This window comes from Ascaphus truei, unplaced genomic scaffold (genome assembly GCF_040206685.1).
Source record: "Ascaphus truei isolate aAscTru1 unplaced genomic scaffold, aAscTru1.hap1 HAP1_SCAFFOLD_875, whole genome shotgun sequence".
NCBI classification, from domain to species: domain Eukaryota; kingdom Metazoa; phylum Chordata; class Amphibia; order Anura; family Ascaphidae; genus Ascaphus; species Ascaphus truei.
The window spans coordinates 41,165-113,253 of record NW_027457214.1 but is presented as its reverse complement, the minus strand read 5'-3'; the positions used below and the strand labels follow the sequence as shown (position 1 = coordinate 113,253).

General features: G+C 43.9%; 1 protein-coding gene and 1 long non-coding RNA gene across 2 annotated transcripts; one reads left to right on the top strand and one right to left on the bottom strand.

Moving 5' to 3' along the window:
- Positions 1-30,562: 30,562 nt before the first annotated feature.
- On the top strand, positions 30,563-42,385 carry LOC142486450 (importin-8-like). The gene is made up of 7 exons (XM_075585044.1): positions 30,563-31,009; positions 34,748-34,968; positions 36,115-36,320; positions 37,469-37,663; positions 38,941-39,057; positions 39,976-40,032; positions 42,057-42,385. Exons 1-6 carry the CDS (start codon positions 30,563-30,565, stop codon positions 40,020-40,022), a joined length of 1,233 nt encoding a protein of 410 aa, XP_075441159.1. The 3' UTR covers positions 40,023-40,032; positions 42,057-42,385.
- Positions 42,386-58,318: 15,933 nt separating this feature from the next.
- Positions 58,319-61,812, bottom strand: LOC142486451 (uncharacterized). The gene is made up of 3 exons (XR_012798969.1): positions 61,127-61,812; positions 60,336-60,492; positions 58,319-58,567 (listed from the first exon to the last, which is right to left on the bottom strand). It is a non-coding gene; the product is annotated as an uncharacterized LOC142486451 (long non-coding RNA).
- Between the last annotated feature and the right edge of the window lie 10,277 nt (positions 61,813-72,089).

The following is a 72,089-nucleotide window of genomic DNA, read 5'->3' as shown; positions in this document are numbered from 1 at the left end:
GTTTGGGGCTTTACCTCTGCCCTTTGCCCTAGCATCATGAAACTTTGGGAGTATAAGTTTTAGGTGGGATATTTGGGCAAAAATGTATTTGTTTTGTTTGCAGGTGTTCGGGGAGTCGAGTTACTAGTAGTCCCCTAATTCTCCCCGGCTTGCAGGCACTATTTGCGGATACGCGAGAATTACCCTGGAGTTATACAGGGTCCCCCAGACTCCTGGGCTCCGAGCCCAAGTATCCCAGACTCATTTCCCTCATAGGTATAAGGTTTCTCAAGAGATATGAGTTTATTAAGATAATGTATTGTGTTTTATACCTTATGTATCAATGCCTATACAGCCAGATGTGGATTAGCCTTTCAATACAACCAGCCCCAGTAATGGGATTCCCTGTGTTACTTGCAACTTCATGCAAGTTTGTGGCACATGGTGAGGGGGAAGGGCGGTGACTCAGAGCTTTGGACTAGCTATCTGCAGAGAAAGCCTGCAGCCATGCTTCTAAGCAGATATGCTTTTAAGTAGAAATGTTTCAAGTAGATATGAAGTTTAAAAAGGAAGACTATTGAATCACTCATCTCATCTCTTCTCTTTCCTCAGGTAAAAACATATTCCAAATTGTCTGTCTATCCTGATATCCTCCCCTGCTGTGTATTTAGATCTATTTAGGTAAAAACATATTCCAAATTGTCTGTCTATCCTGATATCCTCCCCTGCTGTGTATTTCGTTCTATTTAGGTAAAAACATACTGTATTCCAAATTGTCTGTCTATCCTGATATCCTCCCCTGCTGTGTATTTAGTTCTATTTAGGTGACTTTCTAAAAGTATATAAGTAAACTCATAACAGCCACTGCTGCCTGCAGCCATGCTTCTAAGCAGATATGCTTTTAAGTAGAAATGTTTCAAGTAGATATGAAGTTTAAAAAGGAAGTTCAAAAAGAAGTGTAAAAGTGGACAACACCTACTGCTTCTGATTCCTGCTTTTGATCTACGTTGGAAAAGAGGATATCTTCTATCCCAGACTGCACATCTCAACACTTAACTATTGCTGTGATGCCGCCTTTATTTTTTATATTTGCTGTAACCTCACTTATTTTCAAATTATGCACTTCCTTCCACCAGTTTCCTTATGTCTCTAACTCTATTCATATATCTCCATGTCTCCTTTCTTCCCCACTTCTCAGTTCACACGAACTCCTTTCTTACCTGCGCATCTGTCACCACACAGCTATACACCCTGCACTAAAACACACCCCTACAAATCATCCTCACACATTCTCTTTCTTTCCATGCTTCTCCTCCTTGCTTCTGGGGATATCTCTCCCAATCCTGGTCCCTGCCTTATTTCTACTTGCTCTCGTCCTCGCCTCCCACATGCAACTTCTACTCCTTCTGGTGTCAACCCCTCCAACCTCATACCCATCCCCTGCCACCCTCCCTCCTCTCTCCCTTTCTCCTGTGCCCTTTGGAATGCTCGCTCCCTTTCTAACAAGTTCCTCTCTGTGCATGACTTCTTTATCTCTCACTCCCTGCTTCTCTTTGCTATAACTGAGATCTGTCTCACTCAGTCTGACTCTGCTCTGGAAGCTGCCCTCTCCTACTGTGGCCTTTCCTTCTCCCACACTCGCGCCCTGATGGCAGGGGTGGAGGCGTGGGGCTCCTGCTCTCCTCTCTCTGCCGTTACCGAACTCTTCCTATTCCCCCCTGTAGGTGGACGCTCACAGGGGTATGCAAGGGAGACTGGTTATGGTGAAATTAAATAAGGCTTTTATTGCGGCTGTTTCCTTAACATCCGGAAACCATCCAAACAAGGGGTAAACAAAGCTTCAATTCACTTGGGAGTATTTCTAGTGAAATCCTATGCAGTCCACAACTCCCTTTAGATAAGCATGTCTCCCAGCTCCAAACATATATTATGTAATGAACAGATATAAAAAGTCTTATAAATGAAAGTCTTATCTGTTCCTTGTTGTTGGAGGGAAAGTCTTCCTGGGTTGCTACCTTTTCCTCAGGTTTGGTCAGCATTCAGGTTTAGAAGATTCCCTTGTGTCTTGAAAGCAGCACTGCCGTTTCATCTGGCATGCTCAAGACAGCTGTCCCTATGTCAGTCTCACAAGTTGTGTGAGATTCAGGAACAATCTCACTTCCTGTCTCAAAAGACAGGCTTTTCTTTGAAGCTAATCAGGCAGGTGGTGTTGGATAATTGACTACCAGCAGTTAACCACCACACTGCTGGATTAGAGGCACATTACCTGAACAGGGATAACTCCCCTGTTACACCCCCTCTCTTGCTTTTCCCTCCTTTGAGGTTCACACAGTCCAGATCTTCTCTCCTCTCCCTGTCCACGTGGCGGTCATCTATCGCCCACCTACCTCTACTCATCCCCCTTCTGCCTTTCTCACTTTGAATCCTGGCTCTCTTTCTTTCTCTCCTCAGACTGCCCTGTTTTTCTCCTTGGGGACTTCAATTACCACATTGATGACCCCTCTCTCCCTTGGGCTTCCCGCTTTCTTTCTCTAACCTCTTCTTTTGGCCTTCAACAGTGGACTGCAGCCAGCACCCACAAGGATGGCCACTACTTAGACCTGGTTTTCACTAAAAACTTCTCTCCGATTTCTCCATTTCCCCTTTTCCTCTCTCTGACCATCACCTCATCTCATTCTCTCTATCTTGCTTCTCCCCTTCTCCACCTCCGTCTACCCCCTGGTTTTGCAGAAACCTTCGCTCTATTCACTTACCTGACTTTGAGTCCACTTTACACTCCTCCCTCTCATCTCTCAGCTCTGCTACAGACCCTGACAACCTGGTCAGGAACTACAACTCTGCCTTGTCCTCCTCTCTTGATCTAAATGCCCCGCTTTCTCTCTGCCGCACTCGCCCTTCTAACCCTAGACTCTGGTTAAATTCCCACACGCGCATGCTGCGTTCCTCCACTCGTTCCTCTGAGCGCCTCTGGAGGAAATTTCATACTCTCGCAGACTTCCTTCACTACAAATTTATGCTATCCTGTTTCAACTCTGCCCTCTCGCAAGCTAAACAAGCCTACTTTTCTTCACTAATCAACATGCACAAGTCTAACCCACGCCGACTGTTCTCTGTCTTTGATACTCTACTCAAACCACCCTCAGCTGCCTCTCCTTCCTCCATCTCCGCTCAGGACTTTGCTGACTATTTTAAGGAAAAGGTGGAATCCATACGTCAGAACATCCCCTCTGTTTCTTCCTCCCATCCTGCACCTCTTCCTAACTCTCCTCCTACCTTCCTTGACTCTTTTTCCACTGTCTCAGAGGAGGATGTGTCGCTGTTGATCGCCTCTTCTCCCTCTACCACTTGCCCTCTTGACCCCATTCCCTCCTATCTCCTAAAACCTCTTGCTTCTACTATAATCCCTATGCTCACACACATTTTTAACTCCTCCCTCTGCTCTGGAACCTTTCCATCCTCCTTCAAACATGCAACAGTCATACCATTACTCAAAAACAGCAAGCTTGACCCTACCTGTCTTTCTAACTATCGACCTGTCTCCCTCCTGCCTTTTGCCTCTAAACTCCTTGAACGTCTTGTATTCTCTTGCTTGCTCCATTTTCTCAACACTTATTCTCTCCTAGACCTTCTACAATCTGGCTTCCGCACTGCTCACTCCACGGAAACAGCCCTCACTAAAATAACTGACGACCTCCATGCTGCCAAAGACAGAGGTCATTACACTCTGCTCATATTACTCGACCTTTCTGCAGCGTTTGACACCGTGGACCACCCTCTTCTCCTTCACATTCTCCATACTCTTGGTATTCGGAACAAAGCTCTATCCTGGATCTCATCCTACCTCTCCCATCGTACTTTCAGTGTCTCTTCTGCTAGCACCTCCTCCTCCTCTATTGATCTCTCTGTGGGGGTACACCAGGGCTCTGTCCTGGGACCTCTTCTCTTTTCTCTATATACACTCTCTCTAGGTGACCTAATAACATCTTTTGGGTTTAATTATCACCTCTATGCTGACGACACACAAATATACTTTTCAACACCCGAACTTACACCTGCTGTACAAACCAAAGTTTCTGAATGTCTCTCTGCTATATCATCCTGGATGGCCCTCCGCCGCCTTAAACTCAACATGGCTAAAACAGAGCTCCTCATACTTCCTCCCAAACCTGGCCCTAGTACCTCCTTCCACATTACTGTTGGAACTACGATCATTCACCCAGTAGCCCAAGCACGCTGCCTAGGGGTCACACTCGACTACTCTCTCACATTCGCCCCTCACATTCAAAACATTTCTAAAACCTGTCACTTTTTCATCCGCAATATAACTAAGATACGCCCTTTCCTCTGTTGCTCGACTGCTAAAACTCATTCTCTCCCGTCTTGATTACTGTAACCTCCTGCTGTCCGGCCTTCCTGCCTCTCACCTGTCTCCCCTACAATATATCCTAAACGCTGCCGCCAGAATCACTCTACTCTTTCCGAGATCTGTCTCAGCATCTCCCCTCATGAAATCCCTCTCCTGGCTTCCGATCAAATCCCGCATCTCACACTCCATTCTCCTCACTTTTAAAGCTTTACACTCTTCTGCCCCTCCTTACATCTTAGCTCTAATTTCTCGTTATGCACCATCCAGACTCTTGCGTTCTTCTCAATGATGTCTTCTTTCTACCCCCTTTGTATCTAAAGCCCTCTCCCGCCTTAAACCTTTTTCACTGACTGCCCCACACCTCTGGAATGCCCTTCCCCTCAGTACCCGACTAGCACCCTCTCTATCCACCTTTAAGACCCAACTTAAGACACACTTGCTTAAAGAAGCATATGAATAGCACTGTGGATTTTCTGAACACATGATACATAAAGCTTGGCCCCTTGCAGACGCATAACAAGAAAAAAGGTGATGTAGAATAGCGCTAATGAAAAATAGGTGACAGTCAATGAACCCTATATGGGGGTGAGCCCTTATGGGAAGCTAGGCAGCCTGATGGAAATCTGATAGTACAATCAGAACATAGGAAAAACAAAGAGAGATACCGGCGCCTAATATGTCCAATGAGGTGGGGTCCTGGAAATGCAGTGGAAATATTTCAAGTTCCAGAATGGTAGTCATCAATTCCTCAGTCTTGGAGTGACCGAATGGTACTTCATTCATGGGGAGTGGAACATAAAACGAAAAAACAGAATTTAGTGCAACACAGCTATGATAATTCATACAGAAATGAACTCACAGGACCTACAAAACAACACAAACAAGACTAACACACACAAAAGCAAAGCTGAAAATAAAAGTTAGTTTAATATAACTATTAAATATATAAAATGTTGGACAACAATAGCAAGAGATGCCGATCCGGTTGAGTAAAAACAGAGTATAACTCACAAGACGGCAGAAGGTTAAGAGCAATGGGCGCCAACCAGGCTGGTAAGTTCTGTCCTCCACGTGTAGAGAGAAATTCACCGGCGTGTTCCTCCGTGAGTTGCGGTTCCCGGAACCGGAAGTACGGGACCGGTAGTGACGTCACCGGATGTGTCGTCACAGATAGACGGAACCTTCAACGGGGCTGGCAAACGAACGGGAATCTTCACTCCTCTGCTCCTCTATTCAGAACTGCAGCACTCTGCACAAAACCTCCTTCTCTTGTAAATGTCCAAACAGTACAGTGGCGGCCGATCTGAGTCTAAGGCGGCTAGATCTGCGGCTTTCTGATTATCCCGGTTAGGTGCGTTTTTTTGTCGTTTTTGCACGGAGTGAACTGCGTTATTTTCGCACTCGTGATATTAGCATTTTATTCTCGCTGTCTGCAATACTGCAATGCCGTGTAAAAACTCAGGGGGGCATTTGCGAGCTGTTGTCTTGGAAGTCTAATACCTTTGTGGTTCAGCCTACGTCAGTACACAGTCTGTGTGTGCGCGCGCAGTAATTGTAAATTAGCATATTTAAAGTATACATGCATTTGCAGTGCTGTGCTGTTGTACAATCTGTCTCATTTGAAAATTGTCGAGACAATTTACAATTACACGCATAGGCGTGTACAGTACTGTAACAGTGTCATCTTCTGTGCAATGCAGTACATCCCTCCCACACCATTCCTTTAAACGTGTGTTGTTATTGTAATTTTTTTTTTCTCCACAAACCAAAAAAATTTTTTTCTCCACAAGCCTGCCAAAACCATCTTACTGTATTACGATATTCAATCTGTGCTGTAGCTTTTGACTGCGACACTGTGTGTTTGACTACACATGGTTGATTTGTGTGCTTTTTACATACTGTATTTGGGGGTGTATTATTATGATGAACTGCCTTTTGAAATTCTCTTTGAGATGGGACCTAGCTGCTTACTGCGCATGAGTCACCCAACCCCCCCCCCCCTCTCCACAGAGTCGTTCATTTTCTGAATCTTGCCATTGTGTTCTTAATCCTTACACCTGCGTGTAATTCTCTTTGAGATGGGAATTTAGAGGCTTTGTTTACGGCAACGCTTTGGAAAATCCCTTCTCGAATTTGATTTGCACAGAGCATCACCTCTCTACAGTATGCGCCTGTGTGTAATCCTCTTTCGGATGGGAGCTACTGTAGTTTATTCCTGCTCATGCGCCTGTAACTCTTAACTGTTATTTTATCCACACGCCTGCAAAAACAATCTTGATATTACGATATTTAATCTGTGCGTTTGCCTGCACATGGTTGATGTCTGTGCTTTTTATGTACTGTATTTGGGGGGTGTAGGGATCAAATTACAGTATTATGATGAACTGCCTTTTGAAATTACTGTACTCTACAGTACAGTACTGTACTGTATGTTATTTCTTTGAACTGCTGCACGACTAATCCTTCATCCCTCCCCCACGCACACACAAACTCTTATCGACTCTGCTCATTGCGCCTGCGTGTACTCTAATCCTTTCAGAGATGGAAGTTTGCTGCTTACTGCGCATGAGTCACCTAACCCCCTCTCTCAACAGAGTCATTAATTTCCTGAAGTTAGTTAGTCATTGTGTTCTTTATCCGTCCATAGCCGAGCTTCAAAGCCTCACACTGCCTGCGTGTTGTCTAATCCTTTTAGACATGGGAGCTAGCTGATTAATGCACATGACTCACCCCCCCGCCCTCCAACCCTTTGAGGCTTACTGTAGTTTACGGTAACGCTTTGGAAAATCCCTTCTCGATTTTGAAATGTAAATCTGATTTGCACAGCATAGTGAGAATTGAGAGTTAAAAAAAACATTGACTGATTAATGTTGTTTTGTCATTCATTCTTATTCATTGGTGTACTGAAGGGGTGGGGGGGGGGGGTGTGGTTGTTGTCAATGATTATGATTAGCAGGAATGTGAATAAATATTCATTTTATTTTACCAGGAACCAAAAAATACAAAAATAAAAATAATCATGAATAATACATAATGCTGTCTTTATTAAGTTCTTCTGGCAGATTGAAATTGGATAAACATTTTGAAAACATTTTAAAACATGAATAAACATTTTTAAACATGAATAATGCACATTTATAAGAATATTATTTAATAATATATACTGTAATGTATAATAAATATATATATAAATATTATTTTTTCCGTCTGTATCTTGTTCCTCCCTCTGTGAACAGTACAGTAGTTCATTGAGAGAGGAGAGGTTTTGTGTACATCATTACTGCTGTTTATATACTGTATATTTGACTGTACAAGCAGAGTAGACTGGACACAACACCCCACCTCCCACCAGGCCACCGTTTTTCCTGAAACGACAAGAAAACAAAAAATTAGTGCAGTTATGTGCGTACTGTATTATGGCATTGTGTGATGTACTGTACTGTACATGGCTGGTGCTGCTTGAGCTGAGCAGTTACACTGGCGACACACTTTATTCGAGCTCGGCTAGTCCCACGAATTCGGGTATACCCGGGTGTATTGAGGTTTGTGACTGTTTTCTGCCCGAGTGCATTGGGTTATTTTCCAGGCAGGGATTGAAGCATTTTATTCCCGCTGGCTGCAATACTGCACAGTATATATATATATATATATATATATACTGCATTACAATTCATGAATTTATGCCATCTGGTAGACACGCGAAGCATTGCAGCCTATTAAATCCTAATCATTATCATTTAACAGATCAGCCGCCCGTCAGCCAGGCATGAACCCAGGCTGGGAAGGCAAATGCAACGGGGCTTGTCAGAGGTGAGGAGCGGCGCATTCCAGGTATCTGCCAGGTACATACTGGGTATTTGCTCGAATAAAGTGTGTCGGTGCAGTAGTAGGCGGTTACCGTAGTACTGTCAAACTAGTCTACTGTATACTGGAACTACTGTATACTCTGACTACTGTTAAATACTATGTACTGTAGATGGCTGGTGCTGCTCTCTGTAAAGAAAAAACTGTAACTACTGTATACTCTGACTATTGGGAAAGAAAAAATCTGTGCCATACTTACCTGTATCATACTGTACTTACAATACTACAGCACAGTACTACTTTCCTAATGCTTGCCGATTACGCGCGATCACAATGGGCAACACAGTGGCAATATGGTCTATATATTTATTGCAGCGTTCCACGGTGAGTACATCATTCCAAAAACTCATTATGCCTTTCAACAACTCGTCCTTTTTGGAGGGTTTCGCCACTTTCCGGATATGGTCCTTCAGTTGATGCCAGACCATTTCGATCGGATTGAAGTCTGGCGATCTGTCATTGGAAAAAAAGGACAATTAGTTTAAAAGATACTGTACACAGTAAAAACAGTGGGGAACAAAAATGGGACACGGTCTACTGCACTTACTCCGCTGGTGTCTTCACCCAGTTGATACCGCGCTCAAGGATATGCGCTGTTGACGTGGTGTGCTTCTGATCGTTGTCCTGGTAGAAGAAATGGTAGGAAGCCGAAACACAGGAGTAGAGTAACCATGTCAACTTTGTGACCGGCACGAGACAAAAAAAACAGGGAAAGCACCCACGACACATCATGCCTCTTACCTGGACAGCCAAGACTGAACCCAGGAAGCACATAATACTGCAATAGGCATCTTATCAGCAGATTAAAACTGGCATAGTCATGAAACATAACGACCAAGAATAACTCTGCCAACTTTATCAATATAACGGAACAAAAATGAACCAGAAGACCTTACAAAAGGGAGAGAACCAAGTTATATTAGAAACTAAGTCAACTATAATGATTTAAACATTTAAAAAAAAAACAAGGGAACACAATTTATCAGACGATAACATCAAATGACTGCCATCGTTTGGCTGCGGCGGAGGGTCCCTCTGCGGCCGATCTGCCACTGGAACCTTTGCTGCCAGCCGCTTCTAAGTTGAGTTTTACTAGTTGGGGTAGGGGGTTAATTTAAAGGGGCTTTAGCGGTTAGGGTAGGGGGTTAATGTAAGGAGTTTTAGGGTAAGGGCTTAGTTAGGGGGTTTATGGTAGGGGGTTTGGGGTAAGAGTTTAGGGTAAAGTGGATTAAGGGTAGGGGTTCAAGTTTTTATGGTAGAGGTAGCGTTGGTTTGGGTTTTTTTAGGGTAAGGGTTACATGTCGGGACTTACCTTAGTGGCAAAGCGGCCGGCGGCTGAGCATCCCGGCAACGGGGTGAGTAGCGGCGAAGTGCAGATGGACAGCCACGACAAAATGTACTAGACCATTTCTCAATGTAGCGCCTGAGAAATGTAGCCGAGACCCATAACACCAGAAATGTTTTGTTTGCTACAAATGTTCTCAAATCCTTTAGGGTGCTGCATAGCAATGCAGTTGTTTTCATGTGTGAATTAAGAAGAAAATAATGAGTCGGAATTGTCTCTTCTGTTTCTCAGGAGATCTTACTCCATTCAGGTTGTGTTTGTAAGAACAAAAATAGGTTTAGCTCCTGAATATTATTGTGTGACGACCAATTCTGAGGGAGTGAACTGTAACTAAAATCTCCCTCGTGCTCAGTTTAATCAATGCAGGAGTTTCTTGCATTTTAAGAAAATCTAATTATTTAAGCTGCCGATCAATCCATTCGCCCGTGATCGGTGAAAATACTGCTTCTCAAAGTATGGCTGCCTATTGTAAAGCTGCAGTTTAAGTTGCCGTTAAAAAAAAATCTATATATACAGCTTAACCTCTTTATAGCGCGGTCCTCAGGGGTTTTGTGGTGGTACTGCGCCCGCCGGAGGGGGACACCTAAGAACACTCCCAGCCTTCCCAGACCCGGTGGGGCAGCGGCAACAGCACGCAGCACTTACCCGGCATCTGGCAGCTCTTCTCCCTGTCTCTGCTTCCTGCTTCTGCTTCCGTGTTTCCAGAGCAAGCTCCCTTATAGAGACAGTGTGTCTCTGTGTGTGTGTGTGTTTGTGTGTGTATTTGACTGTGTGAGATGCTGTGAGTGTATGCAGTGTGCTGTGAGTGTGTGTGCTGTGTGTGCAGTGTGCTGTGTGTAGTGAGCAGTGTGTGCAGTGAGCAGTGTGTGCAGTGAGCAATGTGTGCTGTGAGTGTGTGGGTGCGCACTGTGAGTGTGTGTGCGTGCTGTATGTGTGTACGCACTGTGAGTGTGCGCAGTGTGTGCAAAAAAAACTTACATTTAAAAAAAATAAAATACTTTTTTTAAATTCGGGGTCCACGCTCAAACCGCGTTATAAGCTGATCCGCGTTATAGCGGATTGCGCTATAATGGGGTTGATATATAGATATATATATATAGAGAGATATAGATCTATATCTATATCTCTATCAACAAGATAAACTGCCTGCAACAGACTAAGCAAATAATGAGTACGTAAATTAGTAATATAATAACCACTAACGGTGCTATGGACTAGAAGTAATATAACAATGAAAAGAAAAAGAAAAGCGTCCCAACTCAGCACTCAAGTATACTCAGAACAAATATCAAAGAAAATTATGATTTATTTAACAGCACAAATAATCAAACATAAAATACAAAAAATATTAAAACAAACCCTGACATCCTCCTGTGATAGAATATGTATCAGACAGGGGAAATCCGCTATGAAGATACTGATGGACCCCTAATACACAAGGCAAGGGAAAAAAGCCTATAAGCACAAAATATATGTAGAACAAGGGGTTAACAATAACCCCTTGAGCCTACAAGGCCGGCTTCACCCCAAGTAAATATAAAACCACACAGCAAGCATAGATAACACATGCACCAAATTGCCTAATACATGCTGATGTCAAATACATATGTTATATATGTAACGGGTATTCCCCCACCCAATCGCAAATAGGGTCTCCTAGGGCAAATACTACTCTGGTTACAAGGCATAATAGTGTGGCGCACCTGTTGGCTTACAGGACTCCTGAGTCTCCCGCTTGATGGTATTATGGGGAAGGTCAGGACATGCTTCTGGGGACATACCCAGTACGTACTCACGGTGACAGTGCCTCCATCTATTGCAGGCCTCAGGATATGGGGTGGAATCCCTGGAATAGAACTTCCCACTCAGGGATGAGAGATTCCAGTCTCAGAACCGCTTCTTTATAATCAGGAACACTTTATTTTCTCTGCAGCACACTGTACAGCATACACAGTCACAGCAGTACTTCTCAGGAGTTCTCCCTCAGGATGACCCTGGCCTTTCACTCCCAGTCAGGGCCCTGGAAGCAGGCCTAGCTCTTCCACTACCCCCTATCAGAGTAGTGGGAAAAGTCTACCAGCCTCTCCCAGGGGGAGGGCCTCAAGCCTGCCAGGTCCCTGACAGCTCGGTTAGGTAAGACTCAGATCCTCTCAGGGAAGGAGCAACTGACTCAATACAGGAAATGCAGATCATTAAGACAGATACAACACGAACCTGCCCCTGTCCCTTATTGGACACCGGCCTGACTGCACTGCTTTCTCTGCCTCACTGCTCTGCAGTGAGTGGGGAGAACCCATCTTAACTCCTGGCAAACCTGCTGTTACCAGGGATTATTGCACAAAAGGAGGACAGAATAATAGCCCAAACCTACCAGGGCTATACTCTCCCTCTGGTGGAATCTAATGGTCCCCACTTGGACCTAAATTTGCGGGTCAATCCTGCAGGTGAACAACCTGTACAAAACAAAATAACATGACATATTATTCACCATAATACAGTGTTATTACATTTGCAGGTTATACACCCTCCTTAGATGGTGACACAAAAAACTAGGATTACCCCAACGTGGAGAATCTGCTACTAACATTAATACCTGAGATCAAGTTCCTTTACTACCCTCAGGATATGTATTCACTTGTACTAGCTATACCCTCTTAGGGTGGCCTGCGCACAGCATGGTCCACTGGGTTTGGAGCAGAAGTACCATAACACTCGGGGTGGCATACTGGACACCTACAATCATCCCATAATTTAGACATGGGTGCTAATGGTCGGAGAGGATCATGCCCATACACTTTCTTAAGGCATCTCCTGGAGATGTAAGGCTCCCTTTCTTCATTATCAGAACTACATCCCCTATCCTCATCAGTGGAACCCATTTCAAACTCAATTCCCCCCTCTACTGAGTGGTGAAAATAAAGTAATGACTTTTGGTGATTTCTGACAACTGGAGGTACAATATGAACAACATCATTACCCAATTCCCCAGAGTCCTGAACCAAACCCACCCAGTCCTTGTAATCAGTGAATGGCTTGGGGACCCCCTGTTCACCCAGTGACCCGTGGTGACTGTATCTGAAATCCGAATCAGATGGGACTGGGGCAATGGCAGGGGTAATGGGGCCAGAGACTGGGGCATAGGAAGCAACAGTGTCCGGGGCAAAGTCCTTGGCTTCAGCTAGGCCACGGCCTACCGCGGGGGACGTTGGTTGCTTGGACGCAGCCACGACAGGCCAACATTTCCCTTGGTCTACCGCCCTGTAAATGTAGTGGTCCATTTCTCGCCTGGAGAGGACGCTACTCACAGGAGCGGTCGCAGCACAGTCCCAGTCAGCTCCGGAGGTCGCCTTGTAAATGACGTCATCCTCTCGCGAGGTCGTGTCATCTTGTGTCCGGTCCCGCACAGGAAGTACGTCATCCGCAGGACGGGGTACCAGGAGCTCGACGCTGTCTTTCATGCGGAAGTAGGAGCTGGGATGGGCCTCATCTCCGGACTCCTCCGCCGCAGCCTTGGTCGGGGCCTCTTCTAAGGCCTCCTCCATTGGAGCCCGCTCCACATCACAGGTAAGTGGCTCTCTTCTTGCAGCACCGCTGTAGGGGTCCGCCAGTAGGCACCTCACCCCCGCTGAACTGCTATCACGCTTTCGTCCGATGATGCAGGTAGGGACATCCCCACAGGGGAATGACATTGGGGCCCCTCGCAGTCACTGGCGGCATTCGGCACGAAGTGGTCCCGCTTCTGCGCCACCAGCGATAGCGATCCCCATCCTCCCTGGGCAGTCACTGTCTCTTCCTTGGGTTCCACCATCGTGAGTTCCGCCTCTGGAACTGGGGTGCACAGACCCCCTGGAACGTTTGTTGGGGCGCACGGGCCCTCCGCATGGGTAGCATCGACATGGCCCACATCGCATAGCATAACCGCTGGGTCATCAGGCTTTGCTGACACCAGAGGACCGGCTCTGGCCTCGTCAGGTTCGATCACCTCACCCGGTAGCATTTGGGTTGCGGTCTCTGGAACCGGCTCGGGCCTTGTCTCAGTCGTCGGGGCTTGGTACACATCAATGGTAGGCATTAGCGGACTAGACACAAGATGGCTTGCCCCATTCACAAAGAAAATAGCCCCCCAAACAAGGTCTTCTCCCAGGCATGCACAGTCAGGGCCCAAACACCGCAAGCTGGTGATCCCAAAAGTGAGTACATCCAGGAAACCTTCTGGCAGCGAGTAATAGGCAAAGTCCATATCGCCTGCTCTTACTTTATGTATACACGGGCACAAAAGAAAGGGGTAGCTCACTCCTCTGGCCGGCCATGTTCCATCAGTCTGAGGTTGCGGCAGCTCGCATCCAGCTCCTCCTTCAGTTTGGGTAAAGCTCTGGGATTGTCTCTCATTGTGCCCCCTCCCTCTGGTGGAAATTAGAGGAGGGGCACTCGGTAGTAAGGCGTGACTCTGGCTTTCACTGTGACCCCTCCCTCTGGTGGAGATTAGAGGAGGGTCACTGGGTGTTACCTCATGATGTAGACTCTTCGCTGAGCCAGTCACAGGGCAGGGGGCCGCGGCTCCTGCTTTCGTGCCACTTCCTGCACATAGGCGGGGCTCTAGCTTTCGCGCCAGACCCGGCCAAATCTCTGCAAATAATCTGCTCACAGTCTTTTTGCACGCAGCACGTGCGTCATCCAGACTCGGTGGGAAACGCCATTTTAGCTTCTTCGCACTGCGCGGTGCACTATCGCATATAGCAGCCGCCATCTTAGGTGAACCCACAATTTTCACTGTAGCACAACCCTCACTGTTTGGCAGGGAACTCGCTCTCTTGTGAACACTGCAATACATGTAGCCTCTGGCAAGTGGTGAACTCGGCATACCCCAGGCTAGGCAAAACTCTTTCTTTGTATACTGCACACGATAACAGTCCATTACACGTGCTCTGCGGTTCATAGTCTGGCTACTGGCTAGTAGTACTCTGGGCTCTTCCCTGTGCAGTACTCTTGTGTCTCCCCCTCTTGGCTGCCAGTATTGTGGATCCTATCCAGGGGTCCCTCTTAACTGCGTTAACCAGGCCACCCCCTAGGCATCCTGACTACCCACCTCAGGTTTGACTAGAACAGCAATAGCCTTGTCTCCAGATCTATTCACCCTTTAGAGCAGTCTAGGGCGTGCTTTGCAAGGTTTTTTCGTTCTCCTGACTACCCCTAGACTTCCCCCTTTCAGCAGCACTGGTTCTGCAAGCATACTTTCAATCTTTCTGTTTTGCGTCGCTGAAAGCCTGTCCTGATTATCTCAGCAGTGCCTCCAATTGTAACGGGTATTCCCCCACCCAATCGCAAATAGGGTCTCGTAGGCCAAATACTACTCTGGTTACAAGGCATAATAGTGTGGCGCACCTGTTGGCTTACAGGACTCCTGAGTCTTCCGCTTGATGGTATTATGGGGAAGGTCAGGACAGGCTTCTGGGGACATACCCAGTACGTACTCATGGTGACAGTGCCTCCATCTATTGCAGGCCCCAGGATATGGGGTGGAATCCCTGGAATAGAACGTCCCACTCAGGGATGAGAGATTCCAGTCTCACAACCGCTTCTTTATAATCAGGAACACTTTATTTCCTCTGCAGCACACTGTACAGCATACACAGTCACAGCAGTACTTCTCAGGAGTTCTCCCTCAGGATGACTTTGGCCTTTCACTCCCAGTCAGGACCCTGGAAGCAGGCCTAGCTCTTCCACTACCCCCTATCAGAGTAGTGGGAAAAGTCTACCAGCCTCTCCCAGGGGGAGGGCCTCAAGCCTGCCAGGTCCCTGACAGCTCGGTTAGGTAAGACTCAGATCCTCTCAGGGTAGGAGCAACTGACTCAATACAGGAAATGCAGATCATTAAGACAGATACAACAAGAGCCCGCCCCTGTCCCTTATTGGACACAGGCCTGACTGCACTGCTTTCTCTGCCTCACTAATTTGCAGTGAGTGGGGAGAACCCATCTTAACTCCTGGCAAACCTACTGTTACCAGGGATTATTGCACAAAAGGAGGACAGAATAATAGCCCAAACCTACCAGGGCTATATATACATACACCGTAAATGCAGTTGGTATAATCAAGGCAAACCAGGCATAGTACCAAAAGGAGACTGTTAGTATGGGATCAACAATGGTTAACAGTTCACATCAGTTACCATAGTCCATGAGACCATCCATGCCACACTGTGATAGTAAAATGTCCAAAGGGTAAAGATCTTCCAATGCAGGGGTCCATCCGCAGGGGAGTCAGGGAAAAATAGACGGCCCAACACGTGTTTCATTCTCGCTTCATGATCCCATCATCCCATCTACGTGTGTGTGTGTGTGTGTGTGTGTGTGTGTGTGTGTGTATGTATGTATATATATATATATATATATATATAATTATGCCTCACAGCATAATTCTTCCTGCATCTCCTCTTCTTTACTAAGGGAGTCGGGTTCCACCACTGGATCACAAGAACTCATTGACAATTTCGAGCTGTCCATCCATCCCACTGGTTCCGTGGATTCAGACCTGGAGGGAGATTTGACTATTATACACTCACCTTTCAGACCCAGCTGGTTCAAGGGGCTGTTACGTCACTATTCAAGCGTTCAACCCCTCTCCACTACCCTTTGACAAAGTCGCCCGAGAGTGACGAAACGCGTCAGGGAGCGTCATCACGCAAACGTACGGACATTACGTCATCACGCGTGCGCAAGAACAGGCCGGTTCGTGCGCCCAACACTACGGAGGCCATCCAGCAGGGAGTTTCTCTGGGATTCCAGCACGACTTCGGTGATACACCTCTCACAACCCGAATACTCAGATGATCACGAACTCCTCATCTTGCAGAGACTGACGGACGTCTGATGAAAGTATTGATACCGGATGGTGGTGATATTATCACGAAATGCTTTTAACACTTGTACCTTTGTGAGTGTATTTTCCCTCCCCCCCCCTCCCCCTTCCCACCGTTAAATATACAGTTTTATACTATGGGGCGTGCGCTCTCTCCTCTCTTTTTTCTACAGATTCCATAGGATGTGGTTTACCCTTCTGAGAGCAGCCGGAGACCCCTCTACAGACGTCACCATTTTTATTAATGAACTATCTTTGAAGGACTGGTTATCACTTTAATTTATTTTTATTAGTTTCTCTTTTTGTCAATATTGTATTGTGTGAATTTTAGGTCATTTAAATAATAAGCACTTAAATTAATTTATGCACAGGCACTTACACATTGAATATGTCAGTGTGACACTTATAGCACATGTATTCATTATATATATATTTTTTAAATAATATATTGTATATTTTCAAACACTTGTAATACCCCTTAGGCGCTGCTTTTTCTTGTTTTGTTAGTCCATATATATATAAATATATATATATATATATATATGTAGCGGTCATGTAAAATGGCTACAGTCATCTCTCCTGCTGACAGTAAGGCCTCGGTCCCGCTGCGCTCGTTGGCGCGGGCGGCAATGTAGCGAGTTCCCCACCAGCAGGGGAATCCTCGCGAGCCGGTCCCGGTCCCCACTGGCGGCACAGCTGACTACACGCTGTCGCGCGTCAGCCGCTGGAGACACCAGAGAATGGTGTTTTCTAGCTTTGACGCGTGACGTGTGTGGCTGTGAGCCAATGGGGAGGGGAGGCTTCGGGAGGAGGAGAGGTTTCGGGGAGCGGGGAGGAGTGTGGAGTGAAAGCAGGTGAGTGCCTGTCTGTGTGTGTGCGTGCCTGTCTGTGTGTGTATGTGTGTGCCCGAGTGCGTGAGTGCCTGCCTCTGTCTGTGTGTGTGTGTGTGTGTGTGTGTGTATGAGTGAGTGAGTGCCTGCCTGTGTGTGTGTGTGTGTGTGTGTATGTATGTATGAGTGCCTGCGTGTGTGTGTGTTTAATACTTACCCTCAGAAGCTCCAGCTCCAGCCCGAGTCCGTGGAGGGAGGGGGGGGGAGAGTAGCGGGTCCCTCCGCTCAAGCCACGCCCCCCCTCCCTGTCAAACCGCCCAACACCCGCCCACCTCCCGCTCCGGCTCCCGCTCCCTACAGACCGCATATCGCGGTCTGTGTATCTCAGCGCACCGCCTGTCAGCAGTGCGGGTGCGCTGACTCTGGGAGCGGGGCCTTAGCCTGAGGCCTGGTAAGTTGTGGGCATGCCAGCAGTAATTATGGAGGTTTGCCCTCACACCCTGGTGATGTGCCCTGTGTAAGGATGGGAGTGGTCACAGACTCTGACTCCCTGGTTGGTGATGTCAGAGTTGTGTCAGCCCCCAGAGTGTACATAAGGCACAGCACTGTGTCTAAAGGTTAGTTCTGAGTTCTGCTGAGTGGAGGAGGAGTTCTGGTTAGTTCTGAGCAGTTCTGTCAAGTTCAAGTATTCAAGACAGTTATGTTCTAATAGCTGCAGTAGGAGTCTATGTCAAGGGACCTGGCGCAGAATAAAGATATCCCGGCTGGGATAGGGAATCCCTGATCAAGGTGACATACCTTTTGAAGGGAAGCACGGGCACCATGATGGGCTAGAGACACCCCATTGTGGAGGGCAGCTAGCCCACCGTATCAATAAAGATGAAGCTGATCACAGAAACCCTCGTGTGTAAGAGTCAAGTGATTGCACAGGGGGCTGCACCACCGAGGAGTTCCTCACCAGGACCATCCCCAAGTGACCGAAGGGACCCTGATGAGGTGGAGGCGCTGCACTGGAACTAGGTAGGACTCAGCACACTACCTCAGCTGCCTGTCTGGACGGGTCATCCCCACACACCATCATGCGGGAGACTCAGGAGTCCTGTTGCCAACAGGTGAACCACCAGACACTACCACACTGTAATGGGGACCGGTTAGACCACAGGGGCCAATGTGAGATTGGGTGGGTCAGGCCGGGCCAGAAATACCGTTATAGATATACTGATATACCCGGCATTGCCCGGGATGTAAATCCGTAATAGGTATTATTATTTATAAATAGTTGAAAAGAAACATGGAAGAAAATGTAATACGATATTGTTGTTTAAAAATGGTTTATTGTAAACACACCACAGTACAATGTATATTTTGGTGATGTAAAAATGTGAGGTGTGTGTACCGCTAGGGTGGGTGTGAGGCATCGGGTGTGTTCAGTACGGGTGGCGGGTGGGTAGTGGAGTACAGGCTGTGGGTGGGAGTCCCGCTAGGGTGTGAGCGGGTGTGAGGCGGCTGGTGTCTGGTGAGTGTGTGCGGCGGCTGGTCAGTGATGTCGGTGCATAGGGGTGTGAGTGTGGCGGGTGGGTGTGAGGCGGGAGGCGCCGGGTGGGTGGTGAGTGGGTGTGGCGGCTAGTCAGTGATGTCGGTGCGTAGGGGTGGGAGGCGGCGGGTGTGTGTCGAGTGTCAGGTGGGTGAAAGGCGGCAGGTGTCTGAGTGAGGGCGGCGGCTGTGGGGCGCAGGGGTGTGAGGTGGCGGGTGGCTGAAAGGCAGAGGCGGGAGGCGGCGGGAGTGCTGGCGGCAAGTGGGTGAAAGGCAGAGGCATGAGTGCGGCGGGTGGGTGAAAGGCAGGGGCGGGAGGGGGGTGAAAGGCAGGGGCGGGGGGGAAGGCAGGGGCAGGGGTGAAGGCAGGGGCGGGGGAAGGCAGGTGCGGGGGGGGGAGGCAGGGGCAGGGGTGAAGGCAGGGGCGGGGGGGGAAGGCAGGAGGGGGGGGAAGGCAGGGGTGGGGGGGGGGGGAAGGCAGGGGTGGGGGGGGGGAAGGCAGGGGTGGGGGAGGAGGCAGGGGAGAGGGGGAGGCAGGAGGCAAGGGGGGGTGTCACTGTGTGTCTGTTCCTGTGTGTGTCAGTGTGTCTGTCACTGTGTGTGTCAGTTTATCTGTGACTGTGTACAGTAGAGGCAACTCTTATTCGAACAAAAACCAGTGGCTAATTCCCCAAAAGACCCAGGAAACACCCAGGTACATTCTGAATACATGCCTTAAACTTTCCTTAAACTAGCCCCAGCATTTCTGCATTGATTAATGGCAATTCAACTTAACAGCGGGGGTCCCTGGCAGTCCCATTCAAACTGAATTGGACTGCCAGGGATCCCTGCTGTGTTAATCCTATGGGTCGTTAGTCAATGCAGAAATGCCTTAAACGTGCCTCAAACTAGCCCAGAACATACCCAGCACATACCCAGCACATAACCAGAATGTAACCCGGCTAGTTTACAGCAAATTTTAGAATAAACGTTGCCTCTACTGTATGTCGGGGGGGTGGGGAGGGGGGGTCAAAAACGCAGCTGAGGGGTCAAAAACGGAGCTGGGGAGGGGTCAAAAACGGAGCTGGGGGAGGGGTCAAAAACGGAGCTGGTGGAGGGGTCAAAAACAGAGCTGGTGAGGGGTCAAAAACGAAGCTGGGGGAGGGCGTCAAAAACGGAGCTGGAGGGGGTCAAAAACGGAGCTGGGGGAGGGCTCAAAAACGAAGCTGGGAGGGGGTCAAAAACGGAGCTGGGGGGGTCAAACACTCCCTCCCCCTCCCCCTCCCCAGCAATACCTCACCTCAGGCAGCAGCAGCAGCAGTGTGGCCAGGGGTTGGGGACCCCTGGGTTAGAGTACACCGGCCAATGAGAGCCGTGGGGGGCGGGTGGGCCAAGGGAGCCATCTCATTGGCCTGAGGCGGAGTGAGCCCTATAGGCTTAAGCTTGCTGCATGGTCACAGCTTTGAGCACAGCCAGTGTTAAGATGCATAGCCAGAAAACCCACCCACAGACAGCTGTTTCGACCTTAATGGGTCTCATCAGTGTGGGGTTGGTTAACTGGCTACGCAATGAAGCGAAAGGATGGGGTTTACCATACTGAGTTAAGTTATGGTGAGTTAAAAAAAAGTGACAAAAACCCTTCACAGCAAAGCATTTAGCAAATGTAAATATACTGTATGCTCATTTGCATGTCTTAGGCAGGTCTGCAACCCCGCCTTTCACCACTATCTCCCAGCACACAGCACTTCCACTGCAGCAAGGGATTCTGGGAAATGATATGCAAATGAGCACACAGTGCCACTTTCTGCTTCAAAAACCATTTTATACATGGTTCCCTAGAGGCTTAAGCTTGCTGCATGGTCACAGCTGTATATATATATATATATATATAGATATATATATATATATATATATATATATATATATATATATATATATCTATATATATATATATATATATATATATATATGCAAATATAGCTGTATGCTCATCTGCATGTCTTAGGCAGGTCTGCAACCCCACCTTTCCCCATTATCACCCAGCATACAGCACTTCCACTGCAGCAAGGGATTCTGGGAAATGACATGCAAATGAGCACACAGTGTCACTTTTTGCCTCAATAACCATTTTTAACATGGTTCCCTATAGGCTTAAGCTTGCTGCATGGTCACAGCTTTGAGCACAGCCAGGGTTAAGGTGCATACCCAGAAAACCACCCACAATATATATATATATATATATATATATATATATATATATATATATATATATATATATATATATATATATATATATATATATATATATATATATATATATATATATATATATATATATACCATAATACTGAGTTAAGTTATGGTGAGTAAAAAAAGTGACAAAAACCCTCCACAGGAAAGCAAATATGCAAATACAACAGTATGCTCATCTGCATGTCTTAGGCAGGTCTGCAACCCCGCCTTTCCCCATTATCACCCAGCATACAGCACTTCCACTGCAGCAAGGGATTCTGGGAAATGACATGCAAATGAGCACACAGTGTCACTTTTTGCCTCAAAAACCATTTTTAACATGGTTCCCTATAGGCTTAAGCTTGCTGCATGGTCACAGCTTTGAGCACAGCCAGGGTTAAGGTGCATACCCAGAAAACCACCCACAGACAGCTGTTTCGACCTTGATGGGTCTCATCAGTGTGGGGTTGATTTTAACTGGGTATGCAAAGAGGCTATGGGATAGGCTATACCATAATACTGAGTTAAGTTATGGTGAGTAAAAAAAGTGACAAAACCCCTCCACAGGAAAGCAAATATGCAAATACAACTGTATGCTCACGTTTTTTTCCTATTTGGATTTAATTGTTGGAGGATTTATGTCAAGTTTTACGCACAGGGGATCCATGCCTTGTTTTAATTATTCTTTGCTTTCTTTTATATTTTTTGCTCTGTGACAGTTATTCAATAAAGATTTTGTGTATTTGTACTTTGAAGTGCTATACTAGAGTGCTTTTGTTTGGGGCTTTTTCTCTCTTTCTCTTACTATATATCTATCTATATCTATATCTATATATATAAACAGAGATATATCCAGCAATGTCGTGAATCTCATCATGTGCATGAAATGCCCAGGAGGCTGCTACTACATAGGTGAGACGGGGCAGGGGCTAAACAAGAGAATGAACCTGCATCGCCACAGCATCACACGCGGAACAAGAGACAGTCCTGTCGGCGAACATTTCTCTGACTCTGGCCATAAGGTGAACGATCTGAGGGTTGCCATACTCAAAGGTAATCTTAAAACACCGAAAGAGAGACGGTTGCATGAATACAAATGTATGCAACATTTCGGGACACTTAACGGTGGCCTAAACAGAGATCGAAATTTTATGAGTCATTACTGACACAAGTGAACTCTCTTCCCATGAGCGCTAAAGACCATGTCTGTACATACTGTGCTATATGTATGCACACACAGCTGTCTCTTACACATACCAATACTCCTTGTTTTTCCATCCCTATTCACCAATAGGGACCACATAGTATCAACACACTTTTAGTTATGCTACTATCTCCCACATTTCCACACCTACCCACGCCATTTTTATTAACTCCCACTACACACACACCTTTTGTAAAGCCCTGTTTACACTGTGGGCTCTCCATTCATTTATATTCACACAGATACACAAACACACTCTTACATCACTTTCTTTCAGGAACCATTTAACACCTCTAGCCATAAATCTCATCCACACCCGGGGAAGGACAAGCACAGATAATATTCCAAGAGACACTGTTTTTAAGTATTCCCTTTGCTTGCTTCATTCATTGTAACATCGCCGGAAGAAGAGATCAGTGTATCTCGAAAGCTCGCACAAATAAAAGCATTTCGTTAGCCATAGAACGGTATCATCTATTTATTATTTAATTTTATATATAGTCTTTAATCTGTTGTTAATCCTTCTAGCGCTGTTTTTTCTTCTCTAGTTAAATTATTGTGCTGCCTATTTTTATTATTACATAGAGATTCTAGATCTTTTGTTACAAGTTGAAAAAATACCTCAAGATGGTTCCCCTTAGCAAATTTGGGAAAAAATTGTGATTGAGGTTTAAATTTCGAGTGAATAAAGTCTCGAAATTTAAACCTCAATCACAATTTTTTCCCAAATTTGCTAAGGGGAACCATCTTGAGGTATTTTTTGCAGCACAATAATTTAACTAGAGAAGAAAAAACAGCGCTAGAAGGATTAACAACAGATAAAACAATTGTGATTAAGCCAGCAGACAAGGGGGGGGGTGTTGTAATTATGGATCATGAATATTATATGCAAGAATCAAAGAAAATTTTGGGAGATAGAATAACCTATCAGAAATTGAAGTCTAACCCTACAACAGCGTATAAAAAGGAACTTCAAGCCCTACTGGAGGATGGTAGGAGACTGGGAATTTTGGAGGAACATGAATATCAGTTCCTATATGTGCAGGATCCAATATTCCCGGTCTTCTACTTCCTACCAAAAATCCATAAAAATATTACACACCCCCCAGGGAGACCAATAATATCTGGGATCGGATCATTAACGGCAAACCTGTCAGAATTTATTGACAGTTATTTACAGGATAGTGTGAAAAAACAAAAATCCTATCTAAAAGATACCAGTGATGCAATTAGGGCCCTCAGGAACATAGAGTGGCAGGAGAATTACATATTGGTGACCACTGACGTAACAGCCCTGTATACATCCATACAGCACGAGGATGGCTGCAGGGCGGTACAAATGTTCCTAGAGAAAGAGGGAAAACTCCCAGGGGTACAAATAGAATTCCTCATCAGATGTATTGAGTTTGTTTTAACAAAGAATTTCTTCTGGTTTGATGACGAGTTCTTTCTACAATTATGTGGAACCGCCATGGGGACCAAATTTGCACCCAGCTATGCAAACTTACTCATGGCCATGTGGGAAGATCTATATATATGGTCTTGGGTGGGTCTGGGTGCAAATTTGGTCACATGGCGGAGGTTCATTGATGATATTGTCTTTGTGTGGAAGGGTACATTGGATGATTTGGACACTTTTTTTATGTATCTGAATAACAACGATTTAAATCTTAAATTTACCTCCACCTTCAGTAAGACCACTATAAACTTTCTGGACTTAACTATATATATAGAAAACAATGTGATTAAAACAAAAAATTTCTTTAAAGAAGTAGATGCTAATAATTACATCTTGAAGTCCAGTTGCCATCTAAATAAATGGATAAACAATATTCCATATGGCCAATACTGCAGACTTAAAAGAAATTGCACAGATAATGAGGTGTATGAAGAACAATCTGTTATTTTGTCCAGAAAGTTTTCAGAACGCAATTACAAACCCAGTGTCATAATTAATGCACTAGACAAAACAAGACAAGTATCAAGAGAATCTATGTTAACCCCTAAGATAAAAGCTAATAGAGATGACAATTTAAAAGTACCCTTTATTACCCAATACAATAGAGATGCATATAAAATAAATAACATACTGAATAAACATTGGTCTATTCTAAAGAATGATCCCATCATAGGTACCTCCCTCCCTGACAGAGTCCAAATGGTGTACAAGAAAGCACCAAACATAAAAAAACTGGTAGCACCCAGCGCTTTGAGGGGGTCTCCAATTACAAAAAACCCCACGTGGCTAGAACCACCAAAAGGGTTCTTTGATTGCAAATTTTGCACGGCCTGCCACTACAGTTGTAAAAATACAAATACCTTTCAATCAAATATTACTAAGAAGGTATACAATATAAAACATCATTTAAACTGTAGATCCAATCCAATACATAGGGAAAACTATAAGACCCTTGAAAACACGCATTTTGGAACACATAGGTAACATAAAAAGGAAAATGACCACCCATAGTGTTCCAAACCACTTTCTGATGGTACATAACGCGGACCCGAAAGGGTTAAAATTTAAAGCTATAGAGCAAGTTATGCCACATTGGAGAGGGGGAAATAGACACACAGCATTAATCAAAAGAGAATCATTCTGGATGTTCGAATTAAAAACCATGTCTCCGTCCGGTTTGAATCTAGAGTTTGATTTAAAACCTTTTCTGTGACTGTTAATGAATTAACACTTTGTTTTTGATTTCATTTTTAGAAATTGCCTTCTGCCAAACTCAACTAATGTTATGCACTTTATATCCTTCCCTATAGAATAGGGACATCCCCCTTCTAATACCTGTTTTTAATATTTTTAAATATTTTTGTATTTTGATATTGATTTTTAATTGATTTTATAAACAAATACTTTTTAAACATTTTTAAACATCTTTTAACATTGATTGCGGTCTGAGGACGAAATAAATATATGTATTTTAATTGATTGTATAAAAGATGTGTATTTTATGATGAATTGTTATAAAAACGTGTCATTCACAATAGAATACTGTTAGTAGATGACTCTATAGTATATGCAATAGAAAGAGAGTCCGGTTCAGGTCCTATTATAGTCTCAAGCATACTGTATATAATTAACCTTAATAGAATCAGGTGAATTACCAGCCAATGAGAACACAATCTGGGGTATATATATCACCATTGAGCAATAGAATGTCACTCCTGATGAAACCTATGTGGTGAAACGCGTAGAGTGACGCTCTATCCCTGAGACGGCCGGAACCCCAGGAAGTGGACGCGGCAGATGACATCACTTCCGGTGTTTGGAACGCACCGGTGGAACGCACGCCACGAGAGAGGGGGAGCTGAAACACCATTCACCCGGCCGGAGAGATCCATTGAGATCTAAATGCTTATCCTTATTTGAAACCATGTGAGTGTAAACTTGTTTGACTTACCTTCATAAATTATACATACAGTCTGCACTATGTCCAGTCGTATCTTTGATTAAGGTCCCTGGGAGTACATCTGTATGGGGCTGCATTGACTGCTGTATCTCCTGATGACTGAAGGACTAACAACAATACCTTAAAAGATACCTTTATGTGCCTGAATAACCTCACACGTTTGTGAGTATATATTGAGAGCAGTGTCATCTGTATTTGAGTTTATCCATTTCACCTTAACAATATTGCACTATCACCATTGTATTTTATTCTTTTTTACATATATTGCGCTTCCCGGACATTTCATCGTTACTATTCCACAAGAGGATTGACTGAGCAAACCTCAACTGGGTCACAGCTGCACCATATATTTGTATAAGTATCACTGTACTATTTATAGTATTATTATTGGTTATATCTGATTACTTAGAGCGCCACATTTTGATAAGTTTCCTTTGTATACATACATACATACAGCGGCAAGAAATGATATACCAAAAATAAATAAATACACATGTAAAAAAAGCTTAAAAAAAAAAGAACAAGTTAAATAAAATACATTTCTTTAGTTCACTTACCATTACCTTACCATTACTTGACCCACTCACCGACTCCCGTTGAACAGCTTACTCTCAAACCAATCCACCACGCACAGGAACCCATAAAATAAAAAACCATAAAATAATAAACATTGAAATAAAAATCCAAAACAATCCACGGGTCTTCTATTTGTAATCCATCTTCATCTGTATTCTTCTTTCTTCTATCTGCGGCTCTCTTCTGGGGTCTTCTTGTCTTCTTCAGCCACGCCCTGGCCTTCTTCTTCTGTAGGAGGTCCTTCCTCCTCTGCGTCTGCCTTCAAAATGAGATGACATAGGCGTTTAAAGGCCTATGACGTCACATTTTCGTCATGGTTCCCACGGCCCTGATTGGGCCGTGAAAACCATGTGTTTTGGCCTAGAAAAAAAAAATGATGACGTCACTTAAAGGCAATGAAAGCACAGCCAATCAGAATGGCTTTGCTTCAATTGCCTTTAAGAGAACATCATAAAAAGAAACATGACCGGCCTCACATGGTACGGTAGCCAATCAGAGCGTGGGAACTCCATCCCAACTCTGATTGGCTCTAGTATACCATGTGACAGAGGCTTGGGGGAGAACGGATGTGACGTCATTGAAAGCCTGTCACATGGTACTAGAGCCAATCAGAGTAGGGATAGACTTCCCCTGTCTGGTTAATAGTTATTTTGCACATTATTGTACTCTAGGTGTTGAGGGGGGGGATGTATGTATTGAATGTATAGGCCAGGTTTATTTTTTCTACATTCAGGTTCTGCGTGAGACCTCTGGAGACCACCTGCGGGATCCTCAGGTATCTCATGGGTATTAGGCTGGTGGTTCCACGGGTGACACCTGTGGGGATGAACCGGTGGTCCCACATCCGTGGGGGCACCGCGGACCCGTAGTGTGCGGGGAAGAACCGGTGGTCCCACATCTGTGGGGGCACCGTGGACCCGTAGTCTGGGCGGAAGAACCGGTGATCCCACATCCGTGGGGGCACCACGGACCCGTAGTGTGCAGGGAAGAACCGGTTGTCCCACATCTGTGGGGGCACCGCGGACACGTAGTGAGCACTCGTGAGTTCCCCAGACCCCCGTGGGAACCACCCGAGGCCCCACAGACACCTGTGGGTCTGACCCGGGGCTCCCAGACATCCTTGGGCCTACCGTGGGGACCCAATTGTGGCCCACGGTGACCCAAGGAGACCACCTGGGGGCCATGGCGCTTGGCGGGCCCCACCAGCAGGCCTCCAGAACCTGTTTGAAACGAGCTGCTGGTACCCTGTATGTCTGTGAGGTGCCCCGCCAGCCCACCGGGGACTCGCGTGGGGCTGTGTTATGAACCCTGTTTGTAAAAGGATAAATCTTGTATTTATGGGGGGGCACAGGGGGTGGGTAATGTATTTAATAAATATAATGATGTTTATTGTGTGTCACTGTATTGTTTTTATTGTGGGTACTGGGGGTGGGTGTTCCCCAACGGTATGTGGGTAGGCCTCCCTTGTGGGTAGTGGGTGTGGGTGGTTAGGCCTCACGGGGTGGGGGGTTAGTGTGGGAGGTTATGTAGGCGTCCCGAGTGGTGGGTGAGGGTGGGTTAACCCCTTAATGACTGTAGCAGTTAATAACCGCTATGGTGATTAAGGGGTTAGGGGACATTACATTGGATGTTTTCATTTTTGTGTCTGTTTTGCAGCAGCGGAGGGGGCATGGGCATGATGAAGAGGAGGATGGCCTTCATCGTGCCAGCCGGGCATGGGTGAGTGCTATATGTATTTTATGTATTTATTACTGTTTATGTATTTAAAATGGGCACATTCACTATTATCCCTTTGTGGATAATAGTAATTGTGGCCATTACTATACTGTATGTGTTAAGGGGGGGGGGTTATTTCTTTATAAGTATGTATGTGTTTTGACATTAATTTGGGGAGGCACATAATTGGTACTGCAGGCCTGCGGGTAACACCCGAGGGCCCCCGCCGGCCTATAGTTTCATTGATGTGCATATATGTGTATGATAGGGGTTGTTGGGGTTATATATATATATATATATATATATATATATATATATATTTATTTATATAGAGATATTTATTTATTTATTTAGATTTATTTATTTATTTAGTGTGGGGCTGGTGTGTGTGATAATTTTTTATTGTGGGTAGTGGGGGTGGGTGAAGGGGGTATTAGCCCCAACAGTGGTTGTTTAGGGCTTGCGGGTGGGTAGCGGGAGGGCTTAACCCCTTCATGACCGTAGCGGTATTAACTGTTACGGTCGTGAAGGGGTTAAGTGCACCCGCAACCCCCCCCGCAAGCCCAAAACAAACAACAAGGGCCAAATACCCCCTTCACCCACCCCCGCTACCCACAATAAAGCTGGCACGGTGGGTTAACCCCTTCATTGCCTTAGCGGTTAGCCGCTAAGGTAATGAAGTGGCCTTTAGTTGGCGGGCTGAATTGCCGAAAAACTCTCCATTCTGGAGTGCCGATCAGCACCGAAGAGCTGATCGGGGCTACCTGAATTCAGCCGGATTCAAAAAGTGCCGATAAGTGGCTTATCGGCAGCCGGATGCCGATAAATTTTTTTCCGGAAGAAAAGTTGCCGATAATTCCCACTTATCGGCGCTTAATGAATCGGGAGGGGAAAAATGCCGAAAAAAGCCTTATCGGCGCTTACTGCATGAGGCCCCTAGTCCTTTATAAATAAGGATTCTGGGTTGTGGAGTAATGCACCTGTTATTTTGTGTTTTACCCACCGCATTAGTGTGTGTGTGTGTGTGTGTGTGTGTGTGTGTGTGTGTGTGTGTACTGGAATTTCCTTCCCCTCAATACCACACTGTCTCTCTCTGGCTCTCTCCACCTTTAAAGCCTATCTTCATACAGGCCCCCTTAATGAAGTATTTGGGTAGCTCCCTTGGCTAGTACTATACATCTCATATACATTTACAATCCCTCCTTGCAGTTGTACTTACCATAACACACTCCTACTGTGTCTGCAGGTTCTTCCTACTTGCCAGTTAGATTGTAAGCTCTTCGGAGCAGGGACTCCTTTCCCAATGTCATATTATATTCTTATGTATCCAATTATGCTATTTGTATTGGTGCTGTAAAGCGCTACTGTATGTACATGGGGGCGCTATACAAATAAAGACATGCATACGTACGTTATAAGGTTAGGGAGATAGAAGAGGGCTTTGGCTGTCCTAGCTGCACATGGCCACGAGAAAAAAGGGGGCAGCCAAAGGAAATCACACCTTTCCCAGGTCTCAGATCACCAAGTTTACACACTAACTGAAGCAGTATTTAAAAATACTTAAAGGTGTCATATTTGGGTAAAAAAGCATCAATCATCTAGATGTAACCCATTGAACATGTCACTGGCATTAGTTCGCTTTAAAGTTCTTCAGGACCAAACCTTTGTGATATATGTAATATAATTGTATGTATATCTTTGTTTATATAGCGCTACAAGTGTACTCGGCACAAAGAATACAGTACAGGGAATTATAATAATACAATAAGTGCAGCAAAACCAGACAATAGGAAAGTAAATCCCTGCCTGAAGAGCTTACAATCTAAATGCGATGTTGGCAGACTTGCAGAGATAGCAGATGAGGAAATAAGTGCTGTAGATGGCAGTGCTTGGATTCAATGGTTGGTAGGAGTGACTGTGGGTGTGGGACAGTAGCCATGAGTGCAGGCTCTTGGGGTGCTTGATTTGTGAGGCGAGTTTTAAAGGTTAGTCAGTATTAACACAATTAGCAGGGGAAGAGGTGGCAGAGAGGCGTGGGCGAGAGCAGGTGTGTATATGGCTGGAAAAGCCTTATCATCCAACGTCCGCCTATGGTGGGATATAACAACACTGGACAATTATTTAGTTGTTAAAAGGATACCTAGGGGGCTCCGTATGAAAAAAAACCCCTCTTTCGGCTTCCCTAACAAAGAGTTCGAGACAGAATGGATAAAGATCCTAGATGAATGCTCAGAAAAGCTGATTGAATTGATTATAAAAACCAAAATCAAAGAACGAAATGAGGTGAAAAAAACAATAAAAGAGCTACAATTAAATTTGAAGTCATACAAAAATATGGAGAACTTTAATGATATGGACAAAAATCTATCCAAAACTATCAATAATATTGAAGAGAAAATTATGATTAAAAAACAATCAAAATTTGATAGAGATAGAATTGACTATCAAAAAAACCAGATATATGCATGGCAAAAACCACCTCCCCCAAGGATTACATACCAACAAGAGCAAGCACAAAAAAGAGACCCCTATAAGAAAAATCCATATCCAAGAAATCTACCCCAAATAAATCTATCTTAAAAAGGAGAACATCAGGAGCATCAAGTATATCAGATGCCTCAGACCTAGAGAGTCGACCCTCAGTGGTATCATTTACAACAGATGAAGACACAGATCGCCTTACTGATTTTACAGACCCTGAAGAGCGTCACAAAAAAGATACATCATACCATCAAAATCCATCACGCCACCAAGAGAATCCATCAACCTCATTTGATCTGGGCAATCAAAGGGAGTCAAAAACTCCCAAAGAGGACGCGGCGCTCGCCCAAAAGAAGGGCAAATAAAGAGAAGAAAAATGGAACATTGATGCAAGAGAATAATGTAGTCAACATTTCGGGGGTAGATCTAACAGAAGGAGAGATAAAGGTTCTCAACAAGGGACTGAACTTTGGAATTCAGGACAATTTTGATCTGTTTAATACTGTTATAGATTTGCAAAAATACATTAGAAAATTGTCTCTAAAAAAATTCTTCAACTCTAGGCAGCCTGCTGTCAGTGGCGTCTCTACACCAGATGGCCTAGAGGACTCTATTCTGGGCCCTCTGGTGGGGGGGGGGGGGGATCACGGACGACAGGCTGTCCTTCAAAGAGTATACAGCTATACAAGACATGAATGACTTGTTTGATGAACAAAATTTGTCAGATGTTCAGAATGTTAGTGCCTCAGAACAGTTCCTCTTTTTGACCACTTCTAAACATACATCATTTAGGAAAAAATCCGTTTTCTGTCCTATGTTTTCCAAAGGCCCACACCTAGAGACATATGAAAAATTAGTGGAAAAAGATCTGCAATTACTAGCAAAGGGGTTTAATTTCACCACCACAATACCCAACAATTTATCCAAAGAAGAAGGCCAATCCCTGGCTGCTCTAAAAACTAGAAAAGACATAGTGATAAAAAATGCAGACAAAGGTGGGGCCATAGTGGTAATGAGCTCTGAGATGTACTGTTCTGAGGCAATGAGACAACTAAATGATACTGATGCATATTCTAAACTTACTAAGGACCCTACACAAATGTATCTAAAAGAAATCGAGAAGCTTATAGATCTGGGCAGAGAGTTGCATGTTCTATCTAAACAGGAATCAGAATTTTTATTTAACCCTTCTCCCATCATACCTATTTTTCACCATCTCCCAAAGATCCACAAGTCGCTTGTGTGTCCGCCAGGCAGACCTATAATATCTAGTATTGGATCTTTGGGAGATGGTCTATCTAGGTATGTGGATTTTTTCTTGCAGCCGTTGGTTCAACAATTACCGTCATTTTTGAAAGACTCCTTTGATTTACTCCTAGACATAAAAAACTTCACATGGTGTCACACATACACTTGGGTCACATTAGATGTGACGTCCTTGTACACAGTCATAGAACACACCAAAGGTATTAAAGCAGTCACTTATTTTTTGAACAATTCTAATCTTCACTTGGCACAAATCACCTTTTTATTGGATAGTGTATTATTTTTATTACAGCACAATTATTTCACTTTTAACAATCAATTCTACTTACAAACACAGGGCACGGCGATGGGGACTTCATTTGCACCTTCATACGCCAACTTATTTATGGGACTCTGGGAAACTGAACACATTTTCGGTGACACCAACCCTTATAGACATCACATTAAATTTTATCGTCGCTATATTGACGACCTGTTATTAATTTGGTCTGGAGATGCACACACACTTTCTTTATTTTTCACATATCTCGAATCCAACGACTGCAATCTTAGATTTACACATATGTTTCATGATCATCATATTAATTATTTAGACCTCCACTTGTATGTGGATACTGATCTTTCCATACAAACTAACATCTACAGAAAAGAAAATTCTCGCAACTCTCTGCTCAGAGCGAATAGCGCACACCCCAGACCACTCTTGAATAGCATTCCTAGGAGTCAGTTTTTACGTCTCAGGAGGATATGCTCGACAGACGAATGCTTTAATGATCAAGCAGAACAACTCATGACAAGATTCAAGGCTCGTGGTTATTCTGATTACACTCTTGAAAGTGCATTAAAGAATGCAACACAATCTAAAAGAGCAGATATATTGTGTAGACAAAAGAATATCAAAAAGAAAAAAAGCATTCAGGAGAGTGACACACCCTTATTCATTACCACCTACTCAAGACAAGCTGGCACAATAAGATCAATCCTTAACAAACATTGGGAAGTACTTAGATTAGATGGGGACTTAGATAGAGTTACACTCTCTAAACCCAAAATAGTCTATCGCAAAACAAAAACATTGGGAGACCACTTGTCACCCAGTATGTACAGAGACAGAATGGTTCCAGAGAAAGAGCTTCCAAAGGGGTTCTACAGATGTGGAACATGCAACTTTTGTAAATATGCACTCCCCATTAAAACAATGAGGAATATTTTCACGGGACAGAAATACAGGATTAATTCATTCCTAACTTGTAATTCTAAATATGTAGTTTATGTTCTCAAATGTGCATGTGGTTCTAGTTATATTGGTAGGACAATAAGACCATGAAAAATAAGGATCAGGGAACACATCAGAACTATCAAAAACAAGGATGACAATTACCCAGTGGCCAGACACTTCAACAAATGTGTACAGGGATCCATAGATCACTTAACATTCAGTGCCCTAGAACACATACCTATTCATCCTAGAGGAGGAGACAGAGACACACTCCTTAACCGCCGAGAAATGCACTGGATTTATACCCTTGGGACATTGGCCCCCAAGGGTATGAACATTGATTGGGAACTGAAACACTTTTTAAACTAAACTGAACTAACATCAAATTATCCCATGATATACAATGCCCAAATTATACAGCACACTCTTTTTGTAATAAATATGGTGTGCCTTGACATATCAAAAATACAATAAAAACACACACAGATATGCTATGTTTATATATAATAACATTGCATGATAGGTTATGATAAAGTGTATTAAATGAATCAAGTGATAACTATTATAACACATGTATACACATGACAGTCAATAAATAGATGACTCTTGAGAGATCCTATATGAACATCAAAATGATATATTGGGAAGTAATATAATTCCTCCAAAATGGACTGACATGTATACTTATGTTTGATTTCATTATTTATTTTTCATCTTATGTCTAATTTTATGATGGTACACTATCCACTCCTATCAAGTATCTATCTTTATGTATTTGTTCCTGAGGTATTTGTTTTGCATATATAAATGCTTATGATGAAATATGTACTATGATAGTTCCCAACATCCTCTATCTAAACAAGGCTGATATAATGAGTAGTCCAACAATGTAATCAATATTTAGAAGAATATATAAGTATAATTAGATAACTACTAATATTCATGCAATTACATTATTATTAGGCTCTTAAAGCTTTACTATATTACCAGCTAATCCATACTACTTCATCACAATAACATCAATAGCCTTGTCATATGACTCATACCATTTCTTCTATTTTATTACCTCCTTACCATCATTTCAGCCGAGTAGATTGTTTTTCTTTATTTTCTCGTATTGATACATTGTTTTGACTAGGTTTTAATGTTGCTACATACACTATTCCCTTCTACTGACTTACACTGCAGCCGCTCTGTTGATCGGAGACATTACCCGCACTTGTCAAACACAGTATAATGGTTTCATTCATTCCATTGGCCATATCAGACAACCAATGAGATCGTAGCTTGGCGAACTCGCGCGCAAATTATCTCACTGAGATCAGCTGTTAGCGGGGGGAAACCTATATTAACAGGGCGGTTGCAGAGAGTAAAACAGTTCTCTTTGATAAAGGGCAGGAGCCTGAAACGCGTAAGAGATTTTACTTGTCCATCACCATGATGTCGATCATGCAATAAAGGATTTTTATTCATATCTGGTGTATAGCCCCTGCATTTGCTCTGCTGTGCTCCGCTTACCTCCTGCAGGACTTCTCTATATGGCTGGGTAATATTTCATTTATTACCACATTTGGATTTCAACATTTAGATTGTAAGCTCTGAGGAACAGGGCGCTCATCACCTTTTTGTATTTCTTCGTGCTTTTTTTTGTCCGTATTTGGTTTGTTATTCTGTTTGTCATTGATGTCATCCTGTTCCCCCATTGTACCGCGCTGTGGAATATGTTGGCGCTTTATACGGTGATAATGATAATAGATGGGTCACATATACCAGAAGACATTCCTAATCTTTGCATTCGAATAGCTCTTCGGGCTCTCTGTTCCGCTGCTACCCTGGAAGTCTTTAATGCATTTACTGAGTGGCCGTGTCTTTTTCTTTAGTGTATCCCACTCTTCGTGGAGGCCGTGCTGGAGAGATTAACACGAGGCGTTAAGTCCAGTCAGCTGCGGACCATGTGCCTGCAGGTGGTCATTGCATCTCTGTATTATAACCCAGCTCTGCTCCTGAACACCTTGGAACAAATTCGCTTCCCTCACAGCTCCGAGCCCATCACTGCACAGTTTGTCAATCAGTGGGTGAATGATACAGACTGCTTCCTGGGGCAAGTAAAGCTGACCGTTTCAGAACTTCATATATGGAGGGTACATGTGTGCATTGATCGTGTCGCTGTGATGTGTACTGAAGATTCTCTTGCAAATTATGACCTGTCGCCCATCTTAAAGCAACAATCCCCACTACTTAACCTTGTTTTTCTGCTGTTTTTTTATTTTTATTTGTTTTTAACAAACTCTGAAACTGGAGGGTCCCTGTAGCTCGGGGGTAGGGGACGGTGGAGGTTGTGTGCAACTCTTGTCCTCAAGGGCCACCGGGATAAGATTATTTGGAAGGAGTAACAGAGCACTACTGAATGTATCCAAAATTGAAAAAAAAACTATTATGAAAGGGAAAGTGTGTTTTCCGTTAAAAAAGTTATTTATTGGTCATGGGACAGAAATGAACAGTGGTGTTGCCCCACCAACGCGTTTCGCACTAAAAAAAGAGCTTTCTCAAGGCATCCATTTTCCTAAGCTCAAGGGCCACCACCAGGTTAGGTTTTCAGGATATCCCTGCTCTTTACAGGTGTCTTAGTCATTATGACTGAGCCACCTGTGCTGAAGCAGGGATATCTTGGAAACCTAACCTGTTGGTGGCCCTGTAGTACTGGAGTTGGACACCCCTGCTGTAACTGAACCCTAACCCCCGGGTTCCTGAGATATTTCCCATTTTTGTACCTGTATGTTTGGACCATTTTGTGTAATCCACATGGCTGCCATCCAAGGCTCACTCCTTCAGACCAAATAGGAATCCTCAATGTCATCAGGGCAGGACACAGCGGCGTCCTATTGGATGAGTCAGTTAGCTTTAATTTTACTGGCACATAAAAAGGTAAGTATCACGGGTACCAGGTGGTCCCAGGAGCTAAGAACAGTATGGATCCGCACCAGTGGGCACGTTGGTTCAGATTTCGGACAAAGAAAAGATTCTCAATATAGGGGGAATGCTGCATTAATGCTTCTATTGTATGCGTTGAGCCATCACTAATGGTGATATTTGTGATGTATGTGATTAGTCGCCACTCGTGCTGGGGTTTGTACCAATGAGCCGTAATTCATGATAATGTGGGGAATTTGATAGAAGCTTCTTAGCAGTATTTTTTGTGAGGCTCTATGCACCATGTCTGTCTTATGATCTGCTGCTTGTCTTGTAGGCTGCATGACCGGAAAGTGTGTATAATAGGACTCAGCATTCTGATGGAGCTTCCAAACCGACCGCCATCAGTCAACGCTGTTGTTTCCCTCATTGTACCTTTGATTCTGCTTCTCTTCCTTGGGCTGAGACAGGTGTGTGCAAGCCGTGAGCAGCCTGACCAGCGGCCATCCTTGCAGGACCCAAAGAGTGAGACTGAGGAAAGCGGTAAGAACCTCTGGCTCACTCCTTTCTCAGGAAGGAAGACAGGCTCTGGGTGTACTGAGACCGACTGGTATACCAGGAATGTTCCGAGATGGTAATATATTTGCAACATTAGGAAAAAAGCACAGCCGTGACATCCCAGAATCCTCTGTCCTCGGTCCTAAGCACACTTTAATAATAAAGCCATCAATTATTGGGAAGAAAACGATACAGCATTAAGCTTGTAGCCTGGGAAAGACTAGCTAATCTTCACATTGGGATTCAGGATTTTAACTTGCCTTGGTCAACATACATCTTATTTTTAAACACTGTATGTAACTCCTAACAAAAATAATCTATTTGGAACAAAAAGATATTAAATGTTGCATTACAATAGAGAATTGCAGGCTTTATCCTGCATGTTAAAAGAAGCATATTAATAAGACATGGCTAGGGATCGATTTGTAGGGTTGTACTGTATGTAGCATTACAGGGAAAACAAAGAAGGGTTCAAAGGATATACAGTACATTAGTAGTGTGTTTTTCTGTTGCTTATGTAAATAGTTTAACACCCCAACATCACTCGCATAGATAGAATACATGGCCATATTAAAACAAGTGTTACGTGAGCATCACAAAAAGACCATGTCTCGATTTTAACACATAAAATATTCACAGGGAATAAAATATCATTTAAAAATATTCTGCAAAATAAATATATCGGGATTGCATTTGTGTAGCTGCAGCAATATTTGTAACACGTATGTGCCATTCTTTCCAGGAGATGGAGTTTTGGATTTGTGTATACAAAATGTGTGTCTGTTACTGCACGAAGAAACCATTGTGAAAGATGGCATTTCGTGTGTGTGTGTGTGTGTGTGTGTGTGTGTGTATAAAACATTGGTATGAGTTGAGTTTAACACAATATATGTGTATGCATAGTGTTGTGTTGCATGAAGTCTTACGTGTGTGTGTGTGTGCAAAACATTGGTCTGAGTTTAGTGTAACACAATATATGTGCCTTCATGTGTATGCATAATGTTGTGTTGCATTAAGTCGCGTGTGTGTGTGTGTGTGTGTGTGTGTGTGTGTGTGTGTGTGTGACGGAGGAGCTGAAAGTCTCCCTTGGTGACGGGCTGTAAACATGCTGAACATGCTCTCTGCTTTTCAAGAGGAAATTCCGAGTGATGAGGAGGAAGGAAACGGGTTAGGTCAGGCCATGCAGGAGAACCTCGGGCAAGAGGAGGAGGAAGAGGACGACTGGGACGATGAAGTTCTGAAGGAGACTGCCTTGGAGGGATTCAGTACTCCTTTGGACTCAGTAGATGCCCTTGATGAATACCAGTTCTTTACAGAAGCTTTGCTCAGTACGTTACTTTTCAGTGTGGTTCGGCACAAAAATGAAAGTGGGGTTAAGTGGGGAAATGCTTCTAATTAAAGGGCTTGGAGGAGAGAGACCGGAGGAGCTCTGTATAAAAGCAATTTTGTTGGCAAGAAGTTCTGACACATTGTGCCATTTTGCTGGAGCGTATCTGCATCAAACAAATGTAAGAAATCGTCTCTTACATCTGGTGCAGAATATTAGAAGGCACAAGCTTATACCACTATCACATTTTTGTTTTTCGTTTTACACCGATTAAAGGGAGAAGAGGTGAGACATGGAGGTGCAGAATTTGACACATCTCATTATATTCTGAGTTATGTGTCTCATACTGTCAGTTCCCAAGTATCAAGCAAGCCCATGGAACAAGACGAAGAGCAAAGTGCTTGATGCATTGACGCATGCAGGTGCAAGATGGAAACCATGCTTACATTTTGCTCCAAAATTGCTTTGATACATCGCTCCCATGGTATTTAGAGAAGGCGGCACAGCGAAATATTTTAGGGCATGTCGGGCTTTAAGGGCAGTTTAGAAAAAGAAATTAATTGGAGGTGCAATGGAAAAATGGAATCAACTTTATATTCACCTTCAAAGTGAGTGTTCAATAGTAATTAAAATATACATATATGGTGCACTACTAATGCAAAAACATACATTAAATACATAAACAATTGTTAAAAGTGATATTGCTAAATATCATATAGCTGAACTGGTAAAAGTGTGTAAAGGTCAGAGTTGCCTGTGAGAAAGGTGGTAGCCTTAAATGCTGCTGGCTGTCAGCTCCTGCATGCTCCTTCCTCTCTGGGGATAACGCCTAGACCGTCCCAGCTACCCTTCCAAGCTGCAATACGGCGACTCTGGAGGTGAACCGAAGGAGAACATTGGAAGACGCCCAGGACGGTCCCTTCTGACAGCACACCAAGGTGATCCACGGCCCCCGCCTACTCACGGAGGTAGTGAGTCCCAGCAGTGTGAGCGCCCGATCCAGCCTTGTGACAGGACGGTCCAGGCGTTAACCCCAGAGAGGAAGGAGTCTTTGCCTGATTTCACTATAAAATATACTCAGTGACATTTAAATCACCCAGGTGATGCTTTTCGAACAAAAGTAGCACCTAGTAATGGGCATCAGGGATATTGGCCTCACGAGAAGCTGTGAAATACAGCCTGCCAATGTCCTAGTAAAAGGGATATTCCATGGCATGCATCTTCCAGACTGTTATAAGCTGTACATACGCATGGATGTGATGAGACTGTCTTGTTTAGGAGTGCAGGGCCAAGATCTCTCGTGGTATCACTCGCTGACAGCCCCGCTAAGTAATGATCAGAAGAAACACCTGCATGAAATCTACTCAATGGCCGAGCAAAGGAAGAATGCAGCAGGTCAGTCACTTCAAAGGAGCCAAAGATGATGGGGGTTGGGGCTCTAGCAGGAAAGTGAGAATCCCAGCATATATCGCCCCCTAGACTTAAATACAGAACAGTATCCTGCAGTGATCAAAAACTCGGTGACAAAAGTCAAATAGACATTTAAAGTCTTAATGATGCAGATATAATCCACAACGTTTCGGGGGAAATCCCTTCCAGAGCTGTACGATTATGCACCCAAAGAAGGGATTTTTCCCGAATCTTTGTGCATTATGTCTGCATCACTAAGACTTTAAATGTCTATTTGACTTTTGTCACTGAGTTTTTGAGCGCCGCAGGATACGGTTCTGTATTTAAATGTCCTCATCCCGGCAGATTTTCCTCATCTCCACCATGCTTTCGGTTCTCTAATGCACGTCAGTCACTCCCACAATGGCAAAATACATATACAGTATGAAACCTCAAACAGGCGCTTCCTATGTGAAATAACTTGTGATTTTCTTGTGATAAATGAATGGGAAATATTTGTGTTCAAATATATCTACAAATTATATAGTTGATGTGGTTACGTGTAAATAAATTCAATCATGATCCAAAAATGTGTATATACCAGTAAAACCATTAATGAGATTTAGGACTTTGTGTATTCAGCAGCTTAAACTCAGAGAAACTGTCCAAGATAGATCCTGAAACAGTATTTTTGTAGTGTGTGTGGGAAGCGCTAAATCTCCTCTGCACCAGATAACTGTTATAATAATCCATTTAGAGAAAACCATAAAAGGAGGAGCGTACCCCACTCTCTACAAAAATACACACGAGCAGCTAAATGTAGAAGGTTCAGCCAGTTGCGGGGGCTGAATTAACTGATCCATATTATGTTACTGTATATGCCAGTGTTCTTATTCTGTTTCATTTCATCCGTTGTTTGATTAGGACTTGCCGCACCCCAGACAAGTACAATAAACTGCAACAGAAGATAACTAACTCCAGGTACATTTGTGGGACATGGCAGCTGGATTGGAGCTTTTTTTTTTTTAAACTTGAATTTTATTGAAAACATAATTTTACATAAATGGAGATACAAATACACATAACAGGTGTAGCACCTGTTTCCCCCTCCCCTGCCACTGAAGATCTGGCCACTACATGGGTATTGTCCCCGGTGCTGTAGCTCACCTGCTGGTTCAGGAAGTCTGAGTGGCTCCGCAGTTGTTATCCTTACATGAACACCGGTGGCTCAATCATTTGGACTGAACTACCTGTACTTGGGCAGGAATATCCTTAAAACCTGGTCTGTTGGGGGTCCTTGTGAACAAGTTTCAAACCGCTGTTCTAGACGTGAGCTTGTTTTTCCTCAGAACACACTTTTTCACAGGAATAGCCAACACAGTTGTAGATTGAGCCACCTGTGCTGAAGCAGAGATACCATTAAAAAGCTAACCTGTTGGTGGCCCTTGACTGGAGTTGGCCACTCCACCTTAGCCCCTTCCTGTAACATAGAGTAACACTAAATTGAAGACAGCCTTACATCAACCAGTTATGCTGTTTTGTGTTTTGGAATTGCACCAGGGTGGTGCGACCTGACAGGGCACACAATCTTGTTCAGCTCTGGGCTGACCTCGCTGGTCCAGATTTGAAAAACAATCTTGATTATACTGTACTAAATCACTTGCATGTAGCTATAATGCTGACGGTTTTAATGCACGTGAGTGACGGCCAAGGCCATTGTGTCTGAGATGAATGTAGGCATTTTTATACTAGATACAGATACTTCATCCCACCTGCTGTCTTTGTAACTGTAACGGCTCAAATATATGTGCCATCTGATCAAAGCCATGCATTTTCTTCTAAAGCTTGCGGTCTACATGAGTTTTTAGTGCTGTGTGCTGTACAGATGTACTGAGACTTGCTGTCTCCGGAGCCAGGGCCTGAGAGAGCTTCAAGCCGCGGCTCCAGTGATGGTGCTGCCCATGCCATCCTGCAGGGGGGATCCATGCTTTCGAATCGGACCCTCCTGGAGCGATAATTCTCCGGCACCACGGCAGTCACGTTTTCACAGCATGCCCTGGTGCCGAAAACGGAAAGTCTTGCTCCATCTGTATGTCAGCATCATAGCCCATAACCAAGTATGGTAAAACCTATCCTTGCTTCATTTTTGCATAGCCAGTATAACCAACCCCACACTGAGACCCAATAAGGTCGAAACGGCCTTCTGTGGGTGGGTTTACTGGCTTTGCATCTTGACCCTGGCTGTGCTCAAAGTTGTGACCATGCAGCAAGCTTAAGCCTATAGGGAACCATGTTGATGGTTTTGAAGCAAAAGGTGGCACTGTGTGCTCATTTGCATGTTATTTCCCAGAATCCCTTGCTGCAGTGGAAGTGCTGGGTGATAATGGTGAAAGGCGGGTTTGCAGACCTGTCAAAGACATGCAATGAGCATACAGTAATATTTCCATTATATATATCAATATCATCATCTTCATCTTCACGCTCCACCACCTAACCATTTAGGTTGGGATGCTTCATATACCTAAAAAGTACTGTAGATCAGAAGCATACAGTACAATTCAATGAGTTTATACACTATTGACTTGGATGGGAGGTTCCATCATTCACGGTTTAGTTCTTTCCACCGTTATACCTCTCGCATCCCTTGCAAAGAGATGCTTAGGAAATACTTTGGTCTCATTGTGCTGTTGTTAACGCAATGCTGTTGTAAATCTATCAATGTTTAGACACTAAAAACCCGACCAGCTTGTCCCAGCCTCATTATTATAGCGCTTTTGATTAAGGTGAAAAGTGGAGACTGCACTGTTAATGGAAAGGTGTTTGTGGGGGTGGGTGTAGCATGTAAATATGCAGAAGGAAGAAAGAAAAGTTCTGGTACAAAATGTTTTTTTTATTTAATGTGAAAGTGCCAGTTGGTAGTGGAAGAAATTGACATTGAAGAGCACAATCTAGACATAGGATTCTGTCCCACGACTCTCACTGTTGTTGTATTTTTTTATTTCCAGCTTCTCAGAAGATTGAGCAGCAGAACGCTGCTTAGTTAGAGTGCCATAAGCTCGCAGCACCTTCCTTCTGAGGAACTCAGCTTGGAGACAAACGGAGAAAGCTACAGAGAACTCTTGGAAACCTTTATTATCATATTTTGTATGTCTCATTGACCCAAAAAAGGTTAAGTTAGACTTTCAGACTGCAGCGATGCATCATAAGACTCCATTATGTGACTTTAAAATCTTCTGACATACTATTTCATCCTGAGAATGTGACCGATTGTGCGCTGCACATGGAGCTGGACTTAAAATAAACTGAAGCAGAAATGCCTCGCTGCTGGACCGTGTACATGATTCTTAATTTTCTGCTGTTTGTTTTGGTACAGTAATGCATTTGGACTTAAACTGGCTACTGGAAGATACAGTATGAACCATATGAAATTCTTGGTCTTTGGACCCTCACTGGAATCCTTTGCCTCTTCATCTTGATGTATTTCTTCATTCCCTCTCGTTTGTTCTTTCATGTGTGTAACTGGCGCGGATGTTTCAGATTTAAATATAGGCCACATGGAGAAGAACGGTCTCTATCTCCCCATCACAGCAGAGATAAATTCGACCCTTGAAATGTCTGTCTTCAGAAAAGCCATTGGTTTTCCAAGCTCCTCACCCCTCGCAGAGCTGACCTAAATCTGTCTGCAGTCAAGTCCTTTCTATTATACTCTTAGCACTTCTTTTTTTTTTTTGCATACTATTTTTTTCTTTTTGTTTACTTGCTTACATAGATCATCACAGGTCACATGGGGTCCTATGTCAGGAAAAATAAAACTCTTTGTCAAAAAACTTATTTTAAAGATGCAGCATTTGTGCTTCTCTGGTTCTCTCCTTCAGTAAGAGCGTGTAGTGCTCTGTGTGTCTCAGATCTGGTACAATATAACTTTGCTCACAATAACATGTGTGTCTGAGGCTGCCAATGTGGGGACAGCTGGGGCTACTGTCCCGGGCCGGCGAATCAAATTCCCCCCTAACAGCGACCCTAACGTGAGGCTGCACTCCTTATAAGCCCCTTTGCTGTCCGCCAACTGTCTCACAGCAATCGGTGGGCCTCTAGGCTTCACCCCTATACTGACCCCTCATGTCTGTGTCCCCCTTTTTTCGGCCCACTGTAGCTTTTAGCAGGCCAATCCCCAGGCCTTTGGGACCCTATTCTGGCTGTGCCGTCCTTCCAAAGGCCCCTCTCATTGCCTCTCGTAAATCACCTCCCCACCCTCCAGGCCCATTCACTATTAAGTTAACAAAAAATACAACCTGTACAGTGCCAGGGGCCAGATACATATAGATAGATTTATATCAATCTTGCTAAGGGGCTAATTTTATACTGGGGGAGGTTAAACAATTGTAGATAGTAAGCCCACTTGAAACACCCGTGTTTTCTTGCAGCTGAGTCGTGGCTTATTAGATTAGCGATACGGCTGTTATTAAAATGCACTTAATATAATGCAAGTGCTTTTAATATATTATATTTGATAAGTGCTTGCATAGGATAGAGATCAGCTAGTTTTTAGCTAGTTCCAGTTTGGGTATATGCAGAAATGCACCTTTAAACCACTCTAGCTTAACACAAGGATTATAATGTTAGACTAGCTGTTATGTAGTCCAGTCGTTGTGAACATTATACAAAATAAGTGAAAAGTAGGAGAAAAATCCCCAATACCGTGCTCAGCTATATGGTATTCCTTGTAAAGATATATATCATGTATTTATAATGACAAAGTGGAAAAGCCGTCTTCACAATATAAGTGCCGTGTGTTCCATTGAGTTAACCCCTTCCTCTCTGTAGCGGGCGGGACCTGTATCTAATGGTAAAATCAGTAATAAATATCTGATAACCTAAGAACAGTTTGAAGTCCCCCTAGGAAGTATATGGGTACTAGGAACATAACCCCCAGGGCGCAGGTGAGCGGACTGGGGTACTCACGGTTGGAAGGTATCAGCAATTCCTTGGGCGTGCATCACGCTGGTAATAGACAAGTAGAGAAATCCTGCAGGAGGTAAGCGGAGCACAGCAGAGCAAATGCAGGGGCTATACACCAGAATGAATAAAAATCCTTTATTGCATGATCGACATCATGGTAGTGGACAAGTAAAATCTCTTACGCGTTTCAGGCTTCTGCCCTTTATCAAAGAGAACTGTTTTACTCTCTGCAACCGCTCTGTTAATGTAGGTTTTCCCCCGCTAACAGCTGATCTCAGTAAGATGATTTGCGCGCGAGTTCGCCAGGCTACGATCTCATTGGCTGACTGATATAGCCAATGGAATGAATGAAACCATTATACTGTGCTTGGCAAGTGCGGGTAGTGTCTCCGATCAACAGCGCGGCTGCAGTGTAAGTCAGAAAGAAACAATGTGTGTAGCAACATTAAAACCTAGTCAAAAACAATGTATCAATACAGGAAAATCAAGAAAAACAAACTACTCGGCTGAAATGATGGTGAGGAGGTAATAAAATACAAGAAATAGTATGAGTCATATGACAAGGCTATTGATATTATTGTGATGTAGTAATATGGGTTAGCTGATAGTATGGTAAAGCTTTACTAGCCTAATAATAATGTAGTTACATAAGTCTATTAGTAGTTATCCAATTAAACCTATATATTCTTCTAGATATTAATTACATTATTAGACTATTCACTATATCAGCCTTGTTTGTGTAAAGGATGTTGGGAACTGTCATAGTACATTTTTGATCATAAGCATTTATATAAACAGAACAGATACATCAGGAACAGAAACATACAGATAAATACTTGATAGGAGTGGGTAGTGTACCATCATAAAATTGAACATAAAATAAAAATAAAAATAAATAATGAAATCAAACATATGTATATATGTCAGTCCATATTGGAAGAATTATATTATTTCCCAATATATATCATATTGATGTTCATAAAGGATCTCTCAAGAGTCATCTATTTGTTGACTGTCATATATATACATATGTTGTAAAGGATCTCACTTGATTCATTTAATACACTTTATCACCACCTATCACACAATGTTATTAAATGTAAACATAGCATTTCTGTGCATATTTTTATTGTATTTTTGATATGTCAAGGCCCACCATATTTATTTGCGAAAAGAGTGTTCTATATAATTTGGGCATAATGTATCATGGGATGGTTTGGTTAGTTCAATTTAGTTTAAAAAGTGTTTCAGTTCCCAGTCAATGTTCATACCCTTGGGAGCCAATGTCCCAAGGGTATAAATCCAATGCATTTCTCGGCGGTTAAGGAGTGTCTCTCTGTCTCCTCCTCTAGGATGAATTGGTATGTGTTCTAAAGCACTGAATGTTAAGTGATTTATGGATCCCTGTACACATTCGTTGAAGTGTCTAGCCACTGGGTAATTGTCATCCTTGTTTTTGATAGTTCTAATGTGTTCCCTGATCCTTATTTTTAATGGTCTTATAGTCCTACCAATATAACTAGAACCACATGCACATTTGAGAATGTAAACTACATATTTAGAGTTGCAAGTAAGGAATGAATTGATCCTGTATTTCTGTCCCGTGAAAATATTCCTCGTTGTTTTAATGGGGAGTGCATATTTACAAAAGTTGCATGTTCCACATTTGTAGAACCCCTTTGGAAGCTCTTTCTCTGGAACCATTCTGTCTCTGTACATACTCGGTGACAAGTGGTCTCCCAATGTTTTTGTTTTGCGATAGACTATTTTGGGTTTGGAGAGTGTAACTCTATCTAAGTCCCCATCTAGTCTAAGTACTTCCCAATGTTTGTTAAGGATTGATCTTATTGTGTCAGCTTGTCTTGAGTAGGTTGTAATGAACAGGGGTATGTCACTCTCCTGAATGCTTTTATTCTTTTTGGTATTCTTTTGTCTACACAATATATCTGCTCTTTTCGATTGTATTGCATTTTGTAATGCACTTTCAAGAGTGTGATCAGAATAACCACGAGCCTTGAATCTTGTCATGAGATGTTTTGCTTGATTATTAAAGCATTCGTCTGTCGAGCATATCCTCCTGAGACGTAAAAACTGACTCCTAGGAATGCTGTTCAAGAGTGGTCTAGGGTGTGCGCTGTTCGCTCTGAGCAGAGAGTTGCGAGAATTTTCTTTTCTATAAATATTAGTTTGTATAGAAAGATCAGTATCCACATATAAGTGGAGATCTAAAAAATTAATGTGATGATCATGAAACATATGTGTAAATCTAAGATTGCAGTCGTTGGATTCAAGATATGTGAAAAATAAAGAAAGTGTATGTGTATCTTCAGACCAAATTAGTAACAGGTCGTCAATATAACGACGATAAAATTTAATGTGATGTCTGTAAGGGTTGGTGTCACCGAAGATGTGTTGAGTTTCCCAAAGTCCCATAAACAAATTGGCGTATGAAGGTGCAAATGAAGTCCCCATCGCCGTGCCCTGTGTTTGTAAATAAAATTGATTGTTAAAAGTGAAATAATTGTGTTGTAATAAAAATAATACACTATCCAATAGAAAGGTGATTTGTGCCAAGTGAAGATTAGAATTGTTCAGAAAATGAGTGACTGCTTTGATACCTTTGGTGTGTTCTATGACTGTGTACAAAGACGTCACATCTAATGTGACCCAAGTGTATGTGTGACACCATGTGAAGTTTTTAATGTCTAGGAGTAAATCAAAAGAGTCTTTCAAAAATGACGGTAATTGTTGAACCAACGGCTGCAAGAAAAAATCCAGATACCTAGATAGACCATCTCCCAAAGATCCAATGCTAGATATTATGGGTCTGCCTGGCGGAGACACAAGCGACTTGTGGATCTTTGGGAGATGGTGAAAAATAGGTATAATGGGAAAGGGGTTAAATAAAAATTCTGATTCCTGTTTAGATAGAACATGCAACTCTCTGCCCAGATCTATAAGCTTCTCAATTTCTTTTAGATACATTTGTGTAGGATCCTTGGTAAGTTTAGAATATGCATTAGTATCCCTTAGTTGTCTCATTGCCTCAGAACAGTACATCTCAGAACTCATTACCACTATGGCCCCACCTTTGTCTGCATTTTTTATTACTATGTCTTTTCTAATTTTTAGAGCAGCCAAGGATTGGCCTTCTTCTTTGGATAAATTATTGGGTGTTGTGGTGGTAAAATTAAACCCTTTTGCTAGTAATTGCAGATCTTTTTCCACTAGTTTTTCATATGTCTCTAGGTGTGGGCCTTTGGAAAACATAGGACAGAAGACGGATTTCTTCCTAAATGATGTATGTTTAGAAGTGGTCAAAAAGAGGAACTGTTCTGAGGCACTAACATTCTGAACATCTGACACATCCTGTTCATCAAACAAATCATTCATGTCTTGTATAGCTGTATACTCTTTGAAGGACAGCCTGTCGTCCGTGATCCCCCTCCCCACCAGAGGGCCCAGAATAGAGTCCTCTGGGCCATCTGGTGTAGAGACGCCACCGACAGCAGGCTGTCTAGAGTTAAAGAATTTTTTTAGAGATAATTTTCTAATGTATTTTTGCAAATCCATAACAGTATTAAAGAGATCAAAATTGTCCTGAATTCCAAAGTTCAGTCCCTTGTTGAGAACCTTTATCTCTCCTTCTGTTAAATCTACCACTGAAATGTTGACTACATTATTCTCTTGCATCAATGTTCCATTTTTCTTCTCTTTATTTGCCCTTCTTTTGGGCGAGCGCCGCGTCCTCTTTGGGAGTTTTTTGACTCCCTTTGATTGCCCAGATCAAATGAGGTTGATGGATTTTCTTGCTGGCGCGATGGATTTTGATGGTATGATGTATCTTTTTTGTGACGCTCTTCAGGGTCTGTAAAATCAGTTAGGCGATCTGTGTCTTCATCTGTTGTAAATGATACCACTGAAGGTCGACTCTCTAGGTCTGAAGCGTCCGATATGCTTGATGCTCCTGATGTTCTCCTTTTTAGGATAGATTTATTTGGGGTGGATTTCCTTGGATATGGATTTTTCTTATAGGGGTCTCTTTTTTGTGCTTGCTCTTGTTGATATGTAAACCTTGGGGGAGGTGGTTTTTGCCATGCATATATCTGGTTTTTTTGATAGTCAATTCTATCTCTATCAAATTTTGATTGTTTTTTTATCATAATTTTCTCTTCAATATTATTGATAGTTTTAGATAGATTCTTGTCCATGTCATTAAAGTTCTCCATATTTTTGTATGACTTCAAATTTAGTTGTAGCTCTTTTATTGTTTTTTTCACCTCATTTCTTTCTTTGATTTTGGTTTTTATAATCAATTCGATCAGCTTTTCTGAACATTCATCTAGGATCTTTATCCATTCGGTCTCGAACTCTTTGTTAGGGAAGCCGAAAGAGGGGTTTTTTTTCATACGGAGCCCCCTAGGTATCCTTTTGACAACCAAATAATTGTCCAGTGTTGTTATATCCCACCATAGGCGGACGTTAGATGATAAGGCTTTTTCAAATTTTAGAAAATACAAATTGAGATCAGTATTGTCTTCACAGAGATCAGAAATAGTGTTGTCAAATACATATGCAGCTCTTCTTTTTCGCCCAGCATTATCTGCACAACTTTGTATGTAAGTGTTCTCAGTAACTATGGGTTCCACATTAACATCCTCTATTAATTCTTCCTCCATTTCAGACTATATCAGGTGTCGAAATGAAATAGTATAAAAAGATTAAAAAAGTGGTGTCAGTTTTTAGCCCCTACAATTCAAGAAATATTCCATCCAAAGTATAATTGATATCCACAATAGCAAGCTGACGGTTGTATAGATAATCAGTGAAAAGTAGGAGAAAAATCCCCAATACCGTGCTCAGCTATATGGTATTCCTTGTAAAGATATATATCATGTATTTATAATGACAAAGTGGAAAAGCCGTCTTCACAATATAAGTGCCATGTGTTCCATTGAGTTAACCCCTTCCTCTCTGTAGCGGGCGGGACCTGTATCTAATGGTAAAATCAGTAATAAATATCTGATAACCTAAGAACAGTTTGAAGTCCCCCTAGGAAGTATATGGGTACTAGGAACATAACCCCCAGGGCGCAGGTGAGCGGACTGGGGTACTCACGGTTGGAAGGTATCAGCAATTCCTTGGGCGTGCATCACGCTGGTAATAGACAAGTAGAGAAATCCTGCAGGAGGTAAGCGGAGCACAGCAGAGCAAATGCAGGGGCTATACACCAGAATGAATAAAAATCCTTTATTGCATGATCGACATCATGGTAGTGGACAAGTAAAATCTCTTACGCGTTTCAGGCTTATGATGGTACACTACCCACTCCTATCAAGTATTTATCTGTATGTTTCTGTTCCTGATGTATCTGTTCTGTTTATATAAATGCTTATGATCAAAAATGTACTATGACAGTTCCCAACATCCTTTACACAAACAAGGCTGATATAGTGAATAGTCTAATAATGTAATTAATATCTAGAAGAATATATAGGTTTAATTGGATAACTACTAATAGACTTATGTAACTACATTATTATTAGGCTAGTAAAGCTTTACCATACTATCAGCTAACCCATATTACTACATCACAATAATATCAATAGCCTTGTCATATGACTCATACTATTTCTTGTATTTTATTACCTCCTCACCATCATTTCAGCCGAGTAGTTTGTTTTTCTTGATTTTCCTGTATTGATACATTGTTTTTGACTAGGTTTTAATGTTGCTACACACATTGTTTCTTTCTGACTTACACTGCAGCCGCGCTGTTGATCGGAGACACTACCCGCACTTGCCAAGCACAGTATAATGGTTTCATTCATTCCATTGGCTATATCAGTCAGCCAATGAGATCGTAGCCTGGCGAACTCGCGCGCAAATCATCTTACTGAGATCAGCTGTTAGCGGGGGAAAACCTACATTAACAGAGCGGTTGCAGAGAGTAAAACAGTTCTCTTTGATAAAGGGCAGAAGCCTGAAACGCGTAAGAGATTTTACTTGTCCACTACCATGATGTCGATCATGCAATAAAGGATTTTTATTCATTCTGGTGTATAGCCCCTGCATTTGCTCTGCTGTGCTCCGCTTACCTCCTGCAGGATTTCTCTAATTATACAAAATAATTTGGGGCTCTGAAATACAAAAAAACTGTACAATTACTGATAGACTTCTATTTATTGAAATGTGTTGAAGCTAGAGTATGCAGGTAAGTTATTAGAGATGTATGGTTATACACAAAATAACAAGACCTGTTGCTGCTTTAACCTTTAGACTGAAATTGTTAATTTGTGTTTTATCTATTGTTTAATGCTTACTGTGACGGGAGACAGGAACTTAACCGAGGTGATTAAGGCAAAAGGCAGGACAAAGCCGTTCAATAAAAACATTTTATTCCAGCCGAAGCCAGCAAGCCCAGCACAAAAACACAAATCGGAGCGATACTCACAAAAACAGGGCATACAGGGGTGAATTCTGACACAGTGCTGAGTGCCACATCAAACGGTTATCCAGGGCTTGCTTCCACTCTCCAATGGGGGTAGGGACTGTCCATACCAGGTAAAATTTGCGGCAGAGCGCTTTCAGAAGTCCAGCTGAAAAGTCTTGCTCCCGCGTCCATGACAAAGCCTCGGATCTCACCGCTTAAATCACCTACACGTTAGGATCCGAATGAGCCGTGGAGCGCTGATCGGGTTCCCTTATCTAGCTTCACCGCTGCCATAGAAAAGCATGGTAGAGGGGCTGGTGACTAATCACAGCGTGGCTGCTGTTCACTGACTAATCAGGAGGCAAGGGCTCGCCTGAATTACCCAGGGTCCGTGGAGGGAAGTTTAAACGGGGCAATGGGAGCAGCTAGAGAAAAAGAGATGTAATCGGGCGCTCCTAATTACTGGAAGGGTGTAGGGTTTAATGTGTATAATACACACTTAACACACTGAACAGTGCAATACAATACTTGTGCACATAAATTATGAAGTTAAAGTGAACAAATATTACAACATGTAAGTGATAACACCACATATTTGAGAGAATAACTAATTTATCATCAGCACAACCGATAGTGAATAAATCTCGTGTGGTAATAAATGAAAAGCAGCGCTAGAAAAAAAATTCCTCTGTAGATGGTTCCTTGGTCTTTACGATTCTTGTTGTCTTCCAGGTGAGGGGAGCACAGGGTGTTCACAGCAAATATATGAAAGAATAATAGAAAACACAATAGTGCGGCCAGTGCGATGAAATGAGGTTCCACTCACAAATATCCTCTAGGTCAAGCATGTCAAACTCAAATGCTAACAAGGGCCAAATAAACAAGGTTTAAGTCTAGGTGGGCCGCAAAAAAAAAAAAACTTACATTTTCATAGAAACGTAGGTTTATTTCGAAAAGGTGTGTGTGTGTGTGTGTGTGTGTGTGTGTGTGTGTGTGTGTGTGTGTGTGTGTGTGTGTGTGTGTGTGTACCTCACAAAACGAAAATAAAAACTAAAAAAGCCAGATGTGAATGACTTCTGAACCCATTAACCAGTGTCGGGATGCCCCTCTTGATTTCCAAAGCAGCAATCCCGCCTGGAATCTTACCTGATCCGCAGTCCCTCAAGGTACTATACTGCAGGGGAGGTGTTTCCTACCTGTCTTCCGATGTCCCCCGCGTGAAACTTGAGTCAGATCCGGAAGAAAGCAGAATAGGTTATTTCGGTGTAGGTATAGGGCAGTTAAGATAAAAACGAGAGACAGAGAGGCAGAGAGAGAGGCGCAGAGAGAGAGGCGCAGAGAGAGGCAGAGAGAGAGAGAGAGAGGGAGAGAAAGAGAGAGAGAGAGAGAGAGAGAGAGAGAGGCACAGGGATACAGGGGCAGAGGCACAGGGACACAGGCGCAGGCACAGGGACACAGGGACAGAGGCACAGGGACAGAGGCACAGGGACAGAGGCACAGGGACAGAGGCACAGGGACACAGGGGCACAGGCACACAGGGACAGAGGGACAGAGGCACACAGGGACACAGGCACACAGGGACACAGGGACACAGGGACACAGACACAGAGGGAGACAGGGAGAAAGGGACACAGGGACAGAGGGACACGGACACAGGGACAGGGGGACACAGGGACAGGGGCACAGGGACACAGGAACACAGGGACACAGGGGCACAGAGGGACAAAGGCACAGGGACAGAGGGACAGAGACACAGAGACACAGAGACAGAGGGACAGAGAGACAGAGGGACAGAGGCACAGAGGCACAGGGGCACAGGGACAGGGGCACAGGGACAGCAGCACAGGGACAAGGGCGCAGGGGGGCAGGGGCACAGGGACACAGGGACACAGGGACAGAGGGACAGGGGCACAGGGATACAGGCACTCTCTCTCCTCCTCTCCCTGACTCTCTCTCTCTCTCTCAGACACACACACACACACACACACACACACACACACACACACACACACACACACACACACACACACACACACACACACACACACACACACACACACACACACACACACACACAATCAGACACACACACACACACACACACACACAGACACACACACACACTCAGACACACACACACACACACACACACACTCAGACACACACACACACACACACACACACACTCAGACACACACACACACACACACACACAGACAAACACACACAGACAAACACACACACACACACAGATCTCCTTCTGCACGTGCAGCTCACACAGAGATTTGACAGGGGGGAGGGGGGCTGCTGTGAAGACATACCCCTGTCCGTGGGATCTCCACTGAACTGCTGAACTCTCTGCACCTCATGGAGGGGGGCGGCCATGATCTCTCTGGTTTACCAGGCTTCAAGGAGAATGCAGTCTCTCCGCCGGGGTTTTGACTCCGCCCCCGTGTTCTCCCACACACGGCATGAGTGCAGATTGACTGCACCCGGCCACCGTACGCCTCCAGCCCCTGCAGGACAGATTTTACTTCCGCCCGTGCTACTCACTTCCCCAACACCCGCTTCTCCCGCGGCCAAAACTTTTTACCGCCGCCCACGCGCTCGCCGACACACACGACCGCCGCCGCGCTGGTTGTGAGCGGGCCGCAAAAATATCCATTGGGGGCATGCCTGCTCTAGGTTAAAGGCATGTCATAGATTCATTCTCTCTCTAACTGGAGCCGTAGTGGAAGGAGACATCCATGTTGGGCTCTCCAAGGTTAGGTTGCAATCCTCTTGTATAACTCCAAAAGCAAGGAAAGAAACTCGCATACACTGTAGTGTGGTGTGTTTCAATATATATTGTGAATAACAGCAGGTATAAGTATAGATCCACTCACATTGTACATGAGTACAGGGCATGGAACGAGTGCTGATCCGTGACGTCTCAATCCCCGGCGCACGTATCCCCTCCGTGTTCCTACGTCACTTTCGGTGCCGACTTGACTGTGGGCAGAAGCGGTCAGACGCGCTGGTACCGGTTGCCACGACTCCTTGTCGCGTTCTCTGCACAGTTTTGACAGATTGTACGCGTTTCACTAACATCTTCAGGAATCAATACATCCATTTCTATCTGGGTATTTATAGGCTTCCCACTCATTAGTATAAATAGCTTAGGTAAATGTTCATTATATTGTTATATTATTATTACATCGCCACTTCGATACTACCTCAATGGGAGCAGCCCCTCTAAGATGGACTTGGCAAAGGCTTCCCCCGGCTGCCAGGATATCTCCTGCTGGGCTGGCGCTGCTCTGGCTGGGGAGACACCCACATGCTCTGCTTTTTTGGTGGCTGCCCCCTCCCCCAGCTTGATCACCCCTAGCCCTAGACACCATCTCCTTTGTCCCTTCACATCTCCTCCCACTCCAGACCCAGCAGCATACCATGCCTGGGCTGTTGATTCATCCATGAATAGTTTTTACCTGGATGAAACAAGGATTTGTGCATTACAATAATACCAATATAGACTCTTACTGGTTTGAGTGACTGATTGGATTATATAGTGGTATCGTGTGAACATTCACTTGATTTACAGCATCACTATTTTTTTTATTTTGTCTTACGATATCCACAATGTGATAACATACTATAGCATATGCATAGTAGATGAGCCGAGTGGGACATTTATAATAATATGATTTAGACTAAAAAAATGTAAAGACGCTTCATTTTACTTTTTATCGCAAGATTTAATTTTCTTCCTGGGGGGAGGGGAAGGGGGGGGGGGAGTGCAGACTCAGGATTGAGTTTATAAAAAGCTACTAATATATACACACTAAAGAGAATCCATATAATACCTCAAATTGAGGTGCACCCCTATAACTAAATGATGGTCTATATTACATTCAAAGCTGCAGACAAGCAATATCCTACGTGATTTTTTTTTAAATAAAGCGGTCCTGTACTATTAAAAAAAATGCTACAATTATTTTCTCATACAGCTCTGAATTATGTTTTTAATGTATTCTAATGTAACAAGCATTTTTCGTTTCTATAGCAACCATTTACAAAGTCATATCCTCTTCCTCTTTGAGCCCTGCCATCTCTCTAGCAGTGCACCAATTGTGTCTAGTCTTCTTCTGGATCATGGGTGACCTTTCCTTGTCCTTATTGCGTAAACCCCTGTTATTGCTTTTAGTCCTTTTAATTTTTTTGCTAATAGTTTATCGGCTTTGTTACCCTTTTCGTAGAACAGTTGCCTTGTTCATCTTAAAGCCGTTTCTACTTCGTGGTCACCGTCAGTCACGAAACGAGTTAGGAGAGGAGGAGCCTGGTGACGCCGTCTGTAGGAGATATTCCAGAGCAGTGAGTGGCGCAAAGCGGTGAAGTCACACGACTAGCGCCGGAACACACCACGGAGCATCGTACAGTTTGGGCACTCCGTGGAGAGGTGATATGAGCGCTGACTCTTAATCCAAGGCTCTGAGGGAAATCTTTGCATGATGCGGACGGCATTTTAGTGATGTTCGTGCACTCACTGGTTATGTGAGTATTTTATTGGCTGTGTTAGCTGTTTTAAAATAAATTGTTTGTGCCATCTACACTATTCTGTGCTTCTTGCTCTCTCCATGTGACCAACTGCAACCATTGGGGGAAGTACCTGATAGCAATTGTAACTCGGAGCAGAGAGACCAACACGTGGGATTCGTGTTGACAGATAAGAAGAGGTTAAAGCACAGATTGTCTCCACTGCACTGTTATTTGATGGATTGTAAGTAGGCACTATCATTGCCTGCTTGAGTGTGTCGTAGTTCTGAGATACCGCGCAATGGTGTGCTTGTTTAATTTCTTCTAGGAGGAGTTGCCAGCAATTCCATCTCCATCAATTGGACATTCAGGGGAGGGTCCCATAAAGGACATTAACCGTCACATGGACGTTACATCCCATGGACTGTGTGATATTTAAGCGCCATATTTAGATAAAACATTGAAACATTCGTAGTGGTATCTTTAGTACCTGCCCTTAATAGCCATACCAGGTTTTGAATCCAGCGTGTCGAGCATTGAGCTTTATAAAGGGGCATGTCATCAGGTGGCAGGTTTTTTTTCTCTCGTCGTTAGGCGGCATTTTCTTTCTCTCCCCTCGTCAGGCGGCGTTTTCTTTCTCTCCCCTCGTCAGGCGGCGTTTTCTTTCTCTCCCGTCGCCAGGCAGTGGGTTTTTTTCTCTTGTCATCAGGCGGCAGTTTTTTTTTCTCGTCAGGCGGCGTTTTTTTTTCTCCCGTCAGGCGGCGTTTTTTTTTCTTTCTCGTCGTCAGGCTGCTATCAAAAGGGCCTGATCACTAGGATCTATGCGGGAGTGGAGTCAGCTGTGGACACCTCTGATCATGACTTCATGACAAGATGGGCCACAGATCTTAATATTGAAATAGAAAGAGACGAATGGGAGGACATATGGGAATTTGCCTCTAAAACATCCATGTGCTCTATAATTAAAGAAAATATCTATAAAATGATGTATTATTGGTACCTCACCCCAGCACGCTTGAAGCGGATATACCCTCTGGTGTCTGATCTCTGTTGGGGAGTATGTGGACAGAAGGGCGACATGGTCCACATTTGGTGGTCATGCCCGGTTATCCAAAATTACTGGGAAATGATCCAAGCCCTTATTAGGGAAGTTACGGACCTTTCTGTTCCTATCAACCCGTTGGTTTTCCTATTAGCAAAGCCTGTAAAAGAGCCAGGTGAAAAAGCTAATCTCATTTATTCTTACAGCAGCAAGGTGTGCTATTGCGGCCTAATGGAAGAAATTAGCCCACCCTTCTAGGAGAGCGGTTATAGGGGGAATCAACAAGGTTATGGAAATGGAAAAGATGGCTTTCCTGAGACAGTCGGCTGAAGACTTCTACAGGACTTGGGAACCGTGGGTAGCTCAGAGACCTGGCCGGAACTAGGACCCACTGTAGCAGAGTTTTAGAGACAAAATAAAGGACCCAACGCCTAATACCCAAAAATATCAATGCTCTGACTATGTGTAAGGAACGAGTTGGGCCAGTGGATCGGCGGACCGCCCCCTCCTCCTCTACTTTGCCCATCCCTCCTCCTCCTGCTTTCCCACTCCCCCTTTTTACCTTGTCCTCCCCCTCACCCCGCCTTCCCCCTTGTCATGTCCTTCCCTCTTCTTCTAAGTTCTTTCCTTTCTCTAATTTCCTCTCTAGACCCATCCAATCACAAAGATGAAACCCACTGGTTGGGCCGAGCTCGACTCTGCATATAGATGGGTAGGAAAATGTAATCTATTGTTATATCAGTGAAAGGGAGAGAATTGTACTAGGTATATGTCATGATCGGGGTATGAGGGGTTAATGGGATCTGTGTATATGTTGATCTGCATCCCCCTGCTTCAGCAGAATTGCCCCAGGTCTGAGATGTATTTCCCCAGCAGTCTGTGTTATATTACTATGTGTGTATAAATCATGTTGGGAGGGAAAGGGTTAACCATATTGTGTATATGTGGATCTGCAGTTCCCCGCTTCAGCCAAATTGTCCCAGGTCTTAGATGTATTACCGCTGCAGTACAGTGTGTTATGGTATATATCCTGTTATCATGATATGGATATGAGGGGTTAATGGGATCTGTGTATATGTTGATCTGAATTCCCCCACTTCAGCAGAATTCATTGCTATGTTATGTATTAACATGGAGAGAGGGGTTAACTGTGTATTTGTCATAATGTAAACCCCATAGAACCATATCTCTGTATGTGTTTGTGCTACAAGGCTGACATTTTGATATGTTTTCCTATGCAACGAACACAGGTTGCATACATATCTTTAATCTGATTTATGACATGTGAAATATAGTTATGAGTTATCGCTGTTTTTAGTATAACTGTGGTTTGGAAGCATGCCAAATGGCCGCTTTGATATGTAATTGTACAATCAAAGGAGGCTACTTGAAAGGCTTTGTTGTGGAGAAGTTCTCAGAGGTGAGAAAAAACCTGTACATCAATAGAGGTGACTCGCCTCATTGCCTATGAAGCCAGCTCTCACAGATGGATACTAACCATTGTGACCTGTCAAACGTAACACCCTACATGAAAGATCCCTGCCCAATAAGCATTTTTGCTAGACAGGATGACAACGAAGGCATCAGGTCATAGTTTTTTTATAAATGGGCTGGCCAAGTAGCTACAGGGGAGGGGTGTATTAATGGGGGGCTGGGCAAACCCTGCTTCTCGCGTTACCTGGCAACCTGTGATTGAGACAAGGTAATTGTTCACCAATAACTGAAATGCCATGTTAGGAATGGGGGGCCTGTGTCTATATGTTGCTTTCACCCCTTATTCCTGTGCTTGTCGTGACCTATAACAACTAAGGAGCTGCTATTCGGCTGAATATCTCCTTGTCCAACCCCAGTCGTTGTAAATATTTCTGTAATGTTATTTGCTTGATGTATTGTCTGTTCTGCTCATAGGAAATAAACCCATTCAGTTTACTATATCCTAGTCTTATTCAATCTGGCCCGGTTATTCTATATATTGTCTGTTCTCTCATGACAGTAGATGCCAAGATTTTTTATATGTAATAGAAAATCATTGTGAGATATATGCGCACCTTGAGATGTGTAACCAAAGTAATGATGTACTTTCCCTTTTCTGTTTTTTCGATGCATTTAATAAAATTTGAGTACAAAAAAAAGAGACAATTCACATATCCTTTTGAATAAATTACAAAAGCTTTTATATTCTTGTTGCTGCGCTTAGTGTTTCTATAGAGGCAGATCTGCAACAGGAGAATTTGGTGACGTTATGTGGTAATGTATATAATTGGAGCAGATAGTTGGCTCCCACAACTGACCCCCACCCCCCGCCCTCCCCCCCAAGAACACAAAATGCTTTTTAATGCAGTCTAGACAACCTTCAAAACGCAGAAATGAGAGCTGGTTCACTGGTTGGTGCATAATCTCCCGCTTACTCATAGGTCTTTACAAGCTGATACAAGCAGAGCAGGCTGCCTAGCCAGCTCCCACTGTTGTGTGACATCAGGTAGAATCCTATTTTGTCCACTATGCCTGTCCAGCGGCCTGGGAAGTCATGTTTGATGATGACACACAAACAAAGGGTTAGTTGAGCCCTGAGAACAGAAACACTATTAGAAATATATTCTAAACATTCGGATATTCCCTATTGCGGACAACACTTTCTGCAGGCTCTTTCCTACAGGGTGCCCACACTAAAAGAGGCACGCTGTATTTACTTGCAGGAGGTCCGCAGCTCTTTTACTGTGGACACACTATATTAGCAAACAGAATAGAGCAACAGATGAGGTGGCCTGGCAGAATTGAATGGAAGCTTCTTGTTCACTATGCTAAACTGAACATGTTCATGTCACACTCATGAAAGCAAAGCTGATACAAGCCCTGACCTGGCAATTAACAATGTCATTATTTGTATCAGCTCTCAATCCCACAGACGGTAAACTCCTCACCTTGAATCCTCTGCCTCCCATCTTTAATATATAAAATCAAAGGTTGGTACTAGCTGCGGTGAATGTGATTGGTCCGTGGCCACCCCGACTGTCATTGCCCAAGAGGTACGCCCCACTGTGACACACACCGCCCACACGACTGTCATTGGCCAAAACTTACACTGACATCACTGACACACACCTACTTCACTGTCACACACTTGCACTGACAGCATACCACCAAAGAAGCCCTGCGGAGTCCTTGGTAAGTTCATCTCACACTCTCACCCCTGTGTGTACACACACACACACACACACACACACACACACACACACACACACACACACACACACACACACACACACACACACACACACACTTAACATTTTAATATGTCCTGTTTCATTAAGATTTTCTAAAATGGCCGCAACACCAACTGACATGTGCGCTCCGCACATGCATATCTCTATGCGCTCCTCTCAAATGTCCCTTTCTCTATACGCTCATGCACAAGTGTCGCTACATTCAATGGCCACTTTCACAATATGTCCCGTTTTCTATTTATTCCCCATCCTGTGTAAAGTATATTATTAATTTTCATTAAATCATCACCGCCAGCCACGCTGTGCATTTCTTGCTTTACCTACGCACTTACCAATTATTTATGTCCCGTTTTCTATCTGCGCTCCGCAACAGCATATCTCCGCACCGGCATATCTCTATGCGCTCTTCTCAACTGTTAAATTATTCACTACTTCTCACCCCCTCTGCTGGGCACTCGCGTAAGGTCACACAAGATGGCGGCGTTGCCAATACTGAGGCGGTCTGTTCCCGCCCAGCTCCTGTCAGGTGCGTGTTTTCCCGCCCAAAGACCCGTCACTGTCCGGGCGCTCACCCCCTGCTCCCCCCACCCCCCCTTGGCACGTGACGGTTGCTCCCTCTATCAGAGAGGCTACAGGATTTACCCGCGCTGCGGGGTCAATCAGAATCCAGACATAGCCAGTCGGTGTGTCAATGTCACACAGAGTGGGCGGACATGCTTTGTGTGGGGTGAGGGCCACCCTCTGTCTATAATAAACACTCATGGCTACCAGCCCCCTTATAAAAAAGGCCTCACCTCCCTCACCAGCGCTCACTCACCTCACCTCCCACTGTCCCCCCCCTCCTGTCTTCTGTCCCCCCCCTCCTGTCCACTGTCCCCCCACCTCCTGTCCACTGCCCCCCCCCTCCCTCCTGTCCCCCCTCCCTCCTGTCCACTGCCCCCCCCCCTCCTGTCCACTGTCCCTCCTTCCCTCTGGGGGCTGGGAGAGGGGGAGCACACAAATAGGGGGGAGAGGAGGGAGCAGGAAATTTAACTCACGGGCAACGCCGGGTCTCTCAGCTAGTGGAGTATATAAAGGAAATGATATCCTCCTTTATGTAAATATGCTTTACCTCACTAGATCTGGAGAACGGATGATTCCCTCCACAATGTTATCCCGGATCTCCTGACGGTCGTTTTCATGGATAGTGAATGGAAAAACAACTTCTTCTGCACGAGGCTCTCAATCTGGCCAGTACTGAGTCACCATGTTCTTCAGATATATAGCAGCTACCAAAGAGATATAGATTCTGTGTGAGCCGACAGACATAGCTACCAGACAGACGGACCAAGACCCTCTAATGCTCTCTGCGAGCAGACTGACAATTTAAGCTAAAAAGACAGATGTGGCCTATATTATCACATTCACACACCAAGATGTAAGGGCAGCAGAAATGGAGTATGAATAATAAGTGGTCGTCATGTTTCAGTGAATAAACTGATATGTATTAGTAAAAGTCAGAGTGCAGTGTTTAATAATCTAATAAACTGCACACAAAAAATATATATCAAGCTAAAATAAGTAAAAAAACATTTGATGCTAGTGAGTGAAGTTTATGGATTTTTATATGGGAAGCCCAGTCTGTGTATTGGCTGCACAATCTGGGATGTATTCTTTAAGAAAAACCATGCTAAAAGATCAGGAGGAAGTATATTCTGATCCCAATGGGAATTCTATTACACCTAAAATTAGTAGGTAATATCCACCTCTTCTAACGCTGCAGTACTTAATCAATGTAGCATAATCCCCATTCTTAAATATCAAAATACATTTAGATTAGCCTTTTACTACACTGTCTAAACACATGGCGGAAAGATGATTTTCATATGCAAGTCTGATTAATAAAGTTATTATTGCTTTTACCTGATAAGGCAGAGTCTTGGTTTTAACCAACGGTTAAATGATTAGCTATTTAAGTTGAGATCCAAATGCTTTCTGGTAGCTGATTTATGTTACTCCGCTTCTAATCAAGGTACGGTGTCGTGTATTTTTGTGGGGTATACAAATTACACATTCATGTTTCTACAGGAAGCACCCTCCCTGTTCCATAAAAATGTCTTAAATTGGTCCAATATATTTGACTGGGTGCCAAGGTGCGTCGTCAGGCAGCGTTTTTTCTCTCTCGTCAGGCGGCGTTTTTTTTCTCTTGTCAGGCGGCGTTTTTTTTATCTCTCGTCGTCAGGCGGCGGTTTTTTCTCTCGTCGTCAGGTGAGTTTTTTTTCCTCTCGTCGTCAAGCGGCGTTTTTTTTTCTCTCGTCAGGCGGCGTTTTTTTTCTCTCGTCAGTCAGCGTTTTTTTCACGTCATCAGACTGCGTTTTTTTTCTCTCGTCAGGCGGCGTTTTTTTTCTCTTGTCGTCAGGTGGCGTTTTTTTTAATCTCTCGTTGTCAGGCGGCGTTTTTTTTCCTCTCGTCGTCATACGTTTTATTTTTTTCCTCGTCGTGAGACGGTGTTTTTTTTTCATTGTCAGGCGGCGTTTCTTTTTTCGTTGTCAGGCTGCGTTTTTTTTTCTCTCGTCGTCATGTTGCGTTTTTTTTTCTCTTGTTGTCAGGAGGCGTTTTTTTCTCTCGTATTCAGGCGGCGTTTTTTTTTCTCTCAGCGTCAGGCGGCAATTTTTTTCCTCGTTGTCAAGCGGCATTTTTTTTTCTCTCGACGTCAGGTGGCATTTTTTTTTCTCGTCGTCAGGCAGCGTTTTTTTTTTTTTTCGGCGTCAGGCGGCGTTTTTTTTTCTCGTTGTCAGGCTGCGTTTTTTTTTCTCTCGTCGTCATGTTGCAGTTTTTTTTCTCTTGTCGTCAGGAGGCGTTTTTTTTTAATCTCTTTTCGCCGCGTCCGTTTTTTTTCTCGGCAGCTACGTTTTTTTTTTCCTCTTGTTGTCAGGCGGCGTTTTTTTTCTCTCGTCGTCATGTTGCGTTTTTTTTTCTCTCGGCAGGCAGCGTTTTTTTCTCGTCGTCAGACGGCGGTTTTTTTCTCTCGTCAGGCAGCGTTTTTTTCTCGTCGTCAGACGGCGGTTTTTTTTCTCTCGTCAGGCGGCGTTTTTTTCTCGTCGTCACACGGCGTTTTTTTTCTTCTATTGTAAGGCGGCGTTTTTCTTTTTATCTCTCGTCGACAGGCGGCGTTTTTTTAATCTCTCGTTGTCAGGCGGCTTTCTTTTCTCTCGTTGTCAGGCGGCGTTTTTTTTTTCTCTCGTTGTCAGGCGGCGTTTTTTTTCCTCTCGTTGTCAGACGTTTTTTTTTTTCTCGTCGTGAGACGGCGTTTTTTTTCTCATTGTCAGGTGGCGATTTTTTTTTCTCTCATCGTCAGGTGGATGTTTTTTTCTCTCTCGTCGTCAGGCATCGTTTTTTTTTCTTTCGGCGCCAGACCGCATTTTTTTTTCTCATTATCAGGCTGCGTTTTTTTTTCTCTCGTCGTCATGTTGTGGTTTTTTTTCTCTTGTCGTCAGGAGGCGTATTTTTCTCTCGTTGTCAGGCGGCATTTTTTGTCTCTCGGCGTTAGGCGGCGTTTTTTTTCCACTCGTCCTCAAGCGGCATTTTTTTCTCTCTCGTCGTCAGGTGGCGTTTTTTCTCTCTCGTCGGCTGCAGTTTTTTTTCTCTCGTCATCAGGCGGCGTATTTTTTTCTCCCGTTGTCAGGCGGTTTTTTTTTCTCGACGTGAGACGGCGTTTTTTTTCTCATTGTCAGGCGGCGTTTTTTTTTTTCTCTCGTCGTCTGGCGTTGGTTTTTTTTTCTCTCGTCGTCAGGCAGCGTTTTTTGTCTCTCGGCATCAGACGGCGTTTTTTTTCCACTCGTCCTCAAGCAGTTTTTTTAATCTCTCGTCAGGCGGCGTTTTTTTTTCTTGCGTCGTCATGTTGCGTTTTTTTTCTCTTGTCGTCAGGAGGCGTTTTTTTCTCTCGTTGTCAGGCGGCGTTTTTTTTAATCTCTCGTCGTCAGGCGGCGTTTTTTTAATCTCTCGTCGTCAGGCGGCGTTTTTTTCTCTCGTTGTCAGGCGGCGTTTTTTTTCCTCTCGTTGTCAGACGTTTTTTTTTTTCTCGGCGTGAGACGGCGTTATTATTCTCATTGTCAGGCGGCGATTTTTTTTTTCTCTTGTCGTCAGGCGGTGGTTTTTTTTCTCTCTCGTTGTCAGGCTGCGTTTTTTTTTCTCTCGTCGTCATGTTGTGGTTTTTTTTCTCTTGTCGTCAGGAGGCATGTTTTTCTCTCGTTATCAGGCGGCTTTTTTTGTCTCTCGGCGTCAGGCGGCGTTTTTTTTTCTCTCGTCGTCAGGCGGTGGTTTTTTTCTCTCGTTGTCAGGCGGCGTTTTTTGTCTCTCGGCGTCAGGTGGTGTTTTTTTTCCACTCGTCCTCAAGCGGCATTTTTTTCTCTCTCGTTTTGTTCTCGATTTCAGGCTTTTTCTTTTCGCCGGGTGCAGTTTTTTTTTCTTGGCAGCTACGTTTTTTTTCCTCTCGGCGTCAGGCTGCATTTTTTTTATCTCTCGTTGTCAGGCGGCGTTTTTTCTCTCGTCGTCAGGTGGCGTTTTTTTTTATTTCGTCGTCAGGCGGCGTTTTTTTTTCTCGTTGTCAGGTGGCGTTTTTTTCCACTCGTCCTCAAGCGGCATTTTTTTCTCTCTCGTTTTTTTCTCGATGTGAGGCTGCGTTTTTTTTCTCTTGTAGTCATGTTGCGTTTTTTTTTTCTTGCGTCAGGCGGCGTTTTTTTTTAATCTCTCGTTGTCAGGCGGCGTTTTTTTCTCTCGTCGTCAGGCGGCGTTTTTTTTTCTCTCGTCAGGCAGCGTTTTTTTCTCGTCGTCAGGTGGCGTTTTTTTATTCTCGTCGTCAGGTGGCGTTTTTTTTCTTTTCGGCGGGTGCGGTTTTTTTTTCTCGGCAGCTATGTTTTTTTTCCTCTCGTCGTCAGGCGGCGTTTTATTTATCTCTCGTTGTGAGGCGGCGTTTTTTTTCTCTCGTTGTCAGGCGGAGGTTTTTTTCTCTCTCGTCGTCAGGCATCGTTTTTTTTTCTTTCGGCGTCAGACGGCATTTTTTTTTCTCATTATCAGGTTGCGGTTTTTTTTCTCTCGTTGTCATGTTGCGTTTTTTTTTCTCTTGTCGTCAGGAGGCGTATTTTTCTCTCGTTGTCAGGCGGCATTTTTTGTCTCTCAGCGTTAGGCGGCGTTTTTTTTCCACTCGTCCTCAAGCGGCATTTTTTTCTCTCGTCGTCAGGTGGCGTTTTGTTTTTCGTCGTGAGACGGCGTTTTTTTTCTCATTGTCAGGCGGCGATTTTTTTTTTCTCTCGTCGTCTGGCGTTGGTTTTTTTTTCTCTCGTTGTCAGGCAGCGTTTTTTTTTCTCTCGTCGTCTGGCGTTGGTTTTTTTTTCTCTCGTCGTCAGGCAGCGTTTTTTGTCTCTCGGCATCAGACGGCGTTTTTTTTCCACTCGTCCTCAAGCAGTTTTTTTAATCTCTCGTCAGGCGGCGTTTTTTTTTCTTGCGTCGTCATGTTGCGTTTTTTTTCTCTTGTCGTCAGGTGGGGTTTTTCTCTCTCGTTGTCAGGCGGCGTTTTTTTTCCTCTCGTTGTCAGACATTTTTTTTTTTTTCTCGGTCGTGAGACGGAGTTATTATTCTCATTGTTAGGCGGCGATTTTTTTTTCTCTCGTCGTCAGGCGGTGGTTTTTTTTCTCTCTCGTCGTCAGGCAGCGTTTTTTTTTCTTTCGGCGGCAGGCGGCGTTTTTTTTCTCGTTGTCAGGCTGCGTTTTTTTTTCTCTCGTCGTCATGTTGTGGTTTTTTTTCTCTTGTCGTCAGGAGGCATTTTTTTCTCTTGTTATCAGGCGGCTTTTTTTGTCTCTCGGCGTCAGGCGGCGGTTTTTTTTTCTCTCGTCGTCAGGCGGTGGTTTTTTTCTCTCGTTGTCAGGCGGCGTTTTTTGTCTCGGCGTCAGGTGGTGTTTTTTTTCCACTCGTCCTCAAGCGGCATTTTTTTCTCTCTCGTTTTTTTCTCGATGTCAGGCTTTTTCTTTTCGCCGGGTGCGGTTTTTTTTTCTCGGCAGCTACGTTTTTTTTTCCTCTCGGCGTCAGGCTGCGTTTTTTTTATCTCTCGTTGTCAGGCGGCGTTTTTTCTCTCGTCGTCAGGTGGCGTTTTTTTTTATTTCATCGTCAGGCGGCGTTTTTTTTTTCTCGTTGTCAGGTGGCGTTTTTTTCCACTCGTCCTCAAGCGGCATTTTTTTCTCTCTTGTTTTTTTCTCGATGTGAGGCTGCGTTTTTTTTTCTCTTGTAAGTCATGTTGCGTTTTTTTTTTCTTGCGTCAGGCGGCGTTTTTTTTTTAATCTCTCGTTGTCAGGCGGCTTATTTTTCTCTCGTCGTCAGGCGGCGTTTTTTTTTCTCTCGTCAGGCAGTGTTTTTTTCTCGTCATCAGGTGGCGTTTTTTTTTTTTTCGCCAGGTGCGGTTTTTTTTTCTCGGCAGCTATGTTTTTTTTCCTCTCGTCGTCAGGCGGCGTTTTATTTATTTCTCGTTGTCAGGCGGCTTTTTTTTTTCTCTCGTTGTCAGGCGGCGTTTTTTTTTCTCTCGTTGTGAGGCGGCGTTTTTTTCTCTCGTCGTCATGTTGCGTTTTTTTTCTCTCGTCAGGCAGCATTTTTTTCTCGTCGTCAGACGGCGTTTTTTTTTCTCTCGTCAGGCAGCGTTTTTTCTCGTCGTCAGACGGCGTTTTTTTCTTCTATTGTCAGGCGGCGGTTTTTTTTAAATCTTCGTCGTCAGGCGGCGTTCTTTTAATCTCTCGTCGTCAGGCGGCGTTTTTTTAATCTCTCGTCGTCAGGCGGCGTATTTTTTTCTCTCATTGTCAGGCGGCGTTTTTTTTCCTCTCGTTGTCAGACGGTTTTTTTTTTCTCGTCGTGAGACGGCGTTATTTTTCTAATTGTCAGGCGGCCATTTTTTTTTCTCTCGTCGTCAGGCGGTGGTTTTTTTCTCTCTCGTCGTCAGGCAGCATTTTTTCTCCTTCGGCGTCAGGCGGCGTTTTTTTTTCTCGTCGTCAGGCGGCGTTTTTTTTTCTTGTCGCGTGCGTTTTTTTTTTCTCGGCAGCTACGGTTTTTTTCCTCTCGTCGTCAGGCGGCGTTTTTTTTATCTCTCGTCGTCAGACGGCGTTTTTTCTCTCGTCGTCAGGTGGCGTTTTTTTTTATTTCGGCGTCAGGCTGCGGTTTTTTTCTCTCGTTGTCAGGCGGCGTTTTTTTTTCTCTCGTTGTGAGGCGGCGTTTTTTTCTCTTGACGTCATGTTGCGTTTTTTCTCTCTCGTCAGGCAGCGTTTTATTCTCGTCGTCAGACGGCGTTTTTTTTCTTCTATTGTCAGGCGGCGTTTTTTTTTTTATCTCGTCGTCAGGCGGCATTTTTTTAATCTCTCGTCGTCAGGCGGCGTTTTTTTCTCTCATTGTCAGGTGGTGTTTTTTTTTCTCGTCGTCAGGCGGCATTTTTTTAATCTCTCGTCGTCAGGCGGCGTTTTTTTCTCTCATTGTCAGGTGGTGTTTTTTTTTCTCGTTGTCAGGCAGCGTTTTTTTTCTTCTATTGTAAGGCGGCGTTTTTTTTTTAATCTCTCGGCGTCAGGCGGCATTTTTTTAATCTCTCGTCGTCAGGCGGCATTTTTTTCTCTCGTTGTCAGGCGGCGTTTTTTTTTATCTCTCGTCGTCAGGCGGTGTTTTTTTCTCTCGTTGTCAGGCGACGTTTTTTTTATTTCGTCGACAGGCGGCGTATTTCTTCTATTGTTGTCAGGCGGCGTTTTTTTTCCTCTCGTTGTCAGTCGTTTTTTTTTTTCTCGTCGTGAGACGGCGTATTTTTTCTCATTGTCAGGCGGCGATTTTTTTTTCTCTCGTCTTCAGGTGGTGGTTTTTTTTTCTCTCTTCGTCAGGCGGTGTTTTTTTCTCTCGTTGTCAGGCGGCGTTTTTTTCTTTCGTCGTCAGGCGGCGTTTTTTTATTCTCGTCGTCAGCCAACGTTTTTTTCTTTTCGCCGCGTGCGTTTTTTTTTTCTTGGCAGCTAGGTTTTTTTTTTCTCGGCAGCTAGGTTTTTTTTTCCTCTCGTTGTCAGGCGATGTTTTTTTAATCTCTCGTCGTCAGGCGGCGTTTTTTTTATTTTGTCGTCAGCCGGCATTTTTTTTCTCTCGTTGTCAGGTGGCGTTTTATTTTCTCTCGTCACACAGCATTTTTTTTTCTCTCGTCGTCAGGCGGTGTTTTTTTCTCTCGTCGTCAGGCGGTTTTTTTTTCTCTCGTCGTCAGGCGGTGTTTTTTTTTCTCGTCGGCTGCGTTTTTTTTTCCTCTCGTCAGGCAGCGTTTTATTTTCTCTCGTTGTCAGGCAGCGGCTTTTCTTCTCTCGTTGTCAGGCGGTGTTTTTTTTCTCTCGTCGTCAGGCGGCGTTTTTTTTCTCGTCGTCTGCGCTTTTTTTTCTCGTTGTCAGACGGCGTTTTTTTTTCTCTTGTCGTCAGGCGGCGTTTTTTTCTCTTGTCGTCAGGCGGCGTTTTTTTTTTCTCGTCGTTTGAGGGTTTTTTTCACTTGTCAGGCGGCGTTATATTTAATCTCGTCGTCAGCCGGTGTTTTTTTTTCTCTCGTTATCAGGCGGCCTTTTTTTCTTGCGTCATAAGGCGGCGTTTTTTTTTCTCTTGTCGTCAGGCAGCGTTTTTTTTTCTCGGCGTCAGGTGGCGTTTTTTTCTCTTATCATCAGGCGGCATTTTTTTCTCTCTCGTCGTCAGGCGGCGATTTTTTTTTTCTCGCCGGCTGCATTTTTTTTTTCTCCCGTCAGGCGGCGTTTTATTTTCTTTCGGCAGACTGCAGGTTTTTTTCTCTCTCGTTGTCAGACGGCGTTTTTTTTTCTCTTGTCGTCAGGCGGCGTTTTTTTCTCTTGTCGTCAGGCGGCGTTTTTTTTTTCTCGTCGTTTGAGGGTTTTTTTCACTTGTCAGGCGGCGTTATATTTAATCTCGTCGTCAGCCGGTGTTTTTTTTTCTCTCGTTATCAGGCGGCCTTTTTTTCTTGCGTCATAAGGCGGCGTTTTTTTTTCTCTTGTCGTCAGGCAGCGTTTTTTTTTCTCGGCGTCAGGTGGCGTTTTTTTCTCTTATCATCAGGCGGCATTTTTTTCTCTCTCGTCGTCAGGCGGCGATTTTTTTTTTCTCGCCGGCTGCATTTTTTTTTTCTCCCGTCAGGCGGCGTTTTATTTTCTTTCGGCAGACTGCAGGTTTTTTTCTCTCTCGTCGTCAGGCGGCGTTTTTTTTATCTCTAGTCGGAAGGGGAGAGGAGCTCGGCTCGCGGGAGAAAGGGGAGAGCGGGCTCGGCTCGCGGGAGGAAGGGGAGAGCGGGCTCGGCTCGCGGGAGGAAGGGGAGAGCGGGCTCGGCTCGCGGGAGGAAGGGGAGAGCGGGCTCGGCTCGCGGGAGGAAGGGGAGAGCGGGCTCGGCTCGCGGGAGGAAGGGGAGAGCGGGCTCGGCTCGCGGAAGGAAGGGGAGAGTGGGCTCGGCTCGCAAAGGGTTGGAGAGCAGGCTCGGCTCTCGGGGGCAGGGAAAGGGGGCTCGGGAGGAGGGGTGGGATAGAAGCCGCCACCGCGGGCCGCACAGTGAGTGCCGGCAGGCCACATGCGGCCCGCGTGTTGTGCAGGCCTGCTTTAAATGAAAAAATGTCCCACAGCAAATTCTCAATACTGAGTCCAGTATTCCGGATATTATAGTGGAAATAATTGTCACTCAAAAATTAGTGTGACTGTCTCCTCACATAAAAGAAACTTGTGTTACGCTGTCTATCATATGGGGCGTAATCCGTTAGGTAAGAAATAGTCTATCTACCAATTTCAGTGATAGATCTATTGGCAAGCCCCTAAAATACGAGACAGGGAAATGCCTAATGGAACATATTTACCGGGTGAAGCAGATGATTCAAGCGTTGACAGGAACCCTCTCAGTCGTTGGCACTCAGCTGGTGTTGCAGTGCTCTACATACCGACCTCTGGTTCTCCTCGATCTATGGAGGGGGCTGCGCCATTGCCTCGGGTGTCCCCAGGAAATCTCTCGGTCGTTGGCACTCAGATGAAATGGCAGTGCTCTATGTGTCGACCTCCGGTATCCTCCGATTCACAGAAGGTAGCAGACCCACTCACATGTGTTCGTTTGCTTGCTTCTCTCTCAGTAATATCCCTTTAGATCACAGCTCTCACCAGTCTCATGTCTCTCCATAGAACAGCACTATCCTCCTCCACAAGTATAACTGTGTGTTACCGCAAACATGCACACTAAGCAGCACCTGGATTCAATGACATCTCACCTACCATGCACCAGCCTCATCTCTCCGTGGTAAAGGAATCAGTAACAATGCTTCCGGTGTGCGGTGACGAGGGAGGAACACATAGGAGAAGCCTCGGATAATGATGAACGGAACCAAGTTGACTTTAGAGAATATATTAAAATAAAGGATCAAACAGGGAACATGTAACTGTTTAGAGTATATCTCCTGCTATAAACATAGACTTCTTCAGGGGTATGAAAACAAAAAGAGTTCATCCGTGATAAAATAGACTTCAAAGAGGGAAATGTCTTTCGTTATAGGAACAAGAATAAGAGAGGAAAAGTAGAACTAAACAATCCTGAGTCATCCACTGATTGGGAACAATCTGCAAGTGAGGGGGAACAAGATGCAGAAAGCAGAGTACCCCTCGCATCCCCCTCTGGTAATACCTTTCCTTTTTTAGAGGCTCCCAGGTATCCCTCAGAGCACAGAGGAAGACCAGGCGGGGGAAGGGAGGGCTTTCTAATGAATCGGGAAGTCTGGGCATACCAGGGTCAAACAAGACCATGGGGATCCAAAAAGACTAGACAGAAACAACACAAGTAATAAACTTCTCCAATAAAGTCCTTAATCACCACATTGAGTTACTATCTAAAGGTCTATCTTTCTCACCGACACACCAACTAGACATCTTTGAATGTATCAAGGATGTAAATCTCTTCTCTAGAAAGTTACTATTATACAAATTCTTCCATAGACGACAACAAAATAATTATCGTGATACACCTTTTGAAGAATTTGATCAGAGAGACTTTGAATGTCTTAAAACATTAGACAGTTTCCTAGAGGAGAATGAGAGAGGACCTGGTGAGGGCCCCTTTACCGATTTAAGAGACAAATCTAAATTTACACCTCCTTTTGAAACGAGTTCAAATGTGGACACTTTTTCAAAAATGGTTACAGTGGATATTCAAAAACGTCCAAGATCATATGTGAATACTAATTTGACCCATCATGAGCTTATTGCCCTCAAAGACTTAGAACAAGACCCTGAGATTATCATTAAGTCGTCAGATAATGGCGGAAATGTTGTGGTATTAAATAGAGAGGCCTATGTCAAGGAATGTAAAGGTCTTTTGAGTGATAAGAAATGCTATCAAATCCTACTGTCTGACCCCACCCAATGGTATAAAAAAGAACTATTGAACATTCTGAATGAAGGATTAGTGAATAAGGTGATCAGTCAACAAGAATTTGACTTTATTATGATTAACAACCCCCAAATTGCAACATTCTATCATCTGCCTAAGGTGCATAAAGGGAGGATACCGCCACCTGGCAGACCGATAGTGTCAGGAATTAACAACCTGACTTCAAATGCAAGTATATATGTGGACACTATCCTTCGTCCTTTTGTAAGTTCACTTCCGTCTTTCCTTTGTGACATAAAGGATGTTTTACTGAAACTTGACGATGTAATAGTTACAACCAAAACTCTTCTAGTGGGGTTAGACGTAGAATGGCTATATACCAGCATACCTCATGTATATGTTATGAAGTCTATTCAGCATTTTCTTAAATCTCGAGACAATAAGGCAGATTTACATAATCAGTTTGTTGTCCAATTATTACATTTTGTTTTTCCCAAAAACGACTTCCTATTTGACAACCAAATATATCATCAGATCCAGGGCACCATTATGGGGACCACCTGTGCCCCCACCTACGCCAATGTCTATCTAGGCTGGTGGGAGGATACTGTGGTCTTCAGCGAAGCCCTGGAGATGTATACTGACCATATAGAACTATGGGCCAGGTACATTGAGTATGTGATAATTTTATGGAAAGGTTCAGAACAACTCTTAGGTGAATTCATAAAAATCTTGAACCTCAATGAACATAATCTCAAACTAATCCATGAGGTTAATAAAGAATCTTTACATTTCCTTGATTTGACAATTACAAAAGGCCTTGATGGGAAAATAAATACGTCTATCTTTAGGAAACAGACTGCAACAAACAGCCTGCTTAGAGCGAAAAGTCACCATCCTACACATACCATTGCCAACATTCCTACGGGTCAATTCCTTTGACTGCGGAGAAACTGTTCCACTACTAGTGAATTTATGAAACAGTCAAAGGATATGACCAATAGATTCCTGGACCGGGGATACAGTAGGGGTCTTGTAAAGAGGGCTTACCAAAGGGCAGCAGCTATTTCAAGACATATACTGTTGACCAAGGGCCAAAGACAACTTACTAATGGTGACAACACCATTAGATTCATTGGGACATTCAACAATCAGTGGTCACCCATAAAAAACATTTTTAAGAGACACTGGCATCTATTGATGCAAGGCGATGACTTTAAACAGGTTCTTAGATCAACTCCTACAATGACTTCTATGAGGGCGAAGAATTTGAAGGTCAGACTTGTTCATAGTCACTATCAGAAGCCACGTGTAAAAACCTGGCTGCAAGACCGCATACCTCGGGGGTCTTACCCTTGTTGTAGATGTAAGGCCTGTGCTTATACCTCAACCACGAAACATTTCACTGACTTGAACAAAACAAGAATTTACCCTATAAAGGAATATATTAACTGTTTGACTACAGGAGTAATATATCTTATATCATGT

Excerpts from the sequence above, each read along its gene's own strand:
- LOC142486450 (XM_075585044.1), top strand. The coding sequence starts at position 30,563 with ATGAAGACACAGATCGCCTTACTGATTTTACAGACCCTGAAGAGCGTC. Across the intron at positions 36,321-37,468 it reads GAGTGAGACTGAGGAAAGCG|AGGAAATTCCGAGTGATGAG; the intron begins GTAAGAACCTCT and ends CTGCTTTTCAAG. Across the intron at positions 37,664-38,940 it reads CTTTACAGAAGCTTTGCTCA|GAGTGCAGGGCCAAGATCTC; the intron begins GTACGTTACTTT and ends TGTCTTGTTTAG.